At 42.1% G+C, this 50,557-nt stretch overlaps 1 protein-coding gene across 1 annotated transcript; it reads left to right on the top strand.

Annotated features, from left to right (window-relative positions):
- The first annotated feature begins 1,563 nt into the window (after positions 1-1,563).
- On the top strand, positions 1,564-45,324 carry LOC310708516 (cytosolic phospholipase A2 epsilon-like). Its single transcript, XM_083506898.1, has 21 exons — positions 1,564-1,697; positions 3,855-3,944; positions 11,545-11,617; positions 15,681-15,817; positions 17,618-17,749; positions 18,315-18,355; positions 19,954-19,996; positions 21,089-21,146; positions 22,839-23,005; positions 23,349-23,435; positions 25,759-25,796; positions 27,248-27,395; positions 28,724-28,860; positions 29,499-29,721; positions 31,028-31,142; positions 34,066-34,203; positions 37,421-37,528; positions 38,623-38,814; positions 40,062-40,228; positions 43,554-43,740; positions 44,916-45,324. The coding sequence occupies exons 1-21, from the start codon at positions 1,602-1,604 to the stop codon at positions 45,119-45,121; spliced, it is 2,583 nt and encodes an 860-aa protein (XP_083363024.1). The 5' UTR covers positions 1,564-1,601; the 3' UTR covers positions 45,122-45,324.
- The last annotated feature ends 5,233 nt before the right edge of the window (positions 45,325-50,557 follow it).

The raw sequence follows: 50,557 nt of genomic DNA, 5'->3' as shown, positions 1-50,557 counted from the left end.
TTTCAGTGGGTCTTTTCTGAGCATGACTGACTCAAGTAGAAATCTATGTCTGCTCATTGATTTTTAAAGTTTTGTCTGTGCTTTAAATATTTTTGATTCACAACAGGGGTGCCAATTTCAATAAAATATGGGGGGGCAGGTAAGCCCCACCCACATAATTGATCACAAGACACAGTGCACAAACATCATTTGAATGGCAATGGCCATCAATGGAGGAGGGCCCTCAAATATTTTATAGGGGACTGAAGGGACCTCGGCCCCTAGGAGTTGGTTCCAATGATTCACAATCTGTCTGTCAGTCTTCTAATTATCATATAATTAAAATAAAAAATACCTTCCAGTAGCACCTTAAAGACCAACTAAGTTAGTTCTTGGTATGAGCTTTCGTGTGCATGCACACTTCTTCAGATACACTGAAACAGAAGTTGCCAGATCCTTCTATATAGTGAGAAGGTGGGGAGGGGTATTACTCAGAAGGGTGGTGGGAATGGGAGATTGGCAGATAGCTGAGATGAGCCTGTTGATGACTCTTAATGACTGTAATAGGTCTTACAGGAAAAGGCAAGGGGTGAGAAGGTGAGAAATGGCTTAGTCATGTATAATGAGATAAGAATCCAATGTCTCTGTTCAGACCAGGTCTCTCCATGGTTTTAAGTTTGGTAATGAGTTGCAATTCAGCAGCTTCTCTTTCCAGTCTATTTCTGAAATTCCTTTGTAGTAAAACAGCTACTTTGAGATCTTGTATAGAATGTCCTGGGAGATTGAAGTGTTCCCCTACTTGTTTCTCTGTTTTGTGATTCTTGATGTCAGATTTATGTCCGTTTATTCTTTGGCGTAAAGTTTGGCCTGTTTGTCCAATATAGAGAGCTGAAGGACACTGTTGGCATTTGATGGCATACACAATGTTAGACGATGAGCAATTAAATAGTCCCGAGATGGTATGTGTGATGTTGTTGGGGCCAGTAATGGTGTTGTCCGGGTGTATGTGGCAGCAAAGTTGGCATCTGGGTTTATTGCAGGCTCTGGTGCCAGTGTCCGTGTTAAGTCTGGTTGTAGTATTATTGTGGGTTAGGAGTTGTTTATCATATAATTGGATAACTCACAGGAAAACAACACCTGATGATTTCATTATCTAGCACAAATCGGGGGAAAGGAGGTGAGATGGTGATGGAGAAACATCTCTAGGCAGAGCCTCCTTCGTAATTAGTGTTCTTTTCTCCTTCTTTTCATCTGAATTGGGTCACTAGAATTAGGGAAAACTGCTTTGAAATCGCTCAGAAAACAACTGCTACCTGAGGGAGTATTCCAGCCTTGAGAGAAGTTGCTCAAGTTAAATTCTTTATCTAGCACAAATCAAGAGTTCTCAAGTAACTACTGCTTGACTGTAAACAGAAATGGGAGGGAGGGAGATTAAGAAAGTACCTTTCACAACTCCATTCCTCTAGACAATGAGCCTCTTCCTTTTGTAGCTATCTTATGAACTTCCTCTTCTACCTGAGTAGGAGAAAATGGGCTGGCATCTACATTCCTAAAGGGCGGGCCTTGAGTTTAGTTTTTAGATGCCTCCTCAATTACTGTTGCCAGCACAACAGGCTGTAAGGATGTTTCAGGAGCACCTTCCAGCTCAACTGCCTTTCCCAGCTAAACATGCCTTCAATGTGCCAACCAAAAGAGCATGCTGTTCCAGTTCATGTCAGGTAGGCATTCTATAAAAGAAAAAAGTATATGGGTCTACCCTCTACCCAACTCTGGATATTTTATTGAGGGTGGTTGACTTTCTGTTATTTGAGCCACCCAAGAGCTGATTTTATGGTTTTGTTCTCAATATTTTCCTTTTCATTCTCTGTTATAATTGTTCTCTCTGTTTTATATACCTGTATTTTTCCGTGTATAAGACAATGTTTTTTGCAAAAAAAAAAAAAAAAAAAATAGTCAAAAATTGGAGGCCGTCTTATATGGGGATGGTGAATGCACAGGGGTTTAGGCTTGGGCTCTGGGGCGGGTGGCCCGGGTGGCCTGATCTCAGGTTCAGGTTGGGGTTCACTCTCTGGCATGGGGATGGGTGGAGTTGCTCAACAACTCAAGTTGTGTCCCTGTGGTGTCCACCCCCTGCACCAGAGGGCCATGCTCTGCTGCTTAGCACTTCCACCAACCATTCCACCACTGATGTTTAAATATATGGTACTAAATATACTGGTGCTTTGAATATTTAAGAAAATATCAACATTTTTCAGTTTTATGCTTAAAATATTGATTTTTTTAAAAAAATGGGTTAAAAAAAAGGGGTCGTCTTATACAGGAGGGCATCTTATACACGGAAAAATATAGTACATTACAAAACACTACATTGCAGGAATAGCCTGGTTCCCAAGGGATCAAGAACTGGGCTTGTTGTTGTTTTGCCTGCTAACCAGAACAGCAAAGAGAGACAGGTTGTTGTCTCCACCTAACTATGTTGCACTGTGTATCTTGAGGAAGATAGTCAGTTAGTAGAGATGGAATACAAATAGGATGTAATAGAGGTTCTCTGAACAAGACTGTCTGGGAAAGTAGGTTACAAATACAGTGGTACCTCCAGTTACAAACGGGATCCATTTCAGAGGCCCAGCCATATCCCGAAATCTTCGTAACCGGAGGTGCCTCTTCTTCGCTTGTGCGAGGCACACAGAGCGCTTCTGCGTGAGCGCGAGCGGCAAACCCACTTCTAGGTTTGCCACATTTGCAACCCCAAAGTTACGTAGCCCAAGGCTCCACTGTAGAGTCATTACTGAATGCTTGGAAACACCAAGATTCCTTAGACTTCCCAATTGGGGCTTTGAGAACTGGGAGGAAAGTAACCCCGTGAGGCCCTGGCTTGGCTTTCATGCCAGAGAAGCAGGAGGGGAACATAAGGCTTCAGTAGAATGTAACATTTCTCTACAGATGCATCAGTTCTTTCATTCTCTGTTTCATTCATTTCTCCCATAGTTTAAATAGAGAGAGTGTATAGGTACCACAGTGGTGGGAATCCAGATGGAAAGTTTTAAATGCAACGGTTTGTTCAAAAACAACAACCCAAGCATTCATGCTTTGATGACTTAGACTGTAAGCCTATACACACTTACCTGAGACGTGGGTGGTGCTGTGGTCTAAACCACTGACCCTCTTGAACTTGCTGATCATAAGGTTGGCAGTTTGAATCCGCATGATGGGGTGAGCTCCTGTCACTTTGTTCCAGCTCCTGCCATCATAACAGTTTGAAAGCATACCAGCACAAGTAGGTACCGCTGTGATGGGGACGTAAACAGTGTTTCCGTGCACTCTGGCTTCCATCACAGTTCTGTTGTGCCAGAAGCGGTTTAGTCTTGCTGGCCACATGACCCAGAAAGCTGTCTGCAGACAAACACTGGCTCCCTTGGCCTGAAAACGGAGATGAGCGCCACACCCCATAGTCAAATTTGACTGGAATTAACCCTCCAGGGGTCCTTTACCTTTTACCTTTTATGCACTTACCTGCAAGCAAGCTTCTTGGATTTACTTCTGAGTAGACAAGTGACTGCACTTTAAAACTGAAAAGATGGCATTATGCCAAAGGGAAGGGTGCCATTTACATTCTTTTGACCTTTTCCTGCAACTCAGCATTCCCAGTCAAGAATATGTGCCCCAAATCATCCACTGATTAATTTTTTTTTTTAGTGTTGGCTCTCACTACTTGCTAAACCAGGTATTTAATAACCAACACCTCTACTTCAGAATTTCAACATTTATTCCTGTTTGAAGTGCATGCTATTGCAACATGATAAAGTTGTTGATTTACATACACAGTTTATCTTTTTAAATGTTGACTCCTTTCTGTCCCTTTCCCTCCCTCACAGGACTTCAGTATGAATGCATATCCAGTGGAAAGCCTGGGAAATGAACCCACGAACCTATGCAATGAAGTGCACTGTAATTCTCAATACAAGGTACGGTGGGCATTTAGAATTGGGGCAAGGGTGCTTGTATGTCATCTCTGGAATGAAAGAATCAAAGAAGGGTAAAGGATGAAAGCTACTTACCAAGTATCTGAACAGATGAACAATAAGGAGTTTTGGATGTGGGACCTTTGAATTGGTTTGCCTTATTTATATAGTCTCTGCAGATTTTAATCTGTTGCAATTGTCCCATAACTTTAGAATCTGCTGTTCTGAAGTTTATGTGTTGAAACTTCTATTATATTTCAATTTGTGTCATTAGGATTCTTACCATAGTATGATCTGGGCCGTATCCTGTAAGCTCACTTTGGGCACATGTTCGATGTGTACACACGATAAGTTAGTTAAAGTGGGGGCAGCTTAAAGGGAGATAAGGGGCTGTATTTCCCCACTGATTTATTTACTCATTCATTCATTAAAACATTTATATTTCATCCTTCTCATGTAAAAAAATCACTCTTCGTATTTTTCAAGATGAAACATTAATAAAACTACACACACACACACACACACACACACACACACACACCCCTACAGTGACCAGCAGTTAAAAAACCGTAGAAACATTGTCTGCCACATAAAATAAAACTCTTCTGGAATAAAAAGGTATTCAGTAGCTGGTGAAAAAAAACAGTGAGGGAAGGGCAACCTGTACTTCAGATGTTGCAGTCACTAAGAAGGCCCTGTCTCTTGTCCTATCTAGCTGGGCTTCCCCCACCCCAGGAGGTTCCCAGAGAATCCCCCTCCTGCTGATCCTAGAGGTCAGGATAGCATGGGAGGACAAGATCCTTAAGGCACCCCAGACCAAAAGATTTAGTGCTTGAAAGGCAATGGCCAACATTTTGACTTGCGCCAGGAAGAAAATTGGAAACCAGTACAGTTGTTCCAAGATTGGTGCAATGTGATCCTATGGTTAAATGTGACCCACCAGGAATTTTGCAGCTGCTTTTGGGACCAATGGACACTTCTGTAACTTCTTCAGAGACAGCCCCATATAGAGTGTACAATTCAGTAACCCAGCATAGATATGACTAAGGCATATGTTGTCATGCCCAGGTCTCATTGCCACTGGAAAGTCTGCAGCTAGACCTGCCAAGACTGGCGTACCGTTATAGGCTAAGATCCAGCAGATGGTCCAGACTCTGAGGTGTTATCTTTTTAAAGTCAGTCTCTAGCCCTTTGACAATGAAAGCTATCAAGCAAACTTTGTAGGCAACCATTCGAAGCTACTGATTTCTGAAATACGTTACTGCACCTAGTAAGTAAAGGCAGAGCTATGGATGGAATGCTATTGGGAAATTTAGTGTCACACAATTATTAAGAAAACCTCCAAATGACTTCAGAACGACCCAGGAAATTCCTTCTTCAGACAATGCAGAAGAAAATTTGACGTTGGGTTTTTTTTATTATTTTATTATTTTTGAGGGGTGGGGAGTCTGTGGTGTATGTCTCAGGGTGCTTCCAGACTGTCACTATGGGGGGGGGGAGGTGAAATTCAAACACATACTGGCAAATTCAGGTTGCACGATTATTGTTGATTGGGAAGTCCTTCACAACAAGCCCACTTCCCCAAACGATAAGGCTTCTGCAATAAGGAAAGTGTTGGGGAAAGGCAGTGGAAAGTGTGGAATCATGCTTGCTTTGATGCAACAAATCTTGCATTGCAAACAAATCAGGATGAAAGTTCATTAAATAGTCAACATCAACAATTTCCCCTGCAAATCGGGATGAATGCTCAATAAACAGGTTGTCTGGAAGCAAACTCACGCGAGCTTTTCTCTGCATTCAGATAATGCAGGAAGACTTTCTGGTTCATTTTGAAGTTTCTTCAAAACTTTCTTTTGCTTGCCCTAGTTGAGATGTGGTTGTTGCCAGTAGAAAACAAATGAGAAATCCAGGTTTTTAGTGTTCAGGTGACTGGGTAGTAAGGTGTTCACTCAAAAGCAAAAGGATGCAACAATGAAAGGATTTCATGCTCTAACTGTTAAATAAATTCTGAACATAAGTTTGAAAACATAAAACATGCAAGTACAAATCAATTGCAGGGTTGTTGTTTTTTTATAATGGTTAAGAAAGTGTGGGTTATGCCAGCCTTGTGAAGTAGCCCAGGAATACTAATAGTGCTGTGGGGAACTGAGAGGAAGTATTTATTTAATACACTGCTTGATTGTAAACAGCAGCAGCACAATCAAAGTGGCTTACAAAAAGATAAAACAAGAAAATCAAGAAAAATGCACAGTGATACTTTAGAAAATACAAAAGTCAAAATATAAACAAATTAAAAGTAGTATATGACTCCCTTGTAGCCCATTGTGGTTATCCCTGGAATTGTTCAGGAGAATTGGGAGAGGCTGTGTGGTCCCTGGGCTGCTGCCTGGATGCAGTAGGGGGGTGGAAGATAAGCTGAGCTCGAATCCTGCCAAGATAGTGGCAATGTAGGTAAGTGTTTCAGATAAATTGGGGAGGGAAGGAAGGAAGGAAGGAAGGAAGGAAGGAAGGAAGGAAGGAAGGAATCATAGAATCATAGAGTTGGAAGAGACCACAAGGGCCATCAAGTCCAACCTGCTGCCAAGCAGGAAACACCATCAGAGCACTCCTGACATATGGTTGTCAAGCCTCTGCTTAAAGACCTCCAAAGAAGGAGACTCCACCACACTCCTTGGCAGCAAATTCCACTGTCGAACAGCTCTTACTGTCAGGAAGTTCTTCCTAATGTTTAGGTGGAATCTTCATTCTTGTAGTTTGGATCCATTGCTCCGTGTCTGCTTCTCTGGAGCAGCAGAAAACAACCTTTCTCCCTCCTCTATGTGACATCCTTTTATATATTTGAACATGGCTATCATATCACCCCTCAACCTTCTCTTCTCCAGGATAAACATGCCCAAGGAAGGAAGGAAAGAAGGAAGGAAAGAGATTTGTCTGGCATGTCTTTGTTTTTGAGAAATCCATACTGAATCTTAGTAATCACAGCATCCTTTTCTAGGTGCTCACAGAACGACAGTTGAATAATCTCTTCTAGGACCTTTCCTGGTATCAAACTCACTGGTCAGTAGTTACCAGGGTTTTCCTCCCCCTCCCACCTTGAAGATGGGGACAGCATTTGCTCACTTCCAGTCTGCAGGAACCCCACTTGATCCCCAAGAATTCTCAGAGATTATAGACAGAGTCTCTGAGATGACATCCACAAACTCCTTTAGTACCCTTGAGTGCAGTTCATCAGGCCCTGGAGATTTGAATTCATTTAAAGTAGCTAGGTGATCCTTTATCATCTCTTTTCCTATCTTGGGCTGCAGTTCCATTCTTGCATTATTAATTCTGATACCACCAGTTTGGGCGCTGCTTTTTTTTTGGGGGGGGGGTAAAGACAGAGACAAAGTAGGTGTTGGGTGTTCCACCTTCTCTCTGTCACCCAATAGCATTTCTCCATCTTTTCCATGCAGACGACCTACTACTTGCTTATTCTTCCTCTTGCTTCGAACATAGCCAAATAAACATTTTAAAATTACCGGTATTTTTAACATCTCTTGCAAGCCTGAGTTCATTCTGAGCTTTGGCCTGCCTGACCTTCTCCCTGCAATTGTTGGCTACTTATGTATACTCTTCCTTTCTTATTTCTCCTTTCTTCAGTTTCTTACACTTCCCCTTCTTACAACTCAGCTCATCTGTAAGCTCCTTATGCATCCACACTGGTTTCTTTCAGTGCTTCCTACATTTTTTTCTTGCTGGAATTGTCTGCCTTTGTGTCTTCGGTATTTCACCTTTAAGAAACTCCCACCCTTCTTGGACTCCCTTCTCTTTGACTATTTCTAACCATGGGATCTGACCCAGTAGTTCCTTAACCTTTTTGAAATCAACTTTCTTAAAGTCCAGAGTGCAAGTCCAACTGCACTCAGTTTTCCCTTGCCTTTGTATAATTAAACACTAGAGGTCATGATCACTTCCTCCTAAGGTTCCCAATACTTTCACTTTGTCAGTCAGTTCCTCCCTGTTAGTGAGGACCAAGTCCAAAAGAGATGACCCCCTTGTTGTTTCTCCCATCTTCTGGGAAGCGCAATTGTCAGTGAGGCAATTGAAGAATTTGTTGGACCTTACATTCTTGGCAGAATTTGCATTCCAACAGATATACCACAGTAGTTCAAGTCACACAACTCTCCTTTTTTAATTTTTGGTAATCTGCTGTTGGAAGGCATCATCCAAGTCTTCAGTTTGGCTTGGAGGTCTATAGCAGTAAGGTGGCTCTTGTTTGCATTTTCTCCATTTTTTTACTCTTTTTTTTTTTACTCTCAATCTGCCTTCCATACACCAAGTCATTGATCTATTCGCAAGTGTACATATCATTTGCATACAATGGTACTCTTCCTCTCTTCCTGTTTGGTCTATCCCATTGGAACAGGTTATACTCCTCAGTTTCTACATTCCAGTCACGAGTCTCAGCCCATGAGGTTTCAGTAATACCTATTAGGCCATATTGGCAACCTTGATTAAGAGCTCAAAGTCTTCTTGCTTGTTACTCATACTCTGCATTAGTATAGAGACAACTGAAATCATGAGACTTTCATCCACACACTGCTACCTCTGTTCCCCTCAGAGTGGCAGGAATCATTCTGTACACTATACTTTCCACTGGCACCTCAGTGTCTTCTGGAGTTTGCAACTACTGTTCTTGCTACTCTGGCCAAGAAATGTCCAAAGTTAGGGCAAGGAATCAGTTTTGCAGCTCCATTTGTGCCCACTCCCCAACTTTGATCTGTGGAACTGGCACTGCTAAAGGTGCCACATAATGCGATTCAGCATTTATAAGAAATCATTTTTTAGTTTAGCAGCAACCATACTTTGGAACTCCCTGCCTTAAAAAACCCCCCAAAAAACCTATGACAACAATTACACATTCAGCAATTACAAATTTAAGAAACAATACAAAAATAATGAAAGTAAGAACAGAATTAGAGATGGGAAGGCCTGGGGGGAACCAGAGAAAACACCAATTTTATTCCTCTTTTTCCTTGTTTTTCCCATTTCCCCGCTCCCCCCCCCCATTTCCCCTGTTTCCCCCTGTTTTATCCTGTTTTTCCCCCAAAAGCTGTTTTTTTTCCAGAAAAATTGGAAAAAAACAGTTTGATATGGTTTGAATATTCCACCCCCCTCATTTCTTCCAGAAAAAAACGGCTTTGAGAAGAAAATAGGGGAGAAAATAACACCCCCACCCCAATTTTTCTGTTTCCCCCCAGGCCTTTCCATCTCTAATCAGAATTACAACCATTTGTAGTACCCTAATACATTAAATACTGACATTCAATATATGCCAGATTTGTTTTGGTTTCTCATACAACTCCCTGGCTAGTGACTCTATGTTTTCTGATACCTGCTTAAAACATTTTTATTTATGCAAACCTACCCAGAAACGTATATTTTGTTGTGTTTTAATTTCTTTTACTGTTAAGTTGAATGATGTTCAAATGTTTTTAACTGTTTCAAACTGTTTTATTTATAATGTACTTGTAAACTGATTACTGTAGAGGTTTTACTATAATCAAGTGGTAGATACATCTTGTTAAGTAAAATAAATAAGTATAATTATTCCAGGGATTTATTTTTATCAGACTTCTCCCCGTTAGCTAATGTGCTGCTATTCTCTCTTTTTTAAAATAATTTTTATTGAGTTTTATCTCTTATAACAATATCTGCAATCATTACATTACATTCAAGTTTCACTTTTCCCCTTTCCCTACTGACTTCCCTCAACTTCTGTCCTTGGTTTATTACCTCTCATATTACAATCTGCTGTTTGTATATACTTCCATATTGTCATACTATAGTGGTACCTCGGGTTAAGAACTTAATTTGTTCTGGAGGTCTGTTCTTAACCTGAAACTGTTCTTAACCTGAAGCACCACTTTAGCTAATGGAGCCTCCTGCTGCTGCCGCGCCGCCGGAGCACGATTTCTGTTCTCATCCTGAAGCAAAGTTCTTAACCCGAGGTAATATTTCTAACCCGAGGTAATATTTCCAGCAGAGTCTGTAACCTGAAGCGTATGTAACCTGAAGTGCATGTAACCTGAGGTACCACTGTATTGTGTTCTTTGTTCTTTACAAATAAAATTGCAAATGTTTATTTAAATCCTGCCAGTGACTCTATTGTGCTGCAATTCTCTACATTGGTGTCAGATTTGTACCCGTTGATGAAAAATTAGGTCCAACCTGAGAACCATGAGAGTCCAAATGACACAGAAATGGACTTGAACTGGAAACACCTTGTTCCATGTGCCTGATGAGCCATAGATGGAAGAGATTAGAGACGGGCAAAGTATTGTCTTTCAACTGCAATTCCCCTTATGTAGAAGATTAGTGGCCCAGCTCATAGAGATGTTATGAAGACAAACCAGATAGGGACTATAAATCCCCATTTGAAGTGCTATATAAGTGATAAATAACAATTATGTCAGCAGCAACCTGCCCATCAACTTCACTCAGAACCCCACCCACAGGAAAGAACAGTTAGGAGAAGTGCTTGGGAATGCTTAGTTCTGATGACGAGGATTATGATCAAACACCTTTCCTACAGGGAATGATGACTGGCATTTCATATCTAGAATGGCTAGATATCTGCAGCATTATTATTTTTTTTAAAACACACACACACATTAAGGGTATAGGAGGCACCTTCTTTTGGACTTTAATTAAAAAAGAGTAATATCACATGAGAAATTAGGTCATAGCTTCCAGCTGAATTCCATGTGACATTTAGAGTGAACAGGAAAGATAAAGGAATTGCATGACTCCTCATAAGATGCACCCGGATATCAACTGGCCAAAGAATGTCCCTAAACCTCTGAGAGCAGAAGACAGGGAATAAATGTCAGCTGAAGCAGGCATCCATCAGTTGTCCAGTTGCTTGAAGCATCAGTGCTGGGTGTTATTTAAAAGTGAAACAAAAGAAAACAAAACAAAACGGTGGGGTATTAAAATGAATTTAATACCCCAAAGAAAAGATACTTCCATAGTGTTGAATTCATTCATTCTTGCTTGCTTGCTTGTTGTTGTTGTTGTTGTTGTTGTTGTTGTTGTTGTTGTGTATTTGCTTTAGGGTCAAATGGTGTTTGTTTAGTTATAATGGAAGAGAGTGGTCCAAAGAGAATTAGCTATTTGGAAATCAGTGACTAACCCTGGAGTAATGGTGGTTAATTCCAGCTTTCAGAGCTTTCATTATTATTTGCTATTGAAAACTGATGCCACTTGGTGATCTGAACATGCCAAGGACATGGAGAATGTGTGCTTCATTCTTTACCCTAGACCAGGGGTTGTCAACCTGGTCCCTACTGCCCACTAGTGGGCATTTTAGGATTCTAGGTGGGCACAAGCTGAATCCTCCTTCCATCGAGTGCTGGTGGGCGGTAAGGAAATTTTGCCATCAAGAAAGATGCATTGGTAGGCGGTAGGTATAAAAAGGTTGATTTCCCTGGCCTAGACAATTACTTATATGTTGTTTTGCAGAATTATTAACCATTGGTTAGCTTGCTGCTCTGCTAGGTACTTGATTATCCAAACACAATTTAATATTCATCCTTTGCTTTGCTTTGCTGTTTTTCAGCAGCTGGAAGAATTTCCTTGCAACTTGCTTACTGTAAGAGTCATACGAATGAGAAACCTTCGCCAAGCTGATGTCTGTGAGTATTCTTCTGTTCCTGTTTCATTTTGCTTTTAGAGTTCACTCGCTCTTGATAGTTTGCACATCTAGCTTCATATGCGCTGCAGGATTTCATAGCTGACAAAATAAATTGCATAGGAAACTGTATTTATATCAGTGCCCAAGTATGGCTTGCTCATAAACTCTTAAGTTGGGTAAGATTTGCACTGTTTGTGGGTGGAAAGGAGAACAGGAGAATAAACTGGTTTGCCTGGTTTGCCTTGCAAAAGATCTGGTGAAAATATGGAACGGGGGAAAGCAGAGTGGTAGGGATTGTTTTGGCTTAGGCTTCAACCTCTACACATTTACCTAGGAGTAAATCCCATTGAATTTAATGGGGCTTATTTCTGAGTTGGCATGCATAGGATTGCACCATTAATCACAAACAGGTAGATCCCACATAGTGATGCTAAAGGCATTTGAGTAGTCCCGAAGTTTATCTGAAATGTCCACCAAATTGGTCTCTTTAATATAAGGAGGTTCCTGAGTAAAGGAGAAAGAGCCCTCAGATATTCTCACAATCACTTTTTCTCAGAGAACTTATATCAGGTCATGTCCAGGCCAGGATTATCTACTCTGACTGGCAATAGCTCTCCAATCTAAGGATGGGGAAGAAATTCAATGCCATTTACATTTAAAACAGCCTTCAAAATTCACACTTATCTGAATCTTGTGCCATTAGTGAAAATGGCAGACAAACAACATTATATTAGTAGAAATTGCTTGCCAAAATGCTTACATTAGTCGAAACTGTGTACAAAAACATGTTTATTAGGAGAAATTCACACTAAAATGCTAAATAATTTTCCTGAGCATCTTTTTAAAAACTGCAAATTGCAGCAGAAATGGGAAGATCAGGTTTTAGGATTGGGAGAACGAGAAACTGAAATAACAGGTATTGGCAGATCCTTCCATCCTTACCAGCGTCTTAAGCAAAGGCCTTTTCCATCACCTGCAACCTAATCTTTCTTTTAACTGAAGATGCTACAAATTGAACCTGAGGAATTGTGCAGGCAAAGCACATGCTCTGCCATTAGGCTATGTCCTCTATCTCAAGAGAGGGGCTCTCCATGAATAAATCAATCTCTAGCCACCTATATGACAGGCATGAATACTGGCCACTGTACTAATGTGGACCTGAAGCCCTCCCTGCTTTATGGAGTAGGGAACTGTCACATAACCCACAGATCTAAGGGATATCTGAGATGTCAATCTCAAATAACCTAAAGTGGTAATTATGGGCTTTGTTTCCTCCTGCCCTTATGGAGAAGTCACCAGAAGCCTGCATCCAGGAGGTAGTGCACCACACGATGTTCAGCCCAATCATATGGAGATATTCAATCCAGTTCTGCATGTCCCTGGGAGCCATTGACACCAAAAGGAAGACTCTATGCATGGAGTACCAGTTTATAAATGTGACATCACTTGCGTGAGGGCAATGCCCATGTAGAATAATTTAGTTGAATGCTGCCCCATAGAACGTGGAGTTGGAAGAGACCCTGAGAATCATCTAACCCAACTCTCTGCTATGCAGAAATCTTCTGCATGGTGAATGACCACCCAACCTCTGCTTAAAAACCTCCAAGGAAGGAGAGTCCACCACCTCCTGTGGGAGTCTGTTCCACTGTCAAACAGCTCTTACTGACAGAAAGTTATTCCAGAATCTCCTTTCTTGTAACTTGAAGCCATTAGTTCAAGTCCTACCCTCCAGAGCAGGAGAAAACAAGCTTGTTCCCTCTTGCATGTGACAGCCCTTGAGATATTTGAAGATATCTATCATATCTCCTCTCAGTCTCCTCTTTTTCCAGGCAAAACATACCCAGCTCCTTCAAGTGCTCCTTCTAAGGCTTGATTTCTAGACCCTTGATCATTTTGGTTGCCGTCCTCTGCCCATGTTCCAGCTTGTCAACATCCTTCTTAAATTGTGGTACCCAGAACTGGATACAGTACTCCAGGTGTGGTCTGACCAAAGCAGACTAGAACAGTGCTATTCCTTTTATTGGGCCATTCTGTTGATGCAGCCTAGGATAACATTGGGTGTTTTTTTTTGGTCTTTGTTTTGTTGCTGCTGCTGCATCACACTGTTGACTCATGTTAAGCTTGTGGTATACTAAGACCCCTAGGTCTTTTTCACATGTGTTACTAGAGAGTCAGGTATTTTATATCTATGCAGCTGGTTCTTCCTGCCTAAATCTAGAACCATACATTTGTCCCTTTTGAAATTCATTTTGTTAGTTTGGGGCCAGTTCTCCAATCTTCTGGTTCCGTCTTCTGCAACATTAGCTACCCCTCCCAGTTTGATGTCCTCTCAGTTCCTTTGTCCATGCTGTTTATAAAGATGTTAAACAATGGCAGGCCCAGGAAAGAACCCTGTGGCACTCCACTTGTCACATTTTTCCAAGGATGAGGAAGAACCATTAGTGAGTACTTAGTTTTGAGTTGAATGTGCTTAAGGACACACAAGTGAGAACCCTGGCTTATCAGGGAGAATTTCCAAGCAAATTCAGTCAAATATATTGAAAAACCCTCTTCAGACTTTTGAGCTAATTGTGCAAGATCCAAAAGAGCAGTTAGTGTGTCACAATACATCGGAGGTGGACCTTGCATGTGAATTCTGTCCCCACCCCCAGCATAACTCTTCATGCGTTAGGCAAACATCTGAACATTGCTACTGTCTTTATAATTTACTTTAGGTTTCTGAAATAAAATAGTAGTTCACAGGGAACAATGTGCATAGGACAGCATGATATAACCACTGAAAACAACAGCAGCTGCAAATATCAATTGTATCTGTAGGATTTATTTCTGTTCTGGACAGGGGACAAATAAGCAAACAAATATGCAGTCTGTTTTCCAATGTTTGTTTTCATTAAAATTCCCTTACATTCCTACTTACAACCCCTCTTCAGACTTTCCCATATGAAAGGCTGACATGCAACCCCTGCCCCCCTCCCACATAAATACAGTTTAGGAACTTCTGAATAGATTTGCAACAAATGTATTTGTCAATATATTGGAAATGGTCATATGAACAGGAGTTGCAGTTGGTTTATTTGCATACCTTTTTGTTTTGGGTGTTCCCAAATTAATGGTTTATGTCTCTGTGATTTTGGTTTAAGTAGCTTGGCATTAATGTTAGGGTGGATACAACAACACTGTCATGAAGCTTCCTACATTGCTTTATATAATGTGGCCACATTATCATAATAAATGAACTGAGATGAGATGCCATGAGCCTTGTGTGGTCCTTCTGTCTCATGTCTTCTTCAGTATTGCTGTAAGGAGAAGTCTAGAAGCATTTGTTTCTGTTTCTGTTTAACCACAGTTTGTCCTTTAATTTGTAAATCAACTAACTGTGGTTGATGTAAATGAATCTGAAACATCATAATGTTGTTTGCGGTGAGCCAATCTGAAACCATGGTTTACCATGACATCCAAATGTAGCCAGTGTTGCCTCTATTTGAATTACCCATCCAACAACATAAGCCAGGACTGCACACTGTAAAATGTAACACTTTCTTGTTGTCAAGGCCAATGAAAAAGGAATAACGTACATCAATTGGTCACAGTGTAGAGATTTATTTAAATTGTTATCTGTGGTAGCTGTCTGCAGTTCAATTCATTTTATATCTAATAAGCTCACAAATTTGTGTTCTGAACTAGGCAGTTATGAGTTTTGCCAACATAATTAGAAAATTGTTGAATGGTTTCATTCAATGACAGGAGTGGGGTTTGAGATGTGTGCCAAAATGATCTCACTTTAGCAAAACCATTTAAGGTGTATTTGCCCTGATTTCCAAACCATGTTTGGGCAAATATTGGAAAGGAGTCTCAACCAAACCCTTTTTCTTTGTTACTTCTGAGTTACTACCATGCAGTGAGGATATGGACAAAATGCAAGCTTTGCAGTTTGTAATGAAGAAATTGAAACTTGTGAGAGGAAAGAATCAGATTTCTGTGCTAATGGCTCCAGATCAAAGTGCATTGAAAGGGACAACAAATGCTGACAACACTACTTATTATGCTATTCTTCTTTTACACAGTAAGCCAGTCTGATTGTTACGTGACCCTCTGGTTACCTACTTCTTCATGTGAAAAAGTGCGGACCAAAACTGTTAATAATAGCAAGAACCCTGTTTGGAATGAAACGTTTTATTATAGGATTCAAAACCAAGTCAAGGTGAGAAATTGAGCTATTCCCCTTTCAGTTGTGCACTGTTCTGAGCTGGCTTTTACAACAAGATAATACTATCACATGTGCATTCTTCTCCTGCTCCTAATACGCTGGTACCTTGGTTTAAGAACAGCTTAGTTTATGAACAACTTGGATTAAGAACACTGCAAACCCGGAAGTGGTGTTTTGGTTTGTGAACTTTGCCTTGGAAGCAGAACATGTTCCACTTCCTGTTGAGTGTGCTCCATTTGTAAACTGAGTCCCCGGCTGCTATGGGAAAGCACACCTTGGTTTAAGAACACTTTGGTTTAAGAACAGACTTCCAGAATGGATTAAGTTCGTAAACCAAGGTACCACTGTCTACAGGATCCTTTGCCTGTTTTTGATTGCAAGACATCTGCATATGTGTGGATGGGCAGTATCCATCAGTAGGGCAATGCAAGCAAGGCTGCATTGCTCTCCTGTCTCCCCAACACAACATGCTGCTACCAGGACTGGGAGGGGCAGGAGCAGTGGAGCTTGGCATGTTGTGGGTGAAACACTGACAACCTCCACTTGGCTCTGTTGCCCAGTCTGCACCATCCTGAGTTCCTGGTTGTCTTGCCACCCCCCCCCTTTGGTACTGGCAGCAGGCCATGACACTGGGAAGATGGGAGAGCAATGCAGTCCCGCCCATGGCACCCCACTGACTGCTATTGTGTTTGTGCAAGGCATCACTGGAGGGAGAGGCGCAAGGTGTGGGGAACTCAGCACTGTGCAGATACATAATGCCAGGCTTAAGGGAATCCAATCCTCCTCCCTCATGGCAGACTGCCAGTAATGGAAAAAAACAAGAAGGTATTTTATTCAATATTCACAGAGATGTAGGACGTTGCCTCTTAGATAATGGCATTGCTCTGAGTAAAAACCCCATCCCCTCCATCTCTCGTATTATACATCATCCCTGCGTCGGCTGATCTGTGCTTTCTGCCTCTGAGCTTTCTATTCTCCTACTTTCCATGCCCGCCAGGTCCTGGGAGAGGGGGGATCTGGAATGCTTTCTAAAGGCGCTGAGTCTGTCATCTGTTTCTCTCCTAGTGCTTCTTCTTCCTCCTGCTCCTCCCCCAATATTTCCCAGCTTCTCCCCTCTGCAACCTCTGAACTATGACCTTCAGCAAACCACTCTTGTAAATCTATATTGTCTCCCTCTTCTCTGGGAAGTGCACCATTCCTCCGATGTCCAGTCCCTGACAATACTGGTTAAGTGTGTAAGATTGGCTGTGCTGCACAGCACTGAGGTCTCTCTCCCCTTGCCCCTGTTCCTCCAGTAATCTTCAGTCATGTGCTGTGTTCAAAAGCCAGGGAAGCAATGAAGTCTCATCTACATTGCCACACAACTGGACACTGCTGCCCATAACGCTTCTTCTTTGCCTAAATGGAGGATGGCATTTGTGGAGAAACTAGAGTACATATTGCATTTATTGGTTTGTCCACTGTTGCCTCGGACACTGCCTGTCACTAGTGTGTGACCTTTGGAAGGTTGCCCAGAAGTGAATGACACCCTGAGAGTGGAAAAAGGTTTCCTACTCCAGACTTAGAAGACGATTCCAAGTACCTCACTGCTCTTATGGTTGGCATCTGTCTTGGGAGACAACGGAAAACTGTAGCTTTGGGGTGAAGTCCTACCATTGTAGTTATAGTGCCTGATGTGGCTGTACAGAACGATATGGGAGAGACATGGTTTTTTTTGCAGGTGGGGCAGATGAAGGCTGCTTTTATAGACACAGATTATATCCTGCATCTAATATATTTAACTGATTCTCACAGAATTTGTTAGAGATGTCTGTCTTTGACGAAGATCTTTTCACTCCAGATGAGCTCCTCTTCACTATATCCTTTGATGTTGCTCGGCTTCCACTTGGTGAAAGAGTTCTCATGTATTTTAAGTCTGAACCACAGGTGAGATCTGAACACCACGTTGGCTTGTAAAAACAAGATACTGTTGTGAATTTGTGGGCACTAGACCTCTATAATGTTTTACTATGTGTTTTTTAAATGTGTTGTAAGCTGCTCAGAGTAGATGGGGAAACACAGCCAGATGGGTGGAGTATAAATATTATCACCACCGCCACCACCACCACCATTATGTCCAGATGAAGCTAGTGTTCAATTTTAATCAATGCTTGGAGTGTTAAGACTTTGTGCTAGACACTTTTACTCCCTTGGAATCAGCAAGAATTTAAAGCTAATTAAGCTAGGCTAATATTTCTGTGTTGAGGTGATAGGCTTGGGTGATGAGCCATTAAGAAGAACAAAGGATCAAGGGATTCCTTGTGAGGAAGCAAATCTCAGTATAGCCAGTATTGAACTGGATGAGCCAATGGTCTGACTCACTATAAGGCAGAACCCTATGTTCCTATGTGTGTCCCCCAGCAACTCTGCAATGTGACAATTTTAATTTCAGAAAGAAAGGAATTGTGTGCAACCATTTCTTCTTTTTCCTTTTCTTTCTTCTTGGAAATAGAAACAAGAAGAGCTGGAAATTGAATTTTTGGTGGAACCTGCGTAAGTATGTCAAACGCTTAAATTTTCTACATTGCTTTCACTTTTAAAATAACGTAAAAATAAAATGTGCATTTATTTCAAATAAATAAATATAATTATCAGGTGCAGAATTAAGGCAAAGGTAAATTAATAATGAGGATAAGAATTCCTGACCTTAGTATACAAAGATACAGGCAGTTATAGAGCCAAAAGAGAGCTACACAAACTCAGAATGTAGCCAGACTTAATTTTTGAATCTGAAATTTGGGTTTTTCTGCTGCATTTCAGTCTTCCCCATTTTGATTTTAAATTTTGTTTGGATTCCAAAGACAATAAATAAATTTTGTTGAGAAATGTTAGGACAAAAGTGTTCTATGTATTAACTCAAAAGCATACTATAGAACGACCTTACTGAAGTTAAGAAGCAGGAAGAATATCTGCTGTAAAGATGAATGTGCTACCTAAAATGTTGTTTTTATTTCAAACAATCCCAGTTAACAGTGAGGTGGGACAATTCAAAGATTGGCAAAAAACATTATTGAAGTTTAACATGGGGGGGGGACACACACACCAAGAATTAAATATAAACTACTTACAGATACAAAGGAAAGAGGTGGATTCTCGCTGCCAGATTTGAAATTATACTACAAGGCATCCTGCCTCTGCTGGCTGAGGGACTGGATATTATTGGAGAACACAGATTTATTAGATCTAGAAGAATATGATAATTGAAGTTAAGAAGGTTTGAGTCTGGTCAGCATTACCTGAGAATCTGATACATGTCCCCTTGAGTTGTGTGATGGAAGAAAGGTGGGATATAAATGTATACAATGCTGCTGAATTAGTTGGATAAAAATGGAAAATTTGGTGAGCAAACTGAGCAAAACTGTTTGGTTGAAAACATAGTTATCGCTAGTAGGTTTCAGCTTTACTCACAACATTATTATCACCAACATGAATATTGCTTACAAATGTTCCCTTCGTTCCCACCCCCCACTCTTTCTCACACAGGGAAGGATGCCTCACTTCCATCTCCTATAAACAGATGGTTGGTGCTGATCTCTTGCTTGAAGGATACTGGACCCAAATGACCTTTTCTCTCCCTCCCAAAGAGGTGATCAGCACCGACCATCAGATTGGTTAAGAATTATCTGTGCAGGCACAAAGCCAGAATTCACTTGATCTGGGCAATTTTACCCTTTAAGAATTCCATGATTAATAAAAATAGATTTCTAAGACATCAAACCTCCAGAAAAGTTATAATTGACTGTCATTGACTTTATGTAACATGGAGCCATATGGCTTGATCCTGAAAATGTAAGGAATCTGGATGGGAAGCAGCACAAGTATTGGCCATCCACCTCTGCTGTATTGTTTTGGTGTTCATGCCTACATTTACCAGACTAGAGTATGCTGGAGCCCTCAAGAAGCAGCAACCATATTGCAACTTAAAAGTAAGAATTGGGCTACAATTTAGGTTCATGGAAGCTAAAGCAGTGTTAAAACTCTAGGGTAAATGGATCTGTTGCATTTTCTTTGAAGGGAGCCCATTATTTAGGATCAGACTGGAAAGAAACTTTTGTTTGCCCTGTACCTATACTCTTATATTTGTTTCCTAGGCCTGGCCCACCTGAAACCATCATAACAAATGGCGTCCTAGTGGTAATTTTTTATTTCTGCAATTTATCAATGCTGATAATACCTGTGTGATCTAAGAAACTATTGGTTCCTAGCTCAACTGCTGAGAGCACTCTGCTACATCAGCCTCAAATGTGTTAAATTTTACTACCTAAAAATGGAGCTGAATCTTTCAGTAAAAAAGATCTCTCTTCTCTCTTTGGCGATCACGCGTAGCCGAGTAAGATTGTCTTCCATAAACACAGTTTTAACAATGAGTCCGTAAGTGACTGTGGAGGCCAATTCTGGATCCACACATCCTTCCACAGTGGGGACATTGGTTATGACGAGCGCCAATGACTGCTGGACAAATTACTGACTAATATGCTCCAGTGTGGTTATCAAGATTATACCTCAACGCAGGCTTCAAGGAAGGAAACCAAGGTGCAAAATCAACACTCAAGCCCTTCAAAATCCCATTAAGTGGGATTGCTTCCAAACAACTCTTAAGGACCACCTGCTTCTAGTAAAAAATATAGAGGGGGAGGATACAAAATTCCAGAAATTTGAATAACGAATATAAGAACTCTGTAACATAATAACTAAAGCAGATACCAAAAGTCAAAATAACATTTCCACAACATATGGAGAACCATACAATAATATGGATATAATGAAACCCCCTCTATACAGTACATGGGTTGTGCTTATGCTTCTTCAATGCTGCTCTTTAGATAACTAAAATACTAATATACAATCTTCCTAATGTTCGTCAGTCAGATTTTCTGGAATGCCAATGCCAAACACATTTCAGCTTGGCAGCCTTCTTTAGTAGCATATTTTCTTACGCTACGTCTTCTAAGAGTTCAGCCAATTGATATCCAAATGTTGTTTGAGACAGGGTTAAAATTCAACATCTTCAGTAAGTACAGGTTTGCAAAAAATTACAATGATCAGTGTAAAATTATAATGCCCAATAGTAATTGAAGGTTCCTATATTGGCTTTTAACCGTACTCAAACAAGAGTGATATTTGAATATAAATTAGCTGAACCTCAAGTATAACATGCAGTGTAACAAAAACTGCCAATTCCAGCTGATCCCTGTTAATTTTGTTTGTTGCTCATTTCTGCTACAGTGTCGTGAGGTTTGCGAATTGAAAGCAGAGGTGGACCAGAAGAAGCCCCGTAAATCAAGTGAGTTTATTTGTGTTGTGGCAAAGAAGGGGGATTTATTAACCTCTGATACTGATATACAGACTAAACCAGACCCAATGCAAGTAAGTCTAGCAAATTCTGCTTTCCTCAGTCACTTCACCACCATGGAAGTGCTTTCTGAAAGCTGAGAAACACAAGAAGAAGGTAATAGACCCTACTTGAAAAAATTGTGATCTTTCATTGGAGGGCAATGCTACATTTCCATAGGAACAGCAATAAAAAAAGGGGGGGAGGATCTTGTAGTTCGGAATGAATGGCTGCTATAGTATTACAAGCTAGAGTAGAGCAATCATTTTCCTTTACCCTATTGACTTTTGCCTGAAAATGTCATGCTCCAGCTTCCCAAACTGTCCCAGGTTTCAGATTTCAAAACAGCAATTCAGCCTGCTAGGCATATTTAGCAGGCCTGGGACACTCACTAGACAGTAAGGAGGAGCTGAGAGAAAAGTGGGGCAAAGTCACATGAGAAGGGCAGTTGGACCACTGCTCACTCAGTAGTGGGTACAGCCCATCTTTATGAGCACATTACAATATTCTAGCCTCTTTGTGGGCATTTCACTAACATTATAGAGGAGAACAAATGAGAACAGCATTGTCTGTGCAGCCCTCACTGTGAGGGTTGCAAAGGTACCTTTGTGCACAAGTGCCAAAGCGTCTGGGAAGTTGTTTTTGCTTTATGAGGTACTTTCCAGTCATTATGGTGCTGATACTATTATTACTTGCAAGCTGAGAGCCAATCAGGCCAGTGCATTATTGCTGTTCCAAAATGGAGGTGTACTAAAGATGGGATACAGTGACTTGAAGGAGGCTGTCCAGAACCTGGCTGCGTTGTGGGGAGGGGATGAGCAGAATGTTTTTGCTATGCCATACTGGAGTGTGAAGTGGAGGGTGGATATAAGAAGAGGGTAATAAGAGCCTGCTGAATTGGGCCAGTGGCCCTTCCAGTACTGCAACCTGTTCTCACAGTGGTCAACCAGCTGCCAATGGGAAGCCTGCAAGCAGGACCTGAGTGCGACGGCACTCTCTGTTTCTGCAGTTTCCATTTACTGGTATTCAGAAGCATGCTTCCTTCAACTGTGGAGGTAGAACATAACCCTCAGTTATGTGCCCTGCCTTTTTCCTGCCCCCTTCTTCAACTAATGAGCAAGATGATTTACCTGAATTCTATCTGCTTGGACAAAAACAATAGACAACAGCAAATCTGAAGGAGGCTTGCAGTATTATAATTTTCTTTTCTCTTTTGGTGGTCAAGCAAGTGTTCATGAACATAATGCAACACTTTCCTCCAGACCGAAATTAGTTTTCCAGCATAATACCTGGTAATACCATGGTAGCCCTGAAGACAGATGCACGTTGTCAGATCCATTTAAAGCAGGGATAGGGAACTGGGGCCCTTCCAGTGTTGTTGGCTAATGACCAGGGATAATGGGAGATCCAACAGCACCTGGAGGGCCACAGGTTACCCATCCTTGATTTAATGACTAATCCTAGTCCACATGTTGGAGAACTTCGCAGTGCGCTTTCCTCCTGATGTGCTGAGTGGTTTGAGAGCTAATGCTTTCCCTTTCCCAAGTGGTTTCTTTTAAAATTAAATGTGTTCATCCAAAATTGTTCATTGTGAAAACAAATGCAATGGCAGGTTTCTCTTCATGCTTTGTCCCCTGTCTTTAGAGAAAGACCTTGCACTTTCAGTGAAAGGTTCCTGCGAAGGCACTCACTGTTTTAAAATGGGTTCGGATGCTCTCATTATACCGCCATGCCCCACTACGTTCCACTATGTCAAGTACAAGGATCCTGCAATGGACATTATGCTACCAAAGAAGAAACACTATAATCCTGTAAGTCAACTGATTTTAATAATTGAAACCATAAAAGTTTCCCTTCAGAAGAAAACAGTACAAGGTTTTTCTGACCAGGATGATCAGGTGGGATTCAGCGAAATTGTTGCATGCACAGAAAAAGATCTGCTGGCACTATGGGACATTTCCTCCTTGCCTCCCTCCTCTGCACCTCCCCACGCCCTAAATCTGCTCTGGATGGTGAGGGAACCAAAGAATAGGTTTGGGGGATACAGGAGAAGGAGAGGTGAGGAAGTCATGTTGTGCTACTGGACCCCATTCTGTGTGCATACCCTATTTAGTGCTGCATTCAATTTCACCCAATATTTCTCCTTTTCCTCAGATTACATGTTCTTATAGCACCAAAACCAACGTTCTACCTGTCATGTTGAATTCCCTGCCCGTGGGAGAGAAAGTACCAATAGTGGAGGTGAGTGCCATTTTTCAGTAGTAGCATTCTGAAAGTATTAAACCAGTAGAAAATAATTCCTAGACTGAGTTGATATGGCAACAACTATGGTGGAAAACAAGGATGGCTCATTACAATCAAACCCTGAGGTAATTCTACCTGCCTCCCCAGAACTTGAGGATTCTGGGAAGCACTTTATAGGTTCCTATTGAAGAGGCGACCTTTTCTTCTTGAAGCAAGCTTGCTTCTGTCCACTCGAAATCCCATGGGAATCCCATGGGAATGGCATAAGACATTCTGGGTGCTTCCATTGTTCTACCTTGTGGAATGTATGAATGAACGAACTCCGAAGGATTAAAATGTAGTCCCTTTTAATAGTAACTTTTATAAGACTTGGTTCATACCAGGGCTGAGTCCAAAGGTTAATGCTTCAGATTATAAACTAACTGGGGCCCAGAGGCTAGGTATAGTTTCAGTAGTGGTCTTTGTGATAAGGAGGAACCATGAAGATGCCCTCCAGACTCTGTAGCTGCATTGCTGCAGCTTAACTGCTTAGGGCAGGGCTGCAGTAAGATGGCAGATGACACCCACCTTTCTGTACAGCAACAAGTTTCAAGTACTTTTTGTCATCAAGCGCTCTGCCTGTTTTCTCCTTTGAGCTTTGACACAAGAACTTTCTGGATTATTTCTATTTTAGGAAAAGCTAACAACCTCCAACTTTTTTTGAAGTGTACAAGTCTCAGCTATCGCCACAGGGGTGCTGTTACATTGAAATGGGTGGGGGCAATCGCAATCCACATCTGCAAATAAACCTTCCCTGGGCAATCTCTCACACAGAGGTCCCCACACTCCCTTACATAGTTGGAATATATAAGGAGGAGAAGTTGAGAATTATGAGATGGATTGAAAAGCAAATTGGGATAGAGGGCATCAGTTACATCACAAAACAAAATACAACCTGGAATTCCTCCTCCCCAAGAGAAAATGATGTGTGCACATACACTTTTTTTGTCTGGGTAACAAAAATTAAAATCTATAGAAGGAAACCATTGGGCCAGAGTATTTTTAAAACAACAACAACACAACAACTGGGATATCAACTCTGTATGTGTCACATTTGCAAGGCAGCAAAAAGTAAGCATGCACTCTCTTGGGAAGGGGGAGGGGCACGCAAAATTGTTTCTCCATCCCATGTGAATATATTGATTAAGTCTCTGAGTAAATGTAAGTGATTTCACAAGTGCTTTTTAACTTTAACCAGCAGCAAACAGTATTGTGGTGTGCTGCAAGTAGTAAATGCCACAAGTATGCATGGTCCCACTGACCTAAAGCCATACCCTGCTCCCCGTAGGGAAGCACATCTAAGCCATATTCATGCAAAACTGGCTGCAAGTTGTGGGCTGAAATTGACCTGAAGCCGCATCGTGTCCCCTTCCCAGTGTGAGGCAGGAAAAGGAGAGCAGCTTACATATTCAGGTTGAAAAAATACAGCCATTTCTAGTCAGTTTTGCATGTGTGCGTTCACCCCATTTCTCCATCAATTTGTGGTTTGTTTGTTGTTGTTGTTTAAAAAAACTGTACTAAAATCCAAATTTAAATATGTATTTATTTCAATGTAAATATATTGTATCCAAAAATGCACACTTTAACATGTGTTTGTTTGTTTGTTTGTTTGTTTGTTTGTTTGTGTGTGTGTGTGTAAAGGTAAAGGTGCCTCTGACCGCTGGGCCAGTTGCGGACCACTCTGGGGTTGGGCGCTCATCTCGCTCTATAGGCCAAGGGAGCTGGCATTTGTCCGCAGACAGCTTCCGGGTCATGTGGCCAGTTTGTGTGTGTGTGTGTGTGTGTGTGTGTGTGTGTGTGTGTCTGAGAACCATAATTATGAGGATTGAGAATAATTATGTTCTGATCTTCGCATTAGTCTAGGAGGTGCAGATCAAGTTCATTCACAGTAGAGTTCTCAGAAATTCAGTTCCTTAAGCAATCTGTGGCCACTATGTGGAGCCATTTTCCAGAGTTTTTTCTTCCTGTGAGGAATACCATATTATCTTATGGTAGCCTGTTTATGTGAAGTGGCTCACCACATAATCAGGACAGCTTTCTCCACAACAGTGTAAACATCTCAAAAAATAAAAAAAAGTATTGCCAGTGCTGAAGTAATATTTAATCACAACTTCAGTCAACTTCTGTGTGTGAGAGAGAGGGTGGGGTTTTTACATCTGGTCCTTCACTTCAGACAATTGGAATGAGAGTTGTTGTTGTTGTTGTTGTTGTTTAGTCATTTAGCTGTGTAGTAATATTAAATTATGATTGCCCTATGTGACATTTACTTCCTGCTTTTCAGAAGAAAAAGTACAATTTGCACGTGCAAGTAGATGACTGGTAAGTATCCTTAATGATTAATTTTTTGTAGTGACAATATGAAATAAGTTGCCTCTCATAATTTTGTATGCTCTTATGTGGTTTTCCCCCCAATCAATCAATCAATCAATCATTTATTGCATTTGACTAAAAGCCATTACAAATCCAGTTACAAGTGGTTTTTTGAGGGGGGAAAGGTATTTAAACACCACATTTGATCTATGACAGTTGCCAGAACATGATTAGAATATTGTGTTCTGTTAAGTTGTGCGCGAACATATCAGACGACACAGCAATTCTTCCAAAGCAGCTCTTTATTTGTAAGCTGGAACAGAACTGATCTGAGGAGCTCAGTCAGCCTGCTTATATAGAGCTCCAGAACAATGTAACTGTTGCCATTTTCTAAAACTATCCAATCACTGAACATCACTTTCGATCCTTCATTTGCATAACTATCTACAGTATCCCCCCGCTGGCCCAGGGTGAGAACTTCAGTACATAACATATTCATTTTATTAGCCTGATAAAGCGAATCCAGGGAATATGACATGCAACACAGGGTAATGTTTCAGAGCAATCCTAACACCCCACTTCCTGCCAAGTAAATAATGCTGTCATTTTAAGATTTGTTTAGAATGGCATCTGCCATACTTGTGTCTATTATCTTTGACTGAAGCTATGGTTTTACTGTGAAACTGCAGTTTTAACGGCAAGCTACCTTGTTTATTTATTAATTAAATTTATATACCCTCCTACCCCAAAAGATTTCAGGGCAGTTCACAGAATAAAATACAAAACAAAACAAAACAAAAATAAAACAAAAGTAAATCATGTGTGATGTGCAGTCATCAGAAAATAAAAATATTCTTATAAATTTTAAAAGTTATATAGACAATAAAACAGTATTCTAAAAAACCTTTCTGGGCATTCAGTATGATATTGTGTGAAATAGCCTCAACACACATTAGGCTATGTGTCTATCTATGCCAAATAAACTCAAATAACCCAATTTTATTAATAACGTGGACAGCAAACAACTTACAAAAGCAGGTGATCAAATACTTAGCTGTATAGAAGTTTGACTATGAGCAAGATAAAATAAATGTTATGGAATGGCAGTAAACAAAGCTAAGTGGGGGCTCCTTCCCCCCTCCACCTTCTGCTGAAATTGGCCTAAACAGGATTAGGATTCAGCATTAATGCCTGATAAAAATACTAAGGTTTAATCAGTTTCTCAACAATGTGAAAAGTAGACCAGTTTTAAATATGGAGACCAGGGGCCAATCTATCAAATAACACAATGCGCAGTTGGGGCAGGACAATAACTGAATTGTCTATGGTTATTTCCCACAATATGATGCTGAATGATCCCAAGCAGTAATCTATTCTGTTATATTTCTGCTTGATAAAATCCTAAGATTTCTCATATATTTGGATAAGATATCTATATATAATGCCTGTGTATGTTCTAGTCATTGTTCCTGCCCAGCAGACCTCGATGTGCGCTTGGGATATGACATATGCCCACAGGAAGAAGAGTTCTTACACAAACGGAGGAGACATGTTGCTCAGGCTCTGAAGCAGGTTCTCCAACTAAATTATGACTTGCAAGATCATGAGGTATGTGAAATGGGATGCTGATTTATGCTAAGGGTGAATTTATTATCATGTGGAATTTATTATCTTGCCACATTCCACCTTTGTAATTGCGAGACCATTGTATTTTATGTTCTTCTTCTTCTTTGGCGATCACTCGTAGCCGAGTAACATTGTCTTCCATAAACACAGTTTTAACAATGAGTCCATAAGTGACTGTGGAGGCCAATTCTGGATCCACACGTCCTTCCAGTGGGAACATTAGTTCCCAGGCGGGAGTTGATCACGGTGTGGATTTGCCAAGCGTGCCTTCCTCTTAGCACGTTTCTCCCTTGCGTCCTGAGTTTGAGTGTCTTCAAAGCCCATGACACCTTTGGTAAAGGCTGTTCTCCAATTGGAGCACTCGCCGGCAAGTGTTTCGCAATTTTTGTCCAGTGCTGGTGTTTTGGTGTACTGGTGCATTCATTGTTTCCAGCAGTTGACTGAAATATCTTACAAGTAGCTGCCTATGTTGTATAAAGCATCTCTGGCCATCATTTCACCACCTTAGAATTTCCAACCGGGGTAATGCCACCCACTGCCAACTGTGAATGCAATATTCTAATTCTTGGCTTACCGAATGGTATGCACCATGTATCACTGCCCTAAAAATGTGTGGGGTTTTTAAATTTTTTGAAGGGAGATAAAAGCACATTAACTAAATAAATTGGATTGGCCACATTCTACAATAGCTTAAGCCAGTGATGGGGAAGTGGATATTTAAGTGTCCTGGTACCCACACAGCCAATCAGCCTGTCATCAGGGTTTAAAAAGCACAAGCTGGTTATCTAGGTTTGCAAAGTAACACGCATTGAGCTATGCAAGTCCCAGCTATCAGCTGATCCTCAGGGCTTGAGCTATGCAAGCCCTAACAACTGGCAGTTTGCCAGGACTAACACTAGCCAAGACCTGTCATTATGGCTTAGGCTATAATCCTAAACACGTTTCTCCACTGAGCTAAAATAGTTACAGATATCTTTGTCAAGCAGGCCAACTTTATTCTTCCAGGGTTTAGCTCTTTTGAAACCCCTTTGTGATAGTGAATTAAACACTACAGTTCCTAAGGCCATAAACCTATGCACATTTTCCTGAGAGTAAACTCATTAAACACGGCTTCTGTGGAACCTTCTTCCACATAAACATGCATAGATATGCAGCCTTAAATTGCAACCGTTCATCTTCTCACCTGTGTAGAAGGTACACCACTAATACAACAACTGTATTGTAAGCCGCTGTGTTTTAACTTCCGTCCTCCTAAATGTTTCATCCTGCGGTAGCTGTATATTGATTTCTTATGCCTGTGTGCCATACAGGTTCCAGTGGTGGCAGTCATGACAACAGGAGGTGGGACAAGGTCATTCACAACAACATATGGCTGCATTAGGGGCCTAAAAAAATTAAATCTTCTAGACTGTGTAACGTACATGTCTGGCTTGTCTGGCACTTCGTGGTAAGTGGAACCGTCATGTGGAGTCTTTTAAATCAATTAGGACTGTTAATGAATGAAGAAATGACATACTGATCACACCTGCCAATACCATAGTGCCTTTATACAAATCTGTGGTGTGAACCCAAGTGCAGCATGCGTGGATCTCTTAGCCCTGGACTTAGAATTTTTGACCTATGGAATATAGTGTTTCATATATGTGTGGTTGCATGCTTACTTTTTCTTTTTTGCCCTTGAAAGTTTAGGCCACAACACACCGCTTTTAATTTCAAATCAATGCCTTATAACAGGGGTCAGGAAACTTTTTCAGTCCAATGTCCCTCAGACCTTGTGGGGGGCCAGACCATATTTTGAAGAAGAAAAAATGAACAAATTCCTATGCCTCATAAATAACCCAGAGATGCTTTTTAAATAAAAGCACACATTCTATTCATGTAAAAATGTGCTGATTCCCGGACCGTCCACGGGCCAGATTTAGAAGACGATTGGGCCGGATCCGGCCTCTGGGCCTTAGTTTGCCTATCCATGCCTTATAATATCAAAAAATATTATTATTCATAATTATTATCAATAACAGTATGACTATTATTAATAGCTTAGGTCATAAAAATTGTACATCTTTTTGTTTTGTTTTTCCCCAGGGCCATGACACACCTGTACAGAGATGCTTATTGGTCCCAGAATGATCTTGATGAAAAAATAAATGAGGCTAAGAAACAAGTGACCAAGAGCAAGATGGAGATGTTTACCATGGAGCGCATGAAATATTATTATCAACAGCTGAGTCAACGGAAACAAGAAGGATACAATACAACATTTATAGATCTCTGGGGGCTTGTCATAGAGTATTTGATAAATGATGGGGTACAGTATCAAATCTTTCTTTTAGTTCTAAACAATTGCTAATACCTGCATTATAAAAAATGAAGGGCAACATTGCTATGAGAATTCTGGAGGAAACTGCAAATAGTACAGGGGTACCAGGGGTGGAATCCAATGTAACATCAATTAAGGCCAGTGTGGTGTAGTGGTTAAGAGCGGTGGACTCGTAAGCTGGTGAACCAGGTTCGATTCCCTTCTCCTCCACATGCAGCTGCTGGATGACCTTGGGCTAGTTGCACCTTGCTGAAGTTTCTCAGCCTTTGAGACTCTTTAGGGTAGTGATAAAGCGGGATATCAAATCCAAACTCTTCTAAATGTTCCTTCATTGCAAGGAGTTCTTCCACATTCCAAAATCTGTTCTAGGAGTTCTCCCAACCCTCTGGAGTAGATCTGGGGAGGGCACACATGGGGATTATTATTATTTTTGTGTGGGGGAGGGGATTCCTGTTCTGCAAATGGAAATCCTTATAATGACAGGACATGGTAGTTGAAAATCGCCCCAGGAGACTCTAATGTGAAAATATTAAGGTTAAATTATTAGGGTGGTAGACACTTAAAAAATCTATAGTATGGTCATTCCAGGGTGGAATGTCAGTAATGTAAATGCTAAAGGGGGGGGGGTTCAAATCTATGTCCCAAGAACCTTATTAATGTGACATGCTTGCATATACTCAGGATTGCTACTGGTGCCCCTGATCTCCATATATTTCCTGGAATATCTCAACAGAATTTACAATAAATATGTTGAGGTCAGAGTGAGGGGTGTAGCACAGATATATATCCAGGTTTCATTTCTGAACAAATTTCACTAACCTAAGGCTTGTTGTACCATCATTTCTATTGGGATAAAGTGTCTGATTTAGCCACTCATGGCCGGGGGTGGTGGTGGTGGTAATCAGGCGATATTAAGATATTGGTCTGCATTAACAGAAGCACGGTGTCCAGCCATCGAGAAGCAATCATCCCACTCTGTTCTGTACTGGTCAGAGCATCTGGAATACTGGGCAGCACATTTTAAGAAAGACTTTGAAAACTGCAGTGCATTTAGAGGAGGGCAACCAGTATGATGAGGAATCTGGAATCCAAATACTGTGAGGAACAGTTTGAAAAAGCTGGGAGAAGGTTATGTGGATATAGGATAATTAATCACAAATATCCTGTCCTGTCGAAGATGGGACAGGGTTTGTTCCTCTGTTGCTCCAGACAGCAAGATGATTTGCTAGTTGTTACTGCATGTGTCTGTTCCATGGCTTTGTAAGTAACGTTTCCCCCCTCCCTTCACAATTAGAAAGATTGCCACAGGCTTTCGGACCAGAGGGAATCTTTGACAGATGGACAGAATCCATTGCCCATCTATGTGACCATCAATATTAAGGACAAATACAGCACTCAAGATTTCAAAGGTGAGGGGAAAGAGTAAGGAAATCAAATAACTTGTTCTGCATTTGAAGCTCTTTGGAATCCATGACATGTGAATGACAAAAATCACATATTTTGCATATCCTCATATGGATAAAATACTGGTTTTAGGCTGAAACTTGACCCATAATATTTACAAAGCCATAGCCTAGAAATTTAGCATTATATCTGGTACCCTAGCCTATGATAGGGTCATGTTTGCCTCTTAGTCAATATTCCACTATCTTTTCAGAGCTAATCAAATATTTAAAATACTCAAACGTTGGCATCAAAATCGGAGGTCAGTTCTTCTAACAGCTTAGCATTTTATTTTTAACATTTAATCTGACTTAAAGTTTCCTATACATGTGCAAATATATACACTTGCATGTGGTATATCTGTGAGAGGAGCAAAGCTCCCTTTTATACTCGTAAAAAGGCTCATTTGGTCTGAGATGGAAATAGGTGGGTCAAACCTTCTGTTTGTTTTGTGTGATACTGTGGGCAGCTGATTGCAGTGAGTGTTTTCGACTGCTTTATGAGTTTATACGATTCTGTGCCATTTCATTACATTTATGCTGCAGCGAGTAAACATCTTGGGGAAATTAGCAGAAAATAATACCCGAGAACCAAACTATTACACAGTTAGGTCCACAAATCCAATGACCCTTGCAATACAGCTGTATACTCAGAAGTCCCATTGCGTGGCGATTCCCGCCTCCTCCCAAGGTGGAATAAATAAAGACACAGGGCACCAGAATTTAGGTTAATGGGCGAAAAATGGCCACAACTTGATCGATTACAGGTAAGAGCGGTATTGGCTTTAGGCATTGGCCCTATCAGACTAACCGGTATAACCGGGAAGGGTTAAGCACCAACAGGGGGAGCCCCCGAGAAGCACATCCCTTTGCGCTCCCCGAGGGGTTACCGCTCGGGAGCGCGCTTTAGGCCCTAGCCTCCATAGGTTTCGGATGAAGCAACGCCCCCCAGAGTCCTTTAACGAACTACCCTTCAACATTTGGGGGAGGTGATGGCGTTCCTTCCCCCCATCTCATTTGCATAATAATACCCCTGCCAATGCCTAACCCCCAAACCAAAGGTGTTGTGACGTTTTGCTACGAAGTAGGCGAAAAAACCAAGTGGCTTCCAAAATATAGCCAATTAGCCAAATGGAAAAATTCCTACCAGGCCCCTTGCGGCGACCAGCCGAAGCCCATAGCAAAGTCCAGATGAGAACCTAAAGGGTGGGAGGGTGGGAAACCGCAGCTGCTGAAAGAAAAGAAAGGGGCGAACGTGGGTTGCCCCGACCTTAAATGCCCCTTACAAGTACCGCCCCCGCCGCCAGCTGATTGGCTGGCGCGGTGAATGATGAATCTTAATGACCCCGGGATTCCCCAAGTCCCGTGGGGCTGCAGCCAGCCCCGTGAGGGTGTGAATGGAGCGTGAGCCCGCAACCCCCCCTTCGTATGTCGGGAGTGGCTTTGCGTACAATGGGGCTTACATGCAAATAGGTATATATAGGAGAGCACCTTTATGATGTAATTCTGTGTAAGTTCCTTCAGGTTCAATGCATTAAGTATGTATAGCAGATGTAGGGAGCTTTTGGCTCTCCATATTTTGCTCACCTCCAACTTCAAGTATGGCCAAAGGCCAGGGATGATGGGAGTTGTAGTTCAGTGACGACTGGAGCACACATCACATTCCCCACACCTGATGTCTAGGGCTGCAGCCTTAGACTTAGAATTAGGGGAGTAAAAAAATTCCATTCTTAAACTAGCCAGAGTACTAGCCAGTGTTTGCTTAATGTTTGAAGCTGTACTGTTTTTAATATTCAGTTGGAAGCCGCCCAGAGTGGCTGGGGAAACCCAGTCAGATGGGCGGGGTATAAATAATAAATTATTATTATTATTATTATTACTACTACTACTAACCACTTATTCTCACATAAGGTAAAAGGTAAAGGACACCTGAATGGTTAAGTCCACTCAAAGGCGACTATGGGGTTGTGACCCTCATCTCACTTTCAGGTCAAGGGAATCGGCGTTTGTCCACAGACAGTTTTCTAGGTCATGTGGCCAGCATGACTAAACCGCTACTGGCGCACGGAGGACCGTGATGAGTGCCAGAGTTCACAGAAACACCATTTACCTTCCCGCCGCAGTGGTACCTATTTTTCTACTTGCACTGGCAGGCTTTTGAACTGCTAGGTTGGCAGGAGCTGGGACAGAGCAACGGGAACTCACCCTGTCACAGGGATTCGAACCGCTGACCTTCTGGTCAGCAAGCCCAAGACGCTCAGTGGTTTAGACCACAGCGCCACCCGCATCCCACGTATTCTCACATAGACTAGCCTCTATGTGTGAAGCTATTTGACTGAAATTTTTGGTTTAAAAGAAGTTCTCTGACAAATCATACCTGGTTAATAAGAATCAGAAAGAAACCAAGGGGGTAGGTTGTTGTTTTTTACCTAGTGTGGGTGCAGCACCTGTGTGATGCCCTCTGGGCTCAAAAGAGATCTGTTTCTCTCCTCCTGCTGCACATACAGACAGATCATGCACTTGGGACAACACAGAGAATGGGAAGCTGGTCTTACATGACCTGCAGAGGCCCATTTAGAGCTTATCCACACTTTCCTTTTGCACCACTCTTTCCAGGCACAAGTCCATACTTGAAAGCTCCATGTCCGAGCACAGTCGGAGGAAGCATCAATTCTAGTTGTCTGCAGATTGCCGTTTGCTCCACTTGAGCTTTAAAGAGCAGGTTTTTACAAGGCAAAAGGGGGGGGGGGTTGCTTGAACACAGCATTCTAAGGTACAGACCATGCCTTGGAAAAGCGGTGGAAAGTTAAGTGTGTGTAAGCCCTTAGTTTCATTATGTTTGAAAGTCACCTTCTCTGCTCTTACAGTATTTTATTTCCTCTGATTGTAGAATGGATGGAGTTCACTCCCTATGAGGTGGGGTTCCTGAAATACGGAGCATTTGTGCCTTCAGAAAACTTTGGAAGTGAATTCTTCATGGGTCGCATGATCAAGAAACTTCCAGAAAGCCGAATATGCTATCTCCATGGTAATGTATTTAACTGCCTTATGGGAACGTCAAAGTATTGTGATAACCTCATTAGCAGGAGTAGTTACTGTTGTGGCATCTCTGTTCCCCTTCTGTAGCCAAGGAAAAAGGTTTGAATAATAATAATAATAAATTTTATTTATATCCCACCCACCCCCCCAGCTGAAGCTGGGCTCAGGGCGGCTAACAACAATAAAACAGTAGAAAAATACAACACAACACTCTAAAATCATTCATTATAAAATTAATTCAAATCAAGCCACTGGCAACCATTGGGCCAGAGCTCCGTGAAGATTGCCGAGGGAGGGAGTCAGGCTGTGCCCTGGCCAAAGGCCTGGTGGAACAGCTCTGTCTTGCAGGCCCTGCGGAAAGATGTCAAGTCCCGCAGGGCCCTGGTCTCTGGTGACAGAGTGTTCCACCAGATCGGAGCCACAGCCGAAAAAGCCCTGGCTCTAGTTGAGGCCAGCCTAACCTCTCTGTGGCCTGGGACCTTCAAGATGTTTTTATTTGAAGACCGTAAGTTTCTCTGTGGGACATACCAGGAGAGGCGATCCCGTAGGTACGAGGGCCCTAGGCTGTATAGGGCTTTAAAGGTTAAAACCAGCACCTTAAACCTGATACTGTACTCCACCGGGAGCCAGTGCAGCTGATATAGCACCGGGTGAATGTGATCCCGCGGTGAGGACCCCGTAAGGAGTCTCACTGTGGAATTCTGTACCTGCTGGAGTTTCTAGGTCAGTCTCAAGGGCAGCCCCACATAGAGTGAGTTACAATAATCAAGCCTGCAGGTGACCGTTGCGTGGATCGCTGTGGCTAGGTCAGGGCAGGAGAGGTAAGGAGCCAACTGCTTAGCTTGGCGGAGATGGAAAAATGCCGCCTTTGTTATAGCTGCAATCTGCGCCTCCATGGAAAGGGAGGTGTTGAAGATTACACCCAAACTCTTAACGGACGGTGCTGGCACTAATTGCGCCCCCGCAAGAGATGGGAGTTGCCCACCCAATCCCATATCGTCCCGTCCCAGCCACAGGACCTCTGTCTTCGAAGGATTTAGCTTCAACCGGCTCCCACGTAACCATCCAGCGACAGCTTCCAAACATCTGGTCAGTGTGTCTGGGGCCGAGTCAGGATGGCCATCCATCAACAGATAGAGTTGGGTGTCATCAGCATACTGATGGCAACCCAGCCCAAAACTCCGGACAAGCTGGGCGAGGGGGCGCATAACGATGTTGAAAAGCATCGGGGAGAGTATTGCACCCTGAGGTACTCCACACACCAAGGAGTGGCGCGATGATAATTCCCCCCCAAGCGCCACCCTCTGTCCCCGACCAGAGAGAAACGAGCGCAGCCATTGAAGGACTGTGCCCTGAATCCCCACGTCGGCAACGCGATGGTCCAGGAGTTCGTGATCGCCATGTCGAAAGCTGCTGACAGATCTAGAAGAATCAGCAGCCCCGACCCGCCTCGATCCAACTGTCTACGAAGATCATCTGTTAGGGCAACCAGAGCCGTCTCGGTCCCATGACCAGCGCGGAAGCCGGACTAGAATGGATCCAGAGCCGATGTTTCATCCAGAAACCCACCAAGCTGTTCAGCAACCGCTCTCTCAATCACCTTACCCAGGAACGGAAGATTCGAAACTGGACGGTAATTGGATAGATCTAAAGGATCTAATGATGTTTTCTTTAAGAGCCGGCGCACCACTGCCTCCTTCAGTTCCCCTGGGAATGTCCCCGTGCCAAGGGACAAATTGATGATATCCCCCAGGAGGGCCCGCACCTCGTCTGGACACACTCTAATCAGCCAAGAATCTGGTCCATCTTAAAAGAGCATATCAAGCTTTAGGGCTACATCTTCCTGGGGCATGTTTAAATGAGTGCTTTTGTCATGCTGCATCCTGAGATAATAATATCATCATGCAACTTGGATCTGCTTGCCCAGCAAAACATCTAGCAATGGGGCTCACCCCCATTTCCTTTTATGCCACACTGTATAGGCACAGGTCCATGTCTGAGCATTTTCCTTTTTCCTTTTGTCCTGCCACTTTCCCCAGGAAAACCTGCTCTTTACTGCCAAATTGGAACAAATGACAATCCAAGGAAAACACAACTGCTCTTTCTGCTTTACTTTTTGCTTTCTTCTCTACTTTCTGCTTTCTTTACTTTCTGGCAGAAAGAGAAGGACCAACCACAATGCACCCTCCTTTCTACCTTGACAGAGATAACTCATGGTCATTCTTTATAAACTCTGGAGCTTCTTTCCTGCCTTGAAGAGCATTCAGAGTCAACCCGCTGTCTACTGTTTCCTAGCACCCTCATGCCCAACAGTGAGCTCATCTTAATTTCTGCACAGCTTCATATAAAGAGCAGTCTCAAATTATGCCGCTCTTTGTATATCTTATCAGACTCAGCATTCGAGATTGCAAACCAAAAGCAAGTGCAGACTGATATTTCTGTTAGAATTCCTGCTCCATGACTGCAGTCATGGGATTGTTGTCTATCACATGACGGTATATGTTTTGACTCCACAGAGTGGGAAGTGACGGAGACAGGATGTTTGTGTTACTGTGTTCCGTGAAGTGGGACTATTGTCCCTTGTTCCTTTTATCTTTGCTGTCTGATGCTAGAGAGAGAGGGAGCCATGTTGCAGTGCTCCATGTGTGTTTATATGTAAATAAAGTAGATTAGCCAAAATGCTGAGTTGCTGAGATCTGTCACGCAAGCTGTGAAGACTCTGTGGATCCCTAAGTGTGCCGATGTCTGTTGGCATCGGTTGCTGTGATGTTTGGGCTGAAGAAAGCTTTTGAAGCGCCCGCACGATCGTCCAGGAGGGAGAGAACATGCCAGTTGGGCATGTGTCTCTCCCAGGGTCCTACTTGAGTATAGGATGAGCTTCTGACAATTTCATCCATTGAGAGTGTAGCAGTAAAAGTTGTGACTGTGCTGTATCCCCCAGCTTGATTCATTTGCTCAGTTTATAGATGTTAATCTGCCTGATGTATATCTTCCCGGGCATTAAAAACAGAAGTTTAGACTATGTTTTGAGTTAAATATGCTCATATTCATGCATTCATGGTTGACTGAGAAGAACAAAGCAAGCTGAAAATAAGAGTCATTCTCAACTGGTTTGCCTTGAGGTCTTACTTAAATTTATTCGTGTGAACTCACTTTTCTTGTTCCCCGTCTCTCTCTCTCTCTCTCTCTCTCTCCCCCCCTCGTAGGTATGTGGAGTAGCATATTTTCTTTAAACTTGTTGTATATCTGGAACAGAGTTAATGATTCAGAGGAATTCTGGCACAGATGGACTCAAGACAAGTTAATAGATATTGGTGAGCTTTTCCTCTTCATGCATCTGATTCCTCCATTTCTCTGCTGTTAAATTGGTTGACCCAATATGCTACTTTAAGAGATGGAGGTTGGGAGTTATTTTTCCTTTAAAAACAACAACCATTGGGTGTCAATTTGGACACACAATTTTCATTCTCTGTGGGTCTTCTGAATAATTTTCTGTAAGCACAGTCGGTGTGTGTGTGTGTGTGTGTGTGCGCGCGCGCATCGCAGCAAGCCTTCTTTAAATGGGTTGAATAGTGACATGCCAAAACATAAGGCATACTGGCAGTGCCTGTCTCTGATGAGCCACGATGTATTTGATATAGCAAAGACTGGAAAACAAGGAAGCCACTAGCCTCATAGCTGTATGCAGTAGCAGCTGGGTACAGTGGGGTGCTGCTACCTCAACTGATCTCTGGCCAGTCATGTTGTTGCTGCTTACTGGGAGGTAGAGGGGTGCAGAGAGGTTGTCATGGTGCTGTGCTGCTGCTAGCGTGTTTGCACTGTGCCAACATTGCAACTGCCTCCCCTTCTACCTCCAAGTAAGTAGGACGTCAGGCGAGTAACATCCTACCATGCCACCTGTTAAAGGTTGTGTGCCCATACCTTTGGATGAAATGCCTTTCGCTTTTGATTTGTCTCAGAGGTGCATAGCACGGTCCACCTTGGAAGACAACTTGACAATGTATAGTCTTAAAGGGAGGTTACACGCCAGGTGAATTGCTGGCATGGTATCCGAACTGCCTAACCATTTTGACACTTCAGCCGAAAATGTGAAGCCAAAACAACATCAAAGCAATCTAGTTCAATGCGGTCAGTAGTGATGAAGGTTGGAGACTGTTATGCACCTATATGGACACATGTACAAAGTTACAGTGCTGTGTTAGGAAGCAAATCTCATTAAACTCAATGGGATTTACTTCCAAGTTAATACGCTTAGGATTGGGCCATACGTTGTCTTTTACAGTGTTCTTGCAGCGGGTTTGCTACCATATAGCTGTCCGGTAACTGAGTTGTCTAAGATTCGGCTTAGCAGCAAATCAGAGCATAGTTAGTGACTGCTTATTTTGTCACCTTTTGTATCTTGTTGCAGAGGAAGAGCCTTATTTACCTACAAGGCCATATGAAATAAGGAGCCATATGTACGTCCCAGCCGGAGAACTTGCCAATAAGCTCCGAGGGGTCTTGACTGATCGCTTTTCTGTTGCCCAATATCACAATTTTCTGAAGGGTTTTCAGATGCATAACTACTACTTGGAGAATGAAAATTTCAATAGATGGAAAGGTAAACGGGTTTATATAGTTGTCTATTGAAGCCACTGTTCAGTATTAGAACACTTGCTTTCCATAATCAAGGACCTCTGCCTGAGCATGGAGAGACACTTCCAGACACAGTTGACGCTGACAGTATGAAACTAGATAGCTCTACTGGGTGCCTTCCATATGTTTTGAACTACAATTTCCATGTTTCCTGACCATCATCCATGCTGGCTGGGGTTGATGGGAGTTGTAGTCCAGACTTCTCCAGACTCCAGATGTTTTAGATTATACTGACCAATGACTTAGTGTTTTGTTTTATTGGTTATATTCGCAGTGTTCTATTTTACAGTTTTATTATGATGCCTATAAATGGAATTATTATTAATAATAATACTCAGAAGGTGGCAATGTACAAAATCAAACCTTTCTGGAATTTGATATTCCAAGAAATTAATAAAATAACAATATAAAAAATGGAAGTCAAACCAGAATTAGCTTTATTAAATATATTTCAAGACACCCATCTGGATTTACATAATAAAGAATTAATAAGCCAGTTATTACAAGCAGCGAGATGCAACATTACCAGACACTGGAAAGACTTTTCTGGCACAACAATAGACAATTGGTATGAAACAGTTTGAGAAACAGCTCTTCTTGAGAGATTAACAAACAAACTACAGTTGACACCTGGACAGATCAAGAAAGATGGTTTGACCCCAGTGCGGTTTAATTTCATAACATACCCCAGTATTCCAGAAAAGGAGCAATCCCACCCCCACCCCCATCAGCATTTGGCCCGATCTTGTTGATCTAAATTATTATTATTATTATTACTCAGAACTAAGTCCCACTGAGTTCATTTTATTCCCAGGTAACTTGGTGTAGGCTTGCATCCTAAATTCATATACCTAGTAAGAAAGGACAAAGGTAGCAGGCTGTCTTCTGTGTTAGGACGCTTTACCCACAAATATTTTGACAGGTCAAAAGAGGGTTGGTGAAGGTCTATGGTTCTGATAGGTTCCAAAGCCCATAGGACAGGAAACCTGGTTGGACTACAATTCTCCACCATTATGGAAAGCAGACCACACACTCTGCTCTAAGTGATATTTGAATTCTCCTTAATCCAGTGCAATTTACTCCTAAGTAAGTGGCATATGACTGCAGCCATATTGTCATAGGTAAAAATGCCCTATGTATTTTAATTTAATTGGATTCCAAATTAGGTAGAAATATTCTTTTCTGATGGCAAAAAATATATTTCCTTTCCAGCTACGGTGTTAGATGGATGCCCAAATCAACTAACGGAACATGCAGACTCTATAGGACTGGTGGACGCTGGATTTTTCATCAATACAAGTTGCCCACCACTTTTAAGGCCAGAGAGGAAAGTTGATGTCATTGTGCATCTGAGTTACAGCGCAGGCTCACAAACACTGGTAATAGGTTTTGTGTTGCTTGTTTGTTTAAGGGATATATTTCAGGTTTATGTGGAAACATTGTGACATATTCTTATAAAATTTTTATTTGGTTTTCTGCTTTTATAAAAACAAAACATACACACAAAAAAAAGACAATGACAAAAACATGTATAAAATCAGCAAATCCCCGTTTCATAACCTTGTTCCCTGACTTCCCCCCACCTCCCCTCGTGCATCCCAGTTTCAAGATTATATCAGCAAGTTGGTATTTCTCCTCTTAACAATCTTATTCGTCTTAATACCTTTTTTATAATAAAAATTGATTTTCATAAGTTGGACTTAAGTTCTCTTCCATCGATTTTGATTTTATCTTAATTAAAAGTCATCTTAGCCAAACCTAGAAGTCTTAAGAGTTTTTAAGAGTCTCTTCTTCCCTCCCTCCCATCCCCGGTTTTTGTCCCTTCCCAATAAAAATCCAAATTCGAGATTCTCAGCCTGGGTTCCTCACGTCCGAGGCTTTCAAATCTCTTTCAGTCCCTCTCCGCCTGTCCTGTTGATAGTCCTTTATGTCAGTCGTCGGGTCTGGGAAAAGTTCTTTCACCATCAAAGTGTATCCTCTTCCCACAAGAAGATTCAAAGGTAACTGCTGAAGAATTTCCACAAAATCTATCTCTTCAAAGTCTAAGTCCAAACGGAGGCCCCAATCATATTTCTTTATTTTAAATTCCTGTATTCCATTTTGTCTTGGGACCTCCTCCTTCTTCTTCTGTGTCTTTCGCAGACTTATGGTGGATATATTCCCAGCGTCTCCTTGCTTGTATTCCACAGATGTCAACTTTTGGTTGTTACTTCCCAGGATTACTTCTTCTTTTTCTTGTTGTTTAGTCTCTTCCAGCTCTGTAGATATTGTTTCCCAATCAGCTGTGGATTCTTTCTCATTGAGGTCCTCAATACAAAGAGCAGAGTTGCCTGTTCCCAAGGTCATAGTCTCAAGTTGTTTATTCATGGCCAAACTCTGCTCTTGTAAGATTCCCACCAATTGAAACATCCTTTCGATTTCCACTAGTAACTTTCCTTCCACAGCCATTGTATCCATTGTAGTTTCACAGAATTCCCCCTAGGGGGAATCTGGCTACTTATTTGCCTTTTCACCAACAATCTTTTAACTGATTATTATTACTTTGTTTCCAACAGTTTTAGCTCAATTACAACTCATCTTAGTCCAGAGGGATCTTAAATGGCAATTTCTCACTTTAAACCGCCCGTTTGGCAGCTTTGACAGCTGTCAAACTCCGCAGCTCTTCCACAGGCACAAAGGCAGGACGTTCCCGAGCCCGGGAGGGGGGGTTGTTTAAGACAAAAGGAGGGTTTCCAAAACTCCACTCTCCAGCCCAAAGTTTCCTTTAGTTAAATCTTGGAAGTTAATGTCCTTTTTAACTCACCCCGCCAAGGGTAGGCTCTCCAGCTTAGCTCTTGTGTCGTTGCTTAGATCGTCTGCAAGGGGGGGGGGGTGCGGACTTCCTTTTAGCACACACCCCGGTTGTCTCCAATTTAAGGTAAATTTTTTTAAAGTCCCAATCCGTCTTACTCACGGGTGATTCTTTCAGTCCAAATTTTCAAGGAAGGAAGTCAGCGCTCTCTGGTCATGGCTCGCGGCTTCGCTCTACCAAGGTAGCGATCGACTCTCAGTGCCACGCCACCCCCGTATCCCCTCCGCAGCCTTTAAAAAGGCTCTTTGCGAATCAGGGGGGGCGCTTAAGGCACCCGCCGAGTCTTCAGTCCGCAGGCTTCCGCGCCTGCGGTTTTTAAGGGTCCCCGCGTCGCCGGCGCGGCAAAGACCCATCCTCGGTAGAGCCGATTCCCTCCGCAGCTCGGAGGGAATCCGCCATTTCCAGATCGCGTCAACCCGGAAGTGGCGGAAACATTGTGACATATTGCCCAAGGTCACCTCTCTAATTAACTGTCTGTAGCCAGAAGGCCACAGATTCCTCACCTAACTATAAATCAGGGGTATCCTCCCAATGTTGTTGGAATACAGTGCCCATCGCCCCTAACCACTGGCCATGTTGGTTGGAGCAGATGGAAGTTGGAGTCCAACATCTGGTGGGTACCAGCCTGGCAACTCCTGCTCTAAAATATCTGAATCTCACCTTGAGCACATTCTGGTGAGAACTTATAAAAGACAATAATATATTTATTTACCTATTTAACAAACAAAAATTACATACCACTTGAATGTAATAAAACTGCTATGAGGTTTATAATAGCATAAAAGATATGGCTGATCACACATCTACCAACCTGCAGCAGGTTTTTTTCCTTTGGGTTGCAGCAAGTTTAAAACATTACCACAGGGTGTGTTTTTTTAAAAACAACAACAACCCTAAATGCAAATTTTATTCTCCAGTAGGTAGTTAGGTAGAAAACAATGACTAATGCAATGAAAGAAAATACATTCTGTTGATGGAAGTAAAATCTAATCAAGGTAATTCCTGGGAATTCATCTCACATAAATTCTAGTCTGCTCCTCCTCTTTAAGTCATTAATTCCCAAGCTTAGATAATATTAATTTATAGGATCCATATGCCAAGGCCCTGTGACCTAGCTGGGGGAAACTAATAACCACACTGGACAATAGCACATTGGGTTTTGGGTTTGAATAACGCCAAAGCTTCATTGGTTTCAGCAGTGAATGGTTTGGCATAGGCCTTGAGTAAAGCCATTGCTATTCCACTCCAGCACATCTGCTGGAAGTGCATTTAAGCATAAACCACATCTTGGAAGGGGTGCCTATAACCTACATCAAATAGGGGTACCCCCTACCTGGGGTCTCTGTTGGAGGAGTGGTATGGCCCTAGTTCCCACCTAGGCATTGGACAGAAACCATTCCTCCTGGATCCTTTTGGATACTCTTTACCAAGGAGGGGCAGGCAATGGCTACAACCTCACTTCCATGCAACTTACTCAATGCCTAACCATCACCCAAGCTGAAATCAGCTCACTGTCAAACCACTCACGCCTGCAACCAATCCCTGATAGCTTCTACGATGTCATTTAGCCAGATTTTGTTGCCTGCTTTTTTCTTTTAATGAACCTGAACTCCTTAGTATCATCAGCAAACATGGCCGCCTCACTGCTCACTCCTAACTCTAGATGGTTTATGAACAATTTAAAAAGCAGGAACTCTGCTTTCTACTTCCCCCATTCAAGGAACTGTTCATTAATTCCTACCTTGTGCTTCCTGGGTGTCCCAGTTTTCCACATAGATTTTTTTAGTGGCATATGATTGCTTTTTAACATACATTTCTTGTCTTCTCTTGTTTTAACTTTCATGTGAATGAAGCCCCTAGAGCAAGCTTGCAAGTACTATATCCAGCAAGGTATCCCATTTCCACATGTTGTCCTTACGGAAGAAGACAAGAAACATCTAAAGGAATGCTACTACTTTGATCAATCAGATGTCCTTGGTTGTCCAATCCTGGTTTTCTTCCCATTAGTGAATGATACCTTCCGTTATTACAAAGCACCTGGTAAGTTACTGACAATAGCTAATAAACTCCACCCTAAGTGACAGTTATATCCAGTGCTGTCAGGCAATACAATTCCTGGAGGTGGGGAGATTTTTGCTGGACTTTCCCACTACCGAGAAATCAATTAATTCCTCTGAACTGAATTGTTGCAATCTGTTGTAAGCCATTGTGCAAATCATTTGATTGAAAGGCAGCGTATGAATCTTAAAAATAAAATATTTAAAATAAAATACCAAATCTCTGTGGTAACAACCCTGAAGTTTCAACCTCTGAATCTTGACTGACTACAACAAGCTCTAAGGCACTCGAATGGATCCAGGGTGCAGACTTAGTCATGCTTAAGAGTAAAGTAAAGGTAAAGGGACCCCTGACCATTAGGTCCAGTCGTGGCCGATTCTGGGGTTGTGGCGCTCATCTCACTTTATTGGCCGAGGGAGCCAGCGTACAGCTTCCGGGTCATGTGGCCAGCATGACTAAGCCGCTTCTGGCGAACCAGAGCAGCGCACAGAAATGCCATTTACCTTCCCGCCAGAGCGGTACCTATTTATCTACTTGCACTTTGACGTGCTTTCGAACTGCTAGGTGGGCAGGAGCAGGGACCAAGAAACGGGAGCACACCCCGTCACGGGGATTCGAACCGCCGACCTTCTGATCGGCAAGTCCTAAGCTCTGTGGTTTAACCCACAGCGCCACCCGCATCCATGCTTAAGAGTAGACCCACTGAAATCAATTATACTTAAGTTAGTCAGTAATGTAAGTCCCATTGATTAAAATAAAAGCCCTCTAAGCATGACTAAGTCTTTTGCTTCTTCTGTTCATACTTTAGTATGGTCAGAATAAGATGGTGCCAACAAATACTAATCCAGCCTTGAGTGTATGTTCTTATAATTACAATGATATTGTGCATTATTTAATATGCTTTATTAACTTCATTATATTATATACAATCAACTACTTTGAGACCCTCTTAAGTATAAAGAGATATCCAAGCCTGATAAATCAAATCAAAATAGGGCATTAAAATTGTGGTAGATTTATTTTTTATATAAAAAAACACAAAGCCAAAATTGTAAATGAACCATTCTAAGAACATTCTCATTGGATTAATACACATGTATGCTTCGGGAATAAGCCAACTATCTAACCATTAATAACTCGCCGTTTCTTTATCCTAGGCGAGAAACGCGATGGTGAAGCAGAGATGGCTGCAGGAGATGTTGATGTTTCCACCTGGAAGACACCATACAATACTTACTGGCTCACATACAGTGATGAAGATTTTGACAAGCTAGTAAACCTGAGTGAATACAACATCTTGAATAACGAGCACCTGATTCTGCAGGCTTTGCGTTCTGCTGTAGAACGGAAAAGGCGGCATTGATGGAGACAGTATAGATTGACTGGGGAGCTTGTGGGGAAGGCAGAAGATCAAGTAATGGTTGGCTAAAGTTACTGATTAATCTGAAGGCTTCAGTGGAATTTATTTCATCTCTCTTATAATGACTGTTTCATATTTCAGCAGGGGCACGGCAAGCTACAAAGGCCCACTTCTGGATATATTTAATAAAAAATTGGGAAAAAGCAGTGTATTTTAAGAATGCATGTTCTGTCTACTAAACACACGCACAATTCTATGGCAGAATGATCAGCACAGGTCAATTTGTTGCACACATACAAACCTACATCTGTAAAGCAAAGAGAAAGGGTTGTTTTAATACCAACATATTTTTTCTAAAACCCGTAGTTTGGCCAGAGATATAAATGCTCCTAAGAGATAGATACCGAAATATAGAATGGGGGAGAGGGCAATATTATGGATATAGTTACACATTAAAAATGAGGGCAAAAGAATGCACAGATTTGCATAAAATTAGTATGTGCCAGTGTGCATATCTAGGTGTAAATTTAGAAATAATTACTATAATGTATACAGAAATGTATACAGATTTCCTCATACTGGGGGAAACTGTGACAAGCTGACCAGTGTGCTTCTTATTCTGCTGTTCAGATGTTAACTACTGATGGGCAGCTCCAAGATCCTTGCTCTTGCTTCTTATGGTTTTTTTTATCTTTGAACTGGGACTTCAAACAGAGGGCTGCCCTCTGTAAAGCAGAACACAAAGCCACTGGGCACCCTAGAGGTTGACTTTCCACTCTTCTTAAATGTGCAGCAATTTGTGACAAAAAGAATCATTGGAGGTTCATGCGGTCTACAATTGCATACCCTCCAACATGTCCCAGAGGAGAACTGGGATATGTGTCTTTTGGGGCCATGCTCCTGCACAAGTCACGTGACTTGTGCAAGAACATGGCCCCCCCCCCAAAATGGGACATCCCAGGATCTAATCCAGGCATTGGCAAACTCCAGCTCTCCAGATGTTTGGGACTACAATTCCCATCATCCCTAGCTAACAGGACCAGTGGCCAGGGATGATGGGAATTGTAGTCCCAAAAATCTGGAGGGCTGGAGTTTGTCTACGCCTGATCTAATCAGTAGCCAGGATGGTTTTTGTAATTCTGGGATGTCCTGCTTAAATCAGGACAGTTGAGCAGGATATATGACAGTGTAAACCTGGAGCAGGAGAAGATAAGATGTCAAGTAGTGTTAAGGTAAAAATGAGTAAAATATTTAAGTAAAATTTCAATGTGGACATGAGGGCTCCTCCTACTCATGCAAAAAGCTGACAAAACAGAAGGAAGCTGAGTTTCAATAAGCTTAGAGAATTTTTCCTGGGGTGTTCTGCATATTTCTGAGTACAGAAGTTTGGACTACTTGCATGCAGTTGCAAGCCAGGCCCTGGTGGAGTATCTTTTCCCACTGTACACTGGAAATTCTCCTTCAAAATAACATGCAAATCCTATTGGGATTTCTGGGACTTGTAGGCAGCAGGAAAAGTTGTTCTACCAAGGCCTAGGAACATCGGCAACCTTTTCCCATCTAAATGCACACTTTTGGGTGAAACAGCAGGAGCCCATAGGATCGAAGGGAGCACAGTCCTACTTATTTTGCTTGCAATGAGCCTCAAACATAACTGTGTTCACTTCAGTCCTACCTGCAAGCATCTTAGTAGGAGGGCTCAGCTATGCCAGTGCCCTGATTGAATCATTGGACCTCAGCTCTGAGTACCAACCAGGTTAGAAAGCCCATGGAGGAATGTGCAGAGATCAAGGGACAAGAAGGACACATTAGTTATTAGTTAGGTGAAGAAACTTCATGTAATCATAGAACTTGTGGCTGTTTAGCCCTGTGAGAAGTGGTAATTAGGTGGAGATGTTGATAGCATCAATTTTCAGAAAGAAGAGGAACACCTACAGGATACCACCCCTCTTACTTCAGCAGCCCAGCTTGGGGGGGGGGGTGGATCTGCTTCTACGAAGCTATTGGCTTAATGCATCCATCTTCATCTAAAACAGAAAGAAAGCCTAAGTAAATGGGTTTCCTCACCCTTGCCTCCCTCCCCTCCCTCAGTGTTAGTTTAGAGCTGGGCCAAATACCTGCCTTTTGCTTGGGTCAAGGGTCCCCAAACCGTGGTCTGCGGATGAACTTCATTTCAGATGGTCCACAGCACATCGGAAAATATATATATATATTTAAAAACCAAGCATCATCTAGCATAGTGTGTTACAGTTGATACAACAGTCCACCAAGACCCTCAGCAATTTTCAAGTGGTCCATGGGGGGGGGGGTTGGGAGTCACTGGCTTATGCTACTATGTAAGGGCTATGTAAATCATAGCAACGGGTGGGATTCGTCAAGTGAGGGTTGTCAGCAGAAGGCCTGCACAAAGACTTTGGCTTGTGCAATGGGGCTCCCCCTTTCTCCTCCCCCATGCAACCCATAATTGGCTTGAGGGGTCAGGAGAACCCCTAGAATAGTGCACATGGGAAAGAGAGGGGAACGTTGTTCCATTTGGCAAGCTTACACTGATGGAATAATTAGTAGAAAAGGACACTGAATTCTTCCTAACGTGTTACCACATAATTTGTGGCCCTACAAATCTTGATGTTATTTATTAATGCATGCACTGCTTAATGCCAAAATAAGCAATTTACAATTATAAAAAACAAATTGAAGAAGCACTGAAATATAAACAATCATAATTAAAGTACACAAACATGCAATAAAACAGTCCCATTAAAAGAACACAGTAATTAAAAGAGGCGACTCTGGTCAAGAGATGAAGGGAATGCCTATGTAAACAGGTGTGTCTTCAAAAGCTGGCAGAATGCCAAGCAGGAAGTGCATCCCATAATGCCAGGGCTGCCAGCAAAGAGACCCATCCCTGTGCCAATGATCCTTAGGTTTTTGCAAGACTGACGAGGTTCCGTTTGCTGAACTTGATGTACCACTAAGTGTACAGAACACAGCATTCTTACACCAGCTGCAGTTACCAGTGCATGTGTCACAGTGGCAAAACTATCTCTGTCCAGAAAGGGTGTAGTCGATTTGCCGGCTGAAACTGGTAATAGGCTCACTTGGCTCTGGAGACCACCAAGTCCTTCAAGGACAAAGAAGGTTTCAAGAGCAATGCAAAATTAAATACCTGTTTCCATCAGAGGGAGTGCAACCCTATCTAGAACAAGCAAAACCCCCAGTTCTTGAACCTGGGACTCACTTACCCCCCCCCATCATCTCTGTCTTAGCAGAGTTCAGCCTCAGTTTATTGACCCTATGCAGGTCTCTGCTGCATCCAGAAAAGGATTCACCTTGTGCATAGCATTGGGGACAAATCTGCTGCCCTAACAGCAGTGATTTCACAACATATCTGCAACACAAATATCATCATGCCACTACTGCAGAACAGTCACAAAATGATTGCACAATAATGACTGCTCCCTGCATAAAATGGGGGGCGACCTTTGCATGGATTGCACAGCCCCTGGATCTTGAGCGGCTCCATCAACACAGGCTCAGCTTCGCCTTCCCCCAGGTGGGATACCTGGAGGTCTCCGCCTACCTCAGTCAGTTGCCCAATCCCGCCTGGGGGAAGCGTTGCCAAGGAGACCAGGCCAGGTAGGGGAGGGACTACCTGCCCACACAATAGAGGGAGGATCTTACCTGGGAATCATCATCATGCCACTACTGCAGCACAGTCACAACATGATTGCACAATAAAGTGATACACTGTGTTCCACAGCTTTTCAGAATCATGCTGCAATAATTAGTGTTTCAGGAAGTAAATTTGGGAAGGCTTTGGGAATATATTTATATAATGTATCATATAAGTCATTTGCTGTGGCAAAACAGGCAACAGAGGACATACTTCTCAGTATGAACCTGACACAACTTCCCAGGTTGTGTTCTCTCCACCTCTCCGATCTAAATACCGTGGTACCTCAGGTTACAAACACCTCAGGTTATAAACACTTCAGGTTACAGACTCTGCTAACCCAGAAATAGTACCTCAGGTTAAGAACTTTACCTCAGGATGAGAACAGAAATTGCACACCGGCGCAGGAGGCCCCATTAGCTGAAGTGGTACCTCAGGTTAAGAACGGTTTCAGGTTAAGAACAGACTTCCGGAACGAATTAAGTTCGTAACCAGAGGTACCACTGTAAAAGCAAAAGTATAAAAGTCATTCTCTCATTCTCAACAACTCCAATTATAGCCAAGTCCCCATTTTAAATAGTGATTCTACTGTGTTTGCCTAGGGATGACTATCAATTGTTGCTCAGAGGTTAATTTCGCTATCCTTGTCTGATTTTGGATTTTTCACCTAGAGGCTTCACTATACGTTGGACCCAAGAGACCATTTCTCACCCGACAGCCAGTACAAGAAAAATGTCTCTCCCTGGCAGAGAAGGTCCTATGGCTTCTTAGCGATACTAACATTTCATTGACTCACAAAGTCACCCTTTTTGCTCTGGTGGCCAAAAAGATCAGAAAGAAGACCCTAGACAATATAGCATGGAACTGTAAGGGAGAGATCTAAATAGAGACTATTATTCATGGCATGGCATCCCTTTATGTGTATTTATTTTTTATTCAGATTTGTCATGGTCAATGGCTAGTACATTTTAAAAACTACCTAGAGACTTCCCCTGCTGGCAAAGTGTTGAAAATGTTAGGGAAGAAGATGGTGCAAAATGATGTTCTCTCATTCCTAGCCATACAACACAGTAGAATAAGAAGCCCTGCTCTTAGCTGTGCCCTTTACTGCAATAGACTTGGATATGGAATTTTCAGAATGACTTTTCAATATTTTTAGACCATGTCTCATGTAGTTTGATTGCAGTATTACTTCAGAACAGTCACTAGTAAGGCAATGCTGGGATACGTTTCAGCAAAGGCTGCTAAACCAGCCTAGGGATGAGTTAGTGCTGCATCATTAATGATTTCTGGAACTGGAACTTCTTCAGGATGAATGAAATAATACCTGTCCCCTATTGCAAAGGACATAGGCACATGACTCTGGAATTAACCCAGGTTGAGAAGTAGGCAACTGTAAGCATAAAGCTCAGTTTAAGGTCCTGAATCATCATGCAGTATCAACCATCATTCCCCAGAGTAGTAGGCAATTGGATTTATATTCCGGTGCAAAGTGATGTCATAGGTGATTATGGCTTGTGATAATTTAATAGAAAGTCCCAAATGGGATCTTCAGAGCGATACAGGTGTTAGTGTAACCTTTCATAGAATCTTTCATAGAATCGTAGAATTGGAGAGTTGGGACCACGAGTGTCATCTAGTCCAAACCCCTGCGATGAAGGAATCTTTTGCTCAGCGTGTGGCTCGAACTCACAAGCCTGAGATTAAGAGTCTCATGCTCTAACAGCTGAGCTATCCCAGCTGAGCACTATCCCTGCTAGCTCAAA

Source organism: Podarcis liolepis (genome assembly GCF_965112155.1).
Source record: "Podarcis liolepis genome assembly, chromosome: 1".
Taxonomy (NCBI): Eukaryota; Metazoa; Chordata; class Lepidosauria; order Squamata; family Lacertidae; genus Podarcis; species Podarcis liolepis.
Note: the sequence above shows the minus strand (reverse complement) of the source record. Positions and strands in the feature narration are given on the sequence as shown.

What these genes read in the sequence shown, in the direction of transcription:
- LOC310708516 (XM_083506898.1), top strand. Translation starts at nt 1,602, where the DNA reads ATGTTTCAGGAGCACCTTCCAGCTCAACTGCCTTTCCCAGCTAAACAT. An exon ending in GGATTCAAAACCAAGTCAAG is followed by an intron (nt 15,818 to 17,617) that starts GTGAGAAATTGA and finishes TGATTCTCACAG; the next exon opens with AATTTGTTAGAGATGTCTGT. An exon ending in GGCTTGTCTGGCACTTCGTG is followed by an intron (nt 28,861 to 29,498) that starts GTAAGTGGAACC and finishes GTTTTTCCCCAG; the next exon opens with GGCCATGACACACCTGTACA.